Source organism: Eupeodes corollae, chromosome 3 (genome assembly GCF_945859685.1).
Source record: "Eupeodes corollae chromosome 3, idEupCoro1.1, whole genome shotgun sequence".
Taxonomy (NCBI): domain Eukaryota; kingdom Metazoa; phylum Arthropoda; class Insecta; order Diptera; family Syrphidae; genus Eupeodes; species Eupeodes corollae.
In genome coordinates this window covers 82,462,628-82,526,071 of record NC_079149.1, presented here as the reverse complement: position 1 = coordinate 82,526,071, position 63,444 = coordinate 82,462,628, and the positions used below count along the sequence as shown (strand labels likewise).

The 63,444-nt window shown below is 35.1% G+C and overlaps 3 protein-coding genes across 3 annotated transcripts; 2 read left to right on the top strand and 1 right to left on the bottom strand.

Annotated features, from left to right (window-relative positions):
* The first annotated feature begins 7,717 nt into the window (after positions 1-7,717).
* LOC129950651 (uncharacterized) lies at positions 7,718-12,916 on the top strand. Its single transcript, XM_056062578.1, has one exon. It carries the CDS (start codon positions 7,718-7,720, stop codon positions 12,914-12,916), a length of 5,199 nt encoding a protein of 1,732 aa, XP_055918553.1.
* Positions 12,917-15,706: 2,790 nt separating this feature from the next.
* On the top strand, positions 15,707-37,178 carry LOC129949588 (uncharacterized). Its single transcript, XM_056061144.1, has 3 exons — positions 15,707-16,897; positions 36,346-36,837; positions 36,901-37,178. The coding sequence occupies exons 1-3, from the start codon at positions 15,821-15,823 to the stop codon at positions 37,090-37,092; spliced, it is 1,761 nt and encodes a 586-aa protein (XP_055917119.1). The 5' UTR covers positions 15,707-15,820; the 3' UTR covers positions 37,093-37,178.
* Positions 37,179-46,970: 9,792 nt separating this feature from the next.
* LOC129949589 (integrator complex subunit 14) lies at positions 46,971-48,888 on the bottom strand. The gene has a single exon (XM_056061145.1). It carries the CDS (start codon positions 48,723-48,725, stop codon positions 47,055-47,057), a length of 1,671 nt encoding a protein of 556 aa, XP_055917120.1. The 5' UTR covers positions 48,726-48,888; the 3' UTR covers positions 46,971-47,054.
* Positions 48,889-63,444: the final 14,556 nt, after the last annotated feature.

Below are 63,444 nucleotides of genomic sequence, written 5' to 3'. Positions count from 1 at the left end.
TCGCAACTTATGTTTTATCTTTTAAATGAGGTCAAATAAATAAATTGGGTGGTGCAATAGTCCGTTTAAGAACTAGGGCCTAGTGACTGACAACTCTCAACCAATTCTATATGCGAGTACTGTTTTCAGGAATGGAAGGGACCTACAATTTTAAGCCGAATCCAAACGGCAAATTTGAGAAAACACTTTTTCATGACAAGAATTACTCTTGGAGAATTTTTCAATTCCTCGCAAGAGGCAGTACCCGTGAAAAACTTTAGGTGGCATAGGCACTAGGCAGGGACCAAACCCAAGACTGCTCGCATGACAGTCCAACGGGCTAACCATCATGCCACGGATACTACTTTATATGAGGTCGTATGTTTAAATTTTGTGTTATTGTAAAACCTAAGTATTTAAAATTTTTAACTACCTCTATTCTTTCACCATTAAGGTTCCAAAAACAGTCATTTCTGACATTGCGATTATGAGATCTAAAAACCATAATCTTCGACTGAGATGTATTTATTTGAAGATCCCAAGAGTTACAATACTGGTTAAGTTTGTTAATCAGTAAGAATGACAAGGTCATCCGCATATAATAGCACCTTAATAAGCAAATCACCATAATATACACCCCTTGGAACACTGTCTCCAATGTCGTAAATAAAAAGTGAGAAGAGCAAAGGACTCAAAATGCAACCTGGCGGGGCACCGACTTCTGTCTTAAATTGCTACGAAGAGATTCTACCATTAGAAACTACCGCTGGCGCTGTTGTATTTGAAAGAAGTTTCTCGTATGTTCTTAAAAATTGTGTTGATAATCCAATCTGTTTAAAGGCAGCTTTAAAATCTACAAAAAAAGCATAGAGATTAGTTTTCTTATCCAAAAAATATTTAGCGACATTAGAGTAAAAATTTGATCAACTGTAGATAAGTTAGCTCGAAACCCAGCCTGAAAACAACTTATGTTGTTGTTTCTTTCAACCCAAGGTACAAGTCTAAGATATAGCATGGAACAGAGATACCTCTGTAGTTTTAGGGGAAATTAGGACCTCCTTTTTTATGTATCGCTAAAATGGATGACTCTTTGAAATTCTTTGGTATTTCTTCGTTGTTGAACACTCGGTTAAGTAAGAACAATATAATGTTCTAAAAATTGTGAGCTGGTATTTTTCAAAAACTCGGCTGGGATGTCATCTAAACCCGAAGCCTTATTGTTTTTCATTTTTTCTAAGGCAAAAAGTAGTTCTGGCATTGAGAACGGAGAGTCTAGTTCTTCGATTTAAATAAAAGGTAACGCAAAACATATGTAAGATTGGTTAGGATCTACTTTTGTAAGTTTTTCGAAATATGAGCCCAACATGTAATATGTGAACGTCTAAATCCCATCGTCAACAACCTGATAGGTCCTATCAGTGTGGTTTTAGACCAGGAAAGTCCACAGTTGATCAAATATTCACATTACGGCAGATCCTGGAAAAAAATCAAGAACACCAAATCGACACCCACCATCTTTTCATCGATTTCAAGGCCGCATATGACAGCATCTACAGGGACGAACTGTATAGAGCCATGTCTAGTTTTGGCATCCCTGCCAAACTCGTCCGTTTTTGCAGGATGACCATGGAGAATTCACGCTGCTCCATAAAGGTTGGAAACAACTTAACAGAACCTTTTGATGTCAAAAAAGGTTTTAGCCAAGTGATGCGCTGTCATGTGATTTTTTTAACATCGTGCCTGAAAGAATAGTGCAGAGCTCACACGTCAACACTAGAAGCACTATCTTTCAAAAGTCTGTCCAATTACTGGCATATGCTGATGACATTGACATAATCGGAAGAACTCAGCGTGATGTCAATGGGGCTTTTGTAAGTATTGAGGCAGAGGCGGCAAAAACGGGTTTAACGGTTAAAGAGGCAAAACAAAGTACATGTTATCGTCAAGAAAGAACATAGAACACCGACGTCTTGGTCAAAACGTCACCGTCGACAGAAGTAAGTTTGATGTAGTCAAGGACTTCGTCTACCTAGACTCCGCTGTAAACGCAGAAAACAACACCCGCGCTGAGATAAAACGCAGAATAACTCTTGCTATCCGCTGTTTGCTTGGACTAAGAAAGCAATTGTGTGGTAAAGTCCTCTCTCGAGGGACCAAAGTGTTGCTATATAAGACTCTTATCATCCCCGTCCTGCTATACGGTGCAGAAGCATGGACTCGAGAGAAAAGTTCTTCGTGTGATCTACGATCCCGTATGCATCGAAGGGGAGAAGATTAAACGACGAGCTTTACGGGCTGTACAGCAACGTAGACTTAGCGAGAAGGGTAAAAGTCCAACGACTAAGATGGCTAGGTCACGTAGAGCGCATGGAAACCAATGCTCCGGCCCGGAAAGTCTTCGAATCCGCACCCACAGGACAGCGCAGTAGAGGAAGACCGCGGATCAGGTGGCGCGCACAAGTGGAAGGTGACCTCACCCAACTTGGAGCGCAAAACTGGAGACATCTTGCTAGGGACCGAGCTAGATAGAGAAGTTTGTTGGGTGAGGCCCTAGTTCACACAGGACTATAGCGCCACCTTAAGTAAGTAAAGTAAGAGCCCATCATGTCGATACTAATTGAAAAAACATTAGATCTGTTTCGGTTACCTAAAATTCGCATATTTTTCCAGAATTCTTTAGCATCCCTGCACTGAATCATATTAAGAGCTATTTTTTGCACAAATTGTTTGTTTTTTATAGAGGCACAGGTTTTATAAGTATTATTCGCCTGCAGAAAAAGATATTTCAGGGCTGAGTTGTTAGTTTTCCTAAAGAGTTCTAACCATTTAAAAGATATTTCTCTGCTTTTTCTACAAGCATCATCATACCACTTTTATTTGATCTGTTGTAGACGAAAGATGGATGTATGTATGTATAAATATATTTAAATGAATAGGTGGCGCTCGTAGAGAACTTAGGCTTAGTTAGTTTTGAAACTCTTAAATATACGTATGTGATAGTAATCTCAGAGACAAGTTCGAATGGTCAATTTAAAAAACACTTTTTATGACAAGTATTGTTCTTAGAAGATTTGCACCCTTATAATAAATAAGGTGGCACATGGTGGGTTTAAACCCAGGACCAGACATTACAGTTCTACCCGTCACGCCACGGATATTACATATAATCAGAGCGTTACCACTTCTCAATAAAAGTAGAAGTAGATTTTAGGAAAAAAGTGAAGTAGATTGAGAAAAATGGAGATAAATTTCAAAAATGAACTTTTTCGTATTATTCCACATAATTTAAATTACATTATTTCATTAAATAAAGAAACTAGAATCATTAAAGCTTTTCATATCATATAATTCAAAATGTTAATGAAACATTTCTTAAATTAATTCTTAAATGTTGGCAACGAAAACGCAAAGATTGGACTCGTGTTGGTCAAATGAAATAATTTTAGGATGTTTTGATTGCAAGGGACGAGTTCTACAAGAAATAGTTATTGTAATCAAAAATACTCCATTAAATGGTAAATGGAGGGCTCAACTTTCCATTACCGCAGCACGAATTTCGACTAGCGGTTTTTTTTATTTGATAGATATGTGCAAATAAATAATAACAAATGCAATTTTAGAACGAGGAAACATTTATTTCTATTTTTAATTAATTTTCAAAGTTCACTTTTTTACATACAAAACACACAAAAATGGTTGATTTTGACATTTCTTCCATGTTTTTTGTTCAGTATTGCCATACTTGTTTTATTTTTATTGGGGATTTCATTGATTTTAGTGCTCAAATGCAAAAAGTACTTTGCATATACCCACACCGACCCCAAATCCTACAGCGATCCCAAGCAGGGGGGTTACATACCTAGCTGTTAGTACGCCGCGCCGCTGTGCTATCAATTAAAAAAAAAACTTGTTTTAGGCTCAAAAAATGCAATACAAAAAAGTAGGGTTAAGTCCGAAAAAGAAAAAAAAAATTTCTATGACTTAAAGTTGTTTCCTCGCCTTAATATTTAAAACATGTTCTATTGAGGGAAAATCAGTAGAATCAGCACTTCACTCGCTGGTACGTACTATTCAACATTCCCTCGAATACAAAGAATATAACCTGGTAGCGTTCCTAGACATTGAAGGAGCTTTCAACAACGTCAGTTACCAGGCGATAACAACAGCAATGGATCATAGATCTTATAAGTCTCATGCTCAAAAGCAGGACAATAATTTCTAACATGAGAAGTTTTACTACCACCAGATCGGTGAATCGAGGCACTCCCCAAGGTGGAGTCCTTTCGCCTCTTTTATGGAACATGGTAGTAAACGACTTACTTACAGCATTGGAAACAGAGTGTTTCAAGGTGATTGCCTACGCTGACGACGTTGCGATATCCGTAACCGTATCCGTACAACTATTCTAGACAATTTCAGATCTATCCCAGATCGCTTAGACTATACCACCCCAAAAATGGTATTTGGTAAAAGATTCCATGTGTCCATCCCTTCAAGATCCTCCTGGGAAGAAGAGGAACCCCTGGAAGATGATGCGGTACACTTCTATACTGACGGTTCAAAGACCGATCACGGAGTTGGAAGTGGTATTTTTTCACAACAACTGAATCTCAGTCTATCCTATAGACTTTCCAATCAATGTAGTGTATTCCAGGCAGAAGTAATGGCAATTAAAGAAGCACTATCCTGGCTCAAAGAAAACGTTATATCTTGTTAGGATATACGAATCTTCTCAGACAGCCAAGCCGCTCTTAAACCTCTCGCGTCTGTCTCCACAAACTCTCGAACAGTCCACGATTGTCAATCATCTCTGAATGAGATGACGGAACAGTTTAACATTCACCTCATTTGGGTGCCGGGCCACAGAGACATTCCGGGAAATTGCAAAGCCGATGAGCTCGCCAAAAACGGAACACTTCTGCCTTATCTTAGACAAAAACATAACATAGGAACACCACTTGCTACATGCAAATATCTTCTCAAGCAATATGCTCTAGAAACAACAAATGCTAGATGGTCACAAAGTACCACCTGCCTAGCAACCAAGCAAATATGGCCAAGCATTGACTTAAAACGGTCAAAAAGCTTGTTATCACTGAGCAGACAAAGTATAAGCTCTACAATTGGAGTAATAACGGGACACTGCCTCATAGGAAGACATGCTCTGAGGCTAGGGCTCTACACAAATGACTTCTGTTGAAGCTGCATGGACGAGGAGGAAGAGGAAACAGTCCAACACCTTCTGTGTACATGTCCAGCACTCTCCATTAGAAGGTATAACTTTCTCGGTAATGCCTTCTTCGAAAACACCAGTGAACTGGCAACGATTGACACAAAACGTCTCTCTAACTTTATTAAAAGTACAAAATGGTTTGTTTGAATTCATTACTCTCCCATGAGTAACCTCATTAGTGGTATCACAATGGACCCTTGAGGTCTACGTGTGGCAATGACATCTGGACAGCCACTCCAACCTAACCTAACCTAACAATACATATGTCTCACTGAAAGAATTTTCAAATTTCTAAAAAGTGGAAAACTACGGTACATGCGAGGCTTACCACATATTTTCTTCAAAACACTTTTTTGCAAAACTAATAAAGGTTGTATTTTGTTATAATATGAACCTCCCCAACAAGAAATTCCATATTCTAGTTTCGAATGAAAAATGCCATAATACATTTTAAGTAGCAGTTTGGAAGAGCAAACTTTAGCAAAAAGAAAAAGTTTCTAAGAGTGCATCGAAAATATTGTCTAAGATTCTCTGTGTGGTTATAAAAACTCATTCTAGAATCAATTATTAATCCAAAATACTTGAATTCATTAACAATTTCTAATTTGAAGCATTTATCACTACAGCTTATGGAATCCGTAAATGTTGTGGAAGTAACCATAGGATTACAGGTGCAGTTAAAAAGCTTGAATTTTGGACACTCAGAAGCGTGGAAAAAGAGATCAGCATTAACAATCTTTCTGCCAGAAAAAACTGAAAAACATTATCTTGGTTTTAGAACTTATTATCAATTTGTGCTCTGCAAACCAGATTCTTAACAAGCTGAGATTCCAATTTATATCCGATATAAGATTCAGACAGCTATCTGTACCATTCGAAAAACCAACATCATCTGCAAAGGCTGTAAGAGAACCCTTAAAAGGCAAACTGAATTAAGAATTAATGTATACCAGAAAAAGTATTGGTCCTTAAACCAAACCTTGTGGAACTCCCAAATCGAATGTCTTTATATCACTCCTAACAAAATCAAATTTCACTCTTTGGGCTCTTAAATTTAAATAAGATCTTAGCCAATCATTAATGAATCCTCGAAACCCAGCACTTTCAAGTTTGCTAACCAAAATTTGGTGATTAACCATGACAAAGGCTTTTGATATGTCAACAAACAATCCAGCTGTATTTCTTTTTCTATCAAGACTTACAAATATTTGAGAACAGAAATGTAACAACGCATCTTCTGTTGGTTTATTGCTTTGAAAACCAAATTGAACATCACTGAAAAATTTGGTTCTCTTTAAAAAACTCACTGTTAGAGTGAGACGATGCTATGCTAGGTGGAGAGAGAACTTTACTTGCATTCAAAGGATATGGGGCAGTATGTAATGTGAAGCCGTGATATAGAGACGAGGAGAACAAACATTTAGAAAACTTCGCTTAATCATTAAATTTAACTTTGCATTAAATTCTTTATTTTCATAATAAATTAAAGTACAGTGGACGTCCAGTATAACGAATGATATAATGTTCGAGGTCATTCTCTATATCGAGAGCGTTCGTTATATCGATCGACTTTTCCATTCAAAAAAATTTAAGTAAGTGGTTGATTTATTAATTTTATTAATAATTTTGGCACACGGAATTTTATTGAAATTTCCTTAAGTGAAACGCCTTTGTTGCACTCATCAATAATTTTGACTTTGTCCTTTAATGAAAGCCGAGTACGTTGAGATTTTGTGTTCATTTTAATATTTTGTACACAAAACTAAATCTACAAAATTATTACGGAGCGTTTCAACCAGACGAGACTTTAAACAACAAAAACACTATTTAACTGCTGACATATCTGGCCGTCGTGTCATTGAATATGTGTGTGTAAGACCGTACATAAAATTCAAAGCTAGCGATAGACAAACCAAAAAATAAGAATTCTAACAAAAATGTTTTAGTAGGCGATGCGAAGACTAAACGAAAAACAGAAAGCTTGTTATAGTTTTTAACCTTTGGCGCACACACATACATATGTACGAGAATAAACTTATGTGTTGACATAAAAATATATGCACAGATCACAATGGCAAGAAAAAAAATCATTTTAAGGCAATATATATACGCGTTCGTTATATCGGATAGCAAATTTTTATCATCGTTCGTTATTTAGAGATGTTAATGTAAATTTCAAAATCGTTCGTTATATCGCAAATTCGCTATATGGGGCATTCGTTATATTGGACGTCCACTGTATACCTAAGAATAAATATTTTCTTTACATAAAATGATGTGTTTTTATATTTCATTTTAAAATCCGCCGCCGCCACTTACATGTTTTTCTAAATAAAAATCTTTCGTCTCTATATACACATATATAATACAAAAAAGTTTGTCGCGCCGCCAAAGTTATCACAAGGCGCGAACCAATCAGAATTCGCGTTCTATTTGAATAGTTAAAAAATAAGCTTAAGTGACCAATCACAGCCCAGCTTACAATTCTGTCTGTAAGTATCAAACATGCCGCGAACGAGGAGACATGAGGAGGAGGAAGAAAATTTGAGTGAGGAAGGGGACAGAGCGAACGAGACAATGGTGGAAGGATCGAAACTGGACATTATTTTGGAAAATCTCAAGAAACTTAGTGCATCGGTAGCCGAACTCAAAAGCGAGACAAAACAAAGCCAAGAAGAGATAGAAAGGCTACAGGCCAAAATGAGTACCGCCAACATGGTCAATGCCGTCAACGTTCCGCCAAATGCTAACGATGTCTTGCTAAATACGATTGAGCTCCAACCAGATGCCAGCGAAATCCCTGTAAATGCAATCAAGAACACAACGTCTGCCGCCTTAACCGTGCTGCCGTGTTCACCGCCAATGTCCTGGAGCCATCAACCAGCAACGAGCAACAACTTCGCACCTCCAACAATGAAACTACACGATTTGCCTACGTTCTCGGGTCGGCCCGATGAGTGGCCTCTTTTTCTCGCCAACTACGAAGACTCAACAGCTGACTTCAATTACAACAATCGTCAAAATTTGCAAAGATTGCAGAAATGCCTCAACGGGCCAGCCCGAGAAGCAGTAACGTCGATGCTTATCAACAAAGAAAATGTTCCAGAGATAATTGAGGAATTGAAGTTTCGATTTGGTAGGCCAGATATTCTCGTAAGGAATCAACTCCAGAAAATTCAACAGTTCCCAGCCATGAAACAAAATAAAACCGATCAAATTCTCGATTACTCGACACAAGTTCGCAATGTCGTTGCATTGTTGAAAGCATCCAAGAGTGAACACAGCCTTCAAAACTCAATAATTCTAGAAGAATTAGTTGGGAAGCTGCCCGAAGATAAACAATACGAATGGGTTAAACATGCAACGACTCTTACGAAAAATACAACAATCGAAGACTTCTCAAAATGGCTATGTCAACTAGCCAGAGTTGTATGTCTGATGCCACCGCCGTCAAGCCCACCTGCACAAACTTCCAATTCTAGATTGAAACCACAAACTCAACCCCGTCGGATGCTTTACGTGAACAACAATGCCAGTACCACAGGGCAAGAAGGATCATATCCAACATTGACGTTCAAGTGTTACTTGTGTGGAGACAATCATTTCATTTCGAATTGCAGTGCCTACAGTTCTTTAAGTGTAGACGATCGGTGGCAAAAGGTAAAGTCCTTGCATTTGTGCTTTTCTTGTCTGCGTAAAGGTCATAGTACTGCAAACTGCCGAAAGAGAAAAATGTGTGGAATACAAGAGTGTCGAAAATATCATCACACAAGTCTACACGATGAGTCTTCACATTTAAGAAACCACTCCGTCTTCGCTGACGCCGCTGCCCAGCCATTGCTAAGTTGCCGAACTATAAGCTCCACGAGTCTTCTGTTTAAAGTCTTACCTGTAACGCTTTTTGGTCCAAATGGAAAAACAGAAGTTTTCGCTATGTTCGATGAGGGATCTGCTCTGACAATCCTGGAGGAAGAAGTCGCTTCTACACTAGGACTAAAAGGAAGATCGCAGCCGTTAAAACTACAATGGTATGGACAAAACACCACTACAGAACCGTCAAAAAGTATAAGCCTAGAGATTCGGGGTGAAGATGATCCAAATATCTACACCATTTTAAACTGCCGCACAGTGCGCAATGTCAACTTGCCCATGCAGACGTTCAACAAATCGGAGCACAAACATTTGGAGTTTCTTCCATTAAGAAATTATAAAAACGCCCGACCATCTATTCTCATCGGACTGGACAACATTCATCTCGGTACATCTTCTACAGTAGTCTCAGCTGGAGATAAAAAACCTGTGGCTATGAAGACGAAACTTGGATGGGTCGCATGTGGACCAACCAACAACATTGTGACGTCAACACCAACAGTTCTAATGATTCGACATCAGGACGAATTGCACTGCCTAGTTCAAGAATATTTTGCCGCCGACAATTTTGGAATCAATCCGGCATCTTGTATCCTTGAATCTGAAGACAACCAAACAGCCCGTCGGACGATGGAAACAACAACTTGTCGAATTAATAAACGTTTTCAGACCGGCCTTCTATGGAAGAAGCCGAAACCGACCCTCCCAAACAGTTTTCAAATGGCCATTCAACGTTTATCTGGAATAGAAAACAAAATGAAACATAAGCCCGACTTCGCCCAAAAATATAAAGACGAGATGACCAAATATATCCAAAAGGGATATGCAAGAAAACTTCAGCCAGACGAGATAAATAATTCATCTCAGCCAGTGTGGTATTTACCCCACTTTGCTGTTCAAAGCCCACACAAACCAGATAAAATCAGGATTGTTTTCGATGCCGCTGCCACAGTGAATAATTTAAGCCTTAATTTAGCACTGTTAAAAGGACCCGAACAAGCCAAACCGCTAGTAAATATACTATTTAAATTTCGAGAAGGTATAATAGGGGTAGCTGCTGATATACGCGAAATGTTTTCGCAAATACAAATACGCCCTGAGGATCAACAAGCACAGAGATTCTTGTGGCGAGATGGGGATGAGACACAGCCTATCAATCACTATGTGATGGTGTCCATGATCTTTGGAGCGATTTGCTCGCCATGTGTCGCAGAATATGTCAAGAATCTGAATGCGCAAGACTTTCAACACGACTATCCAGAGGCCGCTTCAGCCATTATCAACAAGCACTACGTTGACGATTACGTTGCAAGCTTTAATGATGAAAAAGAAGCCATAAGAATTTGTAAAGACGTAGTCCGCATCAACAACGAAGCTAGTTTTGAGCTCAGGAATTTTACATCAAACTCGAAAAAACTTCAAAACGAGATGAACATCAAATCAAGAGAAATGACAAGCACTGTTAATATGGAACGCCGGTCCACGTCGGAGAAAGTACTGGGGATGTTTTGGAATACTGCCTCGGATACTTTTGAATTTAAGACAAAATTTCATAGCATACCAAAAGAGGTCCTAGAAGGCAGCCGCCCACCAACAAAACGTGAATTGCTTGGTATAGTCATGGCTATATATGATCCATATGGACTGTTAGCAGAGTTCCTCCTATATTTAAAAATACTGGTCAGAGACACTTGGAAAACTAACATTGCCTGGGATGATGAGCTGCCTCCAGAGGCCAAAAAACGATGGCAAAAATGGTGGACAGAATTCCAAAACATTCATTCTTTCCACGTCCACCGATGTTATTCATCACATCTACCCACAGCAAGAATTACTGAACTTCACGTTTTCGTGGATGCAAACCAAGTTGCATTCGCTGCCGCAGCATACTTGCGAATAATCCATGACGATGGAATAGATGTTACCTTTGTTTGTGGTAAAACGCGCGGTGCTCCTCAAAAAATTATGTCCATCCCTCGGCTGGAACTCCAAGCAGGAGTACTTGGAGTACGATTGAGTAAAATTGTAATTCGGAATCACGACATCAAAATTTCTAAGATAACTTTCTGGACCGACTCGAAAACGTTACTATATTGGATTGGATCAACCAAACGAAATTTCAAAGCGTTTGTGGCTCACCGTATCAGTGAAATACTAACTTCATCGGAGGCACACCAATGGCGATGGACACCAACTGAAAAGAACAGCGCAGATGTAGCCACTCGAGCAAACGGTTCGCCAAAATTCGTTCCAAACAGTGTTTGGATCACTGGTCCTGAATTTTTGAAGCAGTCCGAAGAATTATGGCCAGCCAAAATAGTTGAACCGCTTACAACAGTCAGCGATGTCGAAGAAATCAAGCCATTGCTGCTGCTTCAGTCCCCGAATGGTAATTTACTAATAAATTTTAAACTCTTTTCATCCTACCAGAGACTTCAAAGAACGATGGCATATGTCATTCGTGCCACACAAAAATTCCGCTTTGTTGTGCCCATTGAAAAGACGTCCAATTGTTTTCTTACAATTGCCGAACTCAAGAACGCCGAAAACAGTCTCTGTAAAATCGTCCAGAAGGAGCAATACGAAGAAGAAATTAAATTGCTGTCGTCATCGAAGCCGTTGACCAAGAAAAGTTCCATCTACACACTAAATCCGTATCTAGATGAAAGGGGTATATTAAGAATTCAAGGTCGACTCGATGAGGCCCTCTACCTGCCATTCCAAGCCAGACGTCCAATTTTACTGCCACCAAAGCATCCATTGTCAATGCTCATCATGAAATTTTATCATGAGAAGTTACATCATCAAAATTCAGCTGTTGTCCTGAATGAAGTCCGACAAAAATTCTGGATCCCCCACCCCAAGATGCTTCTGAAATTGGTAAGACGAAAATGCCAACAGTGTAAAATCGATAGAGCCGAACCTCAAACGCCAATTATGGGTCAACTGCCAATCGACCGTGTAACTCCTTTCGTCCGCCCATTTGCTTACACTGGCGTTGATCTTTTTGGCCCTCTAAATGTTACAATTGGTCGCCGGAGAGAAAAGAGATGGGGAGTCATCTTTACTTGCCTCACTGTACGTGCTGCGCACCTCGAGCTAGCCGAAAATTTATCCACAGACGCTTTCATCATATGTCTTCGGAATTTTATTAATCGGAGAGGAACACCAGTCAGAATCAGGAGTGATAATGGGACTAACTTTATCGGGGCTCAAAAAGAGTTGAAGAAAGAACAACATTTATTCGATCTGGATCGAATTGAAAGTGAAGCCACCAGTAGAGGGATAGAATGGATTTTTAATTGCCCATTGAACCCAAGTTCCGGAGGCTGTTGGGAGAGAAGTGTCCTGATCGAAGCTGAAAATGTGATTAATTCACGCCCACTCACTGACATATCACTTTCCACAGAAGATGAGGAACCGTTGACTCCAAACCATTTCCTTCTGGGGTGTGTCAATTCTACCCAGACACCATATCCGCCTGATGAAAAGGTTTGCCTTAGGAAACAGTGGAAAATTGCTCTTAACCTAAAAGACCGCTTGTGGAGAAGATGGATTGTCGAGTATCTGCCTCAACTCTTGAAAAGACCAAAATGGAACGAAAGGGTACGCCCGCTACAGATCAACGACTTCGTGTTGGTATGCGATCCAAATCAGCCGCGCAGCCTGTGGAGTAAAGGTCGTGTCACAAAAGTGTTCCCAGCCAAGGACGGACAAGTACGATTTGCGGAAGTTCGGACTGCCAATACATGCATTCGTCGACCAGCCTCAAGCCTAGCTGTCATAAACTTGGATGGTGAATCCCAGAGCGATTCACGGGGGGAGGAATGTTAGAGTGAGACGATGCTATGCTAGGTGGAGAGAGAACTTTACTTGCATTCAAAGGATATGGGGCAGTATGTAATGTGAAGCCGTGATATAGAGACGAGGAGAACAAACATTTAGAAAACTTCGCTTAACCATTAAATTTAACTTTGCATTAAATTCTTTATTTTCATAATAAATTAAAGTATACCTAAGAATAAATATTTTCTTTACATAAAATGATGTGTTTTTATATTTCATTTTAAAATCCGCCGCCGCCACTTACACTCACCATTCTATTTTTTACAGCTTTTTCAAAAATCTTACTTATCGAAGGCAAGAGTGATATAGGCCTATAGTTACCCAGATCATTAGTTGCTCCTTTCTTGAAAAGTGGCAAGATATTGGCACATTTAAGAGCTACCGGAAATACTCCAGAAAAAATACCTTTGTTAAAGATATGTGCCAAAACATCAATTATAAAACATGCTACATTTTTCAAACAAATATTTGAAATGCCATCATAACCAGAAGAGTTTGAAGTTTTTAAAGTGCCAATTAACTTTAGAATCTCTAAACTAGATATAGGTTCAAACACAAAACTTTGGCTTTGAGAAGGTTCAATACTAAAAAGTGTACAAGATGGGTGACTAGAACTAGCTTTTCTCAAATTAGCCGTTCGGACTCGGCCTAAAATTGTAGGTCCCTTCCATTCCTGACAACTGTACTCGCACACAGGAATGGTTGAGAGTTGTAACTCACTAGGCCCTGGTTCACAACGGACTGTTGCGCCACCCAATTTAATTTTAAGTCCGAAAAAGAAAATATTGATTTTTCAAAAAAAACCTTAATTTTTTTAATTTGTATTTGAAAATCGTTTTTGAATTTTAGTTTAAAAATATTTTTGGTATATATGTACATACATACATAGTTTTTAACTTATTATTAGACGTCTTGCATTTTGATTTTGTAAACTAATTTCAAGATATCAAATTTCGAAAAAAAATCATATTATATGTATGTATGTTTTTAAATTGATAATAAAAACAATGACATTTTTGGCAGAAAGAAAATAGTTTTGTTCTTGAAAAAACTTAAAAAAAAATAACGGTTCTATCTGAGGTACCCTTCTGGAGCAATAATAAAAAATATTTTTTTATATTGAAAGAAGCCAAACTAAGAACACAAATTTTAGCAAGCATTTATTTATCTATCGGTTGTTTAAAAAAAAAAATCGAATTATCGATTTTTGACCGTACAAATTTGTATTGGGACTACTGTTATTTTTAATTTGAAAAAAAAAAAAAAAAAACAAGAAACACGTACAGACAAACCGACAAAATCAGGGGACCCTCTTTTTTTCGACTTCTCTACACTCGTAATGTCATGTTTGATTAAAATCTCGACTTCGAATTTGTTTACGAATGTAAAACTTGCCATACAGGACCTACACATATGTCGAAAGTAAAAATGACCAAAGGGTTAAACTAGAATACATTAAATAAAACGGAACCTCACCGCAAATGCAAATACTCAAGCGATTTTGAATTCTCTAGAAAGTTTTAGGACTACATACAGGAGCGATAAGGAGAAAAAAAGGAGTAGATTCAGTCTATTTTTATTAAAATTGAAGTAGGTAGAAACACAGATCTTAAAAATGCAGTAGATTTCAATATTTTGATGATGGTGCGAAGCAGGAAGTAGATTTTTAATTTATTTAAATAAAAGAAGTAGATCTACTTCCATTGAAGTAAAATGGTAACGCTAGCTCGCCCCTAACACGAATTTCATCGTAATCGGAAACTTTTACGAATCCCAAAAACCGTATCACGAAATCCGTTTGAGAAGTTGTATGAGATTGTCTACTACGAACATAATTGATAACACTAGTCGGCATTTAAAATTACACTTTTCCAGTGGGTTTTAACGCCCTTAATTCAAATCCGACCTCAAAATTAATGAATTAAGTCAGGTTTTTGATAAACCTCTTCTATGAGGCTTTTTGAGGCTATCTTAATTTATGAAGAAGCTTTTTTCAATAAAATCCGTGATGAGTTTCCAAATCTATAATCCTTTTCTTCAAATATTTACATATATTATTTCATACAATGTTCGAAAAAACCTCAAAAGTTCTTACATTTCCTCCATTTTTACTGAAATGGTTTTTAACAGAAAAAGGCAAAACTGCTTGAAAGTAAGTTTGGTTTTTGTAACGAATCTGTTGTCTAAACAATTGTATTATATCGAGTTTTTAAAATACATTGAAAACTATAAAAATAATGTTAAATTAGAGTTTGGATTCGAAATCAGCACTAAAAATGATGTCCGAAACGTATTTTCCAAAACTATTTAAGCATAAAATTCAAGTTTTTCTCGAAACTTCATGCAAATATGTAAACTCAAATAAAGACTATTAGCTTATGATAATTTCCAGAAACTAAGTAAGATAATAAAATGCTTCAAATTTTATCTTAAAGGGAAAGATTTATACTTTTGAAAATTAACATAAAATTTATTTTTAAGAGATATTTTTAGTTTTAACTTAGGTTTTCCAAAAAAATCAATTTTTTGTTGTTTCTAGAAAGTATTTTTTAAAAACCTCATGTGAAAGAAAAATATAAAGGCGAACAATTAGGCCTGGCTAACAGAATAACTTCTAACAGTGGCCTATACCCTACTTGCTCTTTACTTACCCCTGCTTCGCCACTTAAAGAATTAAAGACAAACGTGTGTTCCTAAATCATAACATAGTGCAGTATTTCACCTTAATGTTATGTCCTGCGCGTTTAAAGGATGACACAGAATTGAACAACTAAACTTTCATTGATTTTTTATTCTTTGTTGAATGATGTCAGATTCAGATACCTACTATACAGTTTCGAAACACGATTGCGCTTTTTTGTGCTACTCAAATAAATTATTTTAAAATATTAGATGCTAAAATCCAGCAAAGGAGCAGATATAAATTATAAACTGGCTTCGGAAAACAGAATCAGAACGCAGAACAGCAAGGTACATCCAAGTCCGGGGGCCGCCCGTAGTGTTTGGGCGCTACCCTTGACTGCATCCTGCAATATGGTAGCTGAAGAAGACAATGCATCTCGTACAAATCAGGAGGTAGACCATTCGCCACTAGAAGAACAATGTGAAAATAGTTTACTAAAAGAAAACACCGATGGAAAAATGACAACAAACACAGATGATATATTCGAGGTATTCAAGAATGGAGAAGTTAGCGATGTTGAGTTGTTGATTGAAAAGTATGGTTTGGAATATTTGTCTGCAAGAGATTGTCATGGCTACACTCCAGCACATTGGGTGGCCTTGAATGGAAACGTTGATATTATGCGTTTCTTGATAGAGTGTAACGCTCCTATTGATTTACCATGTTTGGGAATCCAAGGTCCACGTCCAATACACTGGGCGTGCAGAAAGGGTCATGCGGATGTTGTGCAAGTTCTTCTCCAGACTGGAGTTGGAGTAAATGTAGCTGACTTTAAGGGATTAACTCCTCTGATGACTGCTTGTATGTATGGCCGAATAGCAACAGCAGCATTCCTTTTGGGCATGGGGGCGTTGAATCATCTAACCGATATAAATGGAGATACTGCACTCCATTGGGCTGCGTACAAAGGACACGCTGATTTGATGAGACTTCTTATGTACAGCGGAGTAGAACTTCAAAAAACTGATAATTTTGGATCGACCCCTTTACATTTGGCTTGTTTATCTGGTAACACAACTTGTGTTCGGCTTCTTTGTGAGAAAAATAGATTAGACTTGGATCCAAGGGATAAAAACGGAAAAACTCCAATAATGCTTGCTCAATCTCATCGTCATCACGAGATAGTTAAAATATTGTACAACGAGGTTAAAAAGAAATCCAGGTGGATTCCGTCAGTTTCAGAAATATGGGGAATGCTGTTTGGAGGCGCTGGTGATACTAAAGGACCGCTATTGATGTTCTTGTTTTCAGTACTTTTGTGGGGATATCCAATGTACATGATAAGGGTAAGATCCTTTTTAACTTATTTCTCATGTGAGAAATTTCAATAGGTGCATATTATTTCGACGAAACTTTAAATGTTTATTTTCATTTTGAAACATTATGTGAGGCATTGAGAGCAGAAGTGGCGTAACCCCAAATTGTAGTAATTGAGAAAATCACGGTTAAAAAAAAACATTTGTTTATTATTTGTTTCCTATTTAAAATAAAGGCTATTAAACTTCAGCTATCTCATATCTGGAGGAATATCTTTTATTTTAGATCTTAATATTGTTTGTAAATGTGTGATTTAGTGGATTTTATGACCACTTCTGCTTTCTGGATACAGAAATAATTTTTAAAAAGTAAGTTGGTTACACGCATAATTAAAAATACAAGTTATTACATTTTTTATTATGAATTTTTAAGTACAAAATAATAACAAGTTATGAGTTAAGACTGCTATGAAACTATCACTCTTCATTATCATGTACGTATTCAACTAAGCTAACGTCTCTGCCTGTTGAAACAGTTGTCAAGTTATTATAAACGTCCTGGTAACTCGGGGGAATAAAATTTAGTAAGTCGAGTGAATCTTTCTTTTTCGCTTCACTTATGGTATTTCCTTTTGGAAACAGTTATTTGAGATCTGTGATTATTGTAGATGTTCTATTTTTTTTTTGTTTATATTGTTGTGGCCACCGATAGGCCAGAGTTGTCCTAGGTGGAGTCACCATTACTGCAAGGAAAATTCAAAAATATTAGGAAAAATTATAGAGAATACCTACAATGCTAACCAGGAACATGGACTGGGTGAGACCCAGGTCTCTGGTTTGCATCCAGTCCAATTAGTACTTTTATTATTTTAAATTTAGTTCTGTGTTTTTGCTTTGAGTTGTTTTTTTTTGTTTATTTATTTTCCGGCGCACGCAACTTCTATTTCCTAATTCTAATCACTGACAATCTGACATGACAATTAGAGACGAAATAGACATATGTCATGAAAACAATGGCGGATCCAGTGGGGGGGGGGTCGTGGGTGTCATGACCCCCCCTGGAAGATAATTTGTTTGCTTTTTCGTATGAATTCCCTTTAATTCAAAACTAATCGTTAATGGATATAAAACTATTGCGTTAATGGATATGGCCCCCATTATATTTTGAATTATTTATTTTTTGTATATGAAAACAACATTTGTATTTTACTTCCTGAATACCTTGTTGCTAAAAGTACTACTTTTTACTGAAGATTGGACCAGAACTTGAAAAACTTTAGTCATGCTTTAAATTATTTTCATAAAAAAATTTTCTAAGAAAAAAAACAAATATTCAGGTTCTTAGAAGTAATCAATTTCGAAGTAGAGCTTTTAATCAAATATGACATTACAGCGGTAGAGAAGTCGAAAAAAGTGTGTGCCTCGATTCCTTCCGTCTGTTTGTCTTTCCTGGCCCCTACAGTCCAAACAATTGTGTTGATTGAAATTAAGATTTTCAGCTGATTAGTGTAAGGAGTTTTTATCATTTTATTAATACGAAAAACAGCAGTCCCCACACAAAATTTTTTGGTGCAAACATGTGATTTTTCTAGAACTTTCTCTAAATTTTGTGTTCTTAATTTGGCCCAGAAGGGTACCCCTCAAAAAACCTTTATTTAGTTTTTAAGTTTTCTCAAGAACTAATGAACCGATTTCAAAATTATTCTTTTTCTGTGCAAGTTCTTGTCAATGATCAAATTGATGATGATTTTTTATGATCAAAAATGTATTTTCTTTATTTTTAATAAAATTCTAATTTTGTTTACAAAACTCGATATTTCAGAAAGGGGACAACATTTTTTACGAAATTTAAATGTAAAATGTTCATATATTTATAAGCTCTTTATTTAGTGCTTATACCAAAAATATTTTTAAGATAAAATTTAAAATGATTTTCGAAAAAAATGGGTAAATCTAAACTTTTTGACAAATAAAATGGTATTTAAATTTTTGGGAAAAACTTATTTTAGAGGTACATTTTTTAAAATATAGGCAATATTTTTAAACAGACTTTTTGGAAGAAATTATCAAGTTCTTGCGACCCATACGTGCATTTCATTTCTTTCAAAATTGTTTTTCTGTTGAATATAAAAGATATTACAAAATTAAATAAATCTACTTTTGAAGTGAATTTGCTTTGGATGCTCTAGAGCTGAGATTCAAACACGAATTCCAATAATACAAATGTCCCAAAAAATCAAGTGACACTTTTGTTAAACTAATGGCTAAGTGAAAAACATATTAAACGTTTTATATCTATTGATATAAAAGCTTTGAAACGTGTAATTTGTGAGTACTACTAAACTCTTCTTCCCAACTTATTTTTACTTACCTTACTTTGTTTTAATTTATGTTTTTTTAGAGAAATTATGTGCTTAAATGCAACTATTTCCTTCAATTCAAGAACCAAACCTTTATGTCTCTACAATTTTTAAGTTTTGTTGACGACTTTATAAGATCCCAATACGAGTAAGCAGATTGATAACGATAGTAGTAAGAGACTAACGTAAAATTGAGTTCGAAAAACCTACCTCAAAAAAAAGCCTGACGTTTTTACATTTCAGATCCTCTCTCATTTTCTGGATTTTTAAATTTTTGCAGCGTTCTTCGCATAAATAGAAATGAAAACAAGAAAAGTGTGTTTTGTTTTTGGGAAAACGTGCGCGAAATGCACCAAAAACCCTCTACGCTATTGTATTTTAGCTTTTAAATATGGCATATTTAGACAACTGTTCGAATCTTGGTATGCTTTCATATGACTCATCCAATAAATAGTTAGACCATAACTTGCTGGACAACAGTGTTCTAAATAATTTGATAACTAAAGTTGTCATTTTAGCAATTATTAAATGTTGTTAGCATCCTTTACATTAAAGAACGTTTTTAAGCGGTGAGTAAAAACTCATCTAAGTGTGTGACCCCCCCTGATGAAAAGTCTGGATCCGCCCTTGTATGAAAAAGAGACCGAAGAAAAGAACAGGGATACCAAATATGGTAGAAAAGGAGGACGAAGGAATTACAAAATTAAATATTTAATGAAAAGTTTATGCGAATTGAAGAAGGTGGGGAAAGTAAGAATGGATTAGATAGGAGTGAAAATTGAGCTTTAAAGCAAGGGTCCAGACAATACAGAAAGAGTAGTTCGTTGAACATTGCGGGAAATAATAAACTATGCTGTAATTGAAGATCGCAACCGCTAAAACAACTTGATTGGAAGTCACTTGTAGTTCAGAGTGGTTGATGAAAACATCAATTCAAATTTAAAAGTGGCACAAAACAATAGAAGTGAATTAAATAAAAAAAAAACAGTTAGAATAAAAGGAAATAGGTTCGTTGTCCGTCTAACGCGTTAAGAATTTAAATTAAATTTTTATTTTTTAAAGGTTTTTTAATAAGGATTAGCTTCCTGACGAATCGATTCAAGGATTCGCTTATATATATACATAGATATATACATATATATAGCTGTTCAACATATAACAAAGAAAAATTTAGTAACGTGACATCAGAAAAAACAAATATTCAAATTTATAACGTCTTTATTTTGCAACTCCTTTTATCGGTATATGTATCATGTATGTATGTATATGTGTCTAGAGTGCGTCGTTATTTTTATGTGTCGTGTAAGAAATACGTGTAGAGTTCGTCGGGGCGGCGGCGTAGGTTCCTCAGGTCCCTCCCTGTCGAAGTAGAGGCAACATTTTGCATCCCCTTAGCTACGTATAGAGAGCTCTTTGTAGGTAGGATAAAAAAAGGAATTTATTCAGCCGCTTCATAAAAGGAAGACGGCGTAGATTTCCGGGGAGAATAAGGGAACTTAAGTCTCCTCCATACGGAGAAAGTCCCTGTTTTTTTTTTGTGTATGGATTAGGTGCACTAGGTACATGTGTATATATTTCTAAGGAGAAATTTTGTATTTTCCTTTGACTTTTTTTTTTTAAATTTAAGTTATTTCTAATTTTCAATTTTTGATATCAATATTTATTTTTTATATATTTCATTTTTTGTTATAAGTCTGTGTAAATAAAATGTAAGTCACGTTACAGTGTAGTCGATTTTGTATTTTATAAACTTTTGGCGTTCGGTACTTAGTTATTATGGAGTGCTGATACATTAAACATTAATCTTTGGATTTGTTATATTTGTTTAAAATTTGCTCGTCGAAAACATCACAGATCCATCCATAAAAATAATTTGAAATGGATCCTTCTTTCTTGCTGCTGGCTGGTATAATCTTATAACAGTCCATACGGCCAAAAATGTCTTTTAAACACTTTTTTTGTTTTTCGATAATAAGTAAGAGTGGCTCATTGTGATCAATTTTATTTACAAGATAGGCACTATTGGAAACAAGACGGACATCTTAATATTCCTATTTTGCCCAGCACACTGGTCTGTATACATAATTAAATTTGAGGTAATTAAAAAAATATTTAATATAAGCTGCCAATTTTTTGGGGACCTCTTGATCCAACCAACTCATCCCAAATATAAATGTTAGCTTTGTTCTTTATCATGTCATGGATACCTAGACAATTTGTCCAAAGCTGCCTCTTATAATAGCACACACCCCTTGAAATGACTGGAGTTGGCAAGGTTTTCATAAGATCATATGCAATTACGGAAGTGCCATTAGATTCTTTTGCTTTTGCCGCATCATCTCTAATGCCATTTCTAGCCAACTCCGCTTTTCTTAGATGCAGTTCATGTTTGATTTCGCTTACTGTACAATTTTGGTGCAGAAATGGCGTATGTGTTTGAAATTGATTAATTAAAAAAAAATGCATAATGCAGAAATGGCGGGTTACGCCATTTCTGTCCTACGAAAAGTTGCGTGCAGAAACAATGTTTCAACAATTTTCTGCAGGGTTTTGAACAAATATGAGCTACGCCACTTCGGCATAGAAAGAAAATTTAATTTTGGTCATGTTTTTTGATTTTGATCCGTTCGAAAAATCCAAACTGCGATGACCGGAATTGAAATGCATTTTTAATGTTTTCAAAAATATAGGAGGCGTTACCGTTTCTAAATGTAGCATGTAGTTGGGGGTACTACTTGGTAATCTAAATATTCGCTTAAGAAAGGAGCGCAGACATTTTTCAACTGCTTCAAATTAACAGTATCCCCACACTTGGATTGGAATAGCTGTTGCTTAGCACTGTGACTTACATGTCTATTACTTATGCGTTTGCCCCAAACTGAACATATCACGCGTTAAGCTTCAGATAACTTGCTTCTAAGCTAACATTAAGGGTGATAAGAAATCCAAGGTACTTGTAATCTCGAACAATTTCAATGGGTTTATCTTGCAAAGTCCACTTTTCATTTCGACTTTATCTTCCGCCTCCATTACTAAATATCATCATTTTGGATTTTGTTAGGTTTACAGAGAGATTTCAAGTGTTGCAGTACCCATCAAGCCGATTTATCATAAGCTGCATACATTCTACAGTATCTGCGAGAAAAACGATGTCATCTGCAAACATAAACGTTGGAATACTTGTCCCATCTATCTCAATCCCACCTTTTACGATCTTCGTTATGTCGTTTGTATATAGTATAAAGAGTAATGTGCCCAATACACAGCCTTGCTTCACACCCATTGTAGTCTCAAAACCTTAGGACAAGAAGTTTCCATCCCAGGCGGAAGCTATATTATTTGTATACATTGCACGCAAAACGTTTATTACTTTTGTCGATATTCCATATCCATATAGCTTAGGTGCTTAGTTCTCTAGGACTTACTCGGAATTTCAATGTGTTGTGTGGTTTAGGTACTTATATTTATTTTCAAAATACTAAAGTTTAATTTTTGTCACTTTTACTTATTTAAAGTAAATACATGTTAGTGTTATAAACTCAAAATTGAAAAAATGAGGGTTACGCCACTACTGCTCTCAATGCCTCATGTCATCCCATTGTGGTTTAACAAATCTCTTGGATTATTGACCTTGGAGTTCAATCTTCTAAAACACACAAGTGTTTTTGAAATTGGAAAAGTAGTTTCAAAACATCACAAACAAAACAAACGTTTTATTGAAATGGAAGGTTATTAAAGGGTGTCCCAAAATTAACGCAAGATTTGAATTAAATAGAAAACGCCGTTTTTAGTCTTTTGATAGTTTTATTTTTATTGACTCGTAAAATACTTAGGATAGGGTTATGTATGGAATAACACATCGACAAATGGCCTCCACGGCTTTGCATGCACATGCGTACTCTTTTGTTAAAATTTTCCATGACCATTTCCATTTCGTTGATGCAGCGTTGAATCTCCTCCTTTAATGCACGGGTGGTTGTGGGCTTGTTGACATAGACTTGTGATTTCAAATAACCCCATAAAAAGAAGTCTAATGGTGTTAAATCACACGATCTAGGAGGCCAATTTTGGTCACCGAAAGGAGAGAGTACACGACCTGGAAATGTCTCATGCAGTAATTGAATTGTTTCACGGGCTGTATGACATGTGGCACCGTCTTGTTGAAACCACATATTGGACACATCAATATCATCCAATTTTGGCAGAAAGAACTGTGTAATCATGTCGCGATATCGAGCACCAGTAACAGTCACTGCTTGATCACTATCATTTTCAAAAAAATATGGCCCAATTATGCCTCCAGACCAAAATCCACACCATACAGTCACGCGTTGTGGATGCATTTGTTTTTCGACAATCACATGTGGGTTCTCCGAACCCTAAATGCGGCAATTTTGGCGATTGACAAAGCCATCAAGATGAAAATGTGCTTCATCGCTTAGGATGATTTTGCTCGAAAAATCAGGGTCCATTTGTTGATGTTCAATAATCCATTCAACGAACTCTCTTCTCTGTCCATGGTCATTAGGCTTCAATTGTTGTGTTAATTGAATTTTGTAAGCATGAAGACACAGATCTTTGGTGAATATACGCCGTAGAGAGGTTCTTGAAATTTGCAATTCTTGTCCACTACGTCGAATTGAGGTTCCTGGATTGTCAGCAACACTCTCACGCACTGCTTCGACATTCACATTTGAACGGCTTGTTTTTGGACGACCAGTGTGTTTGGCGTCTCCAACGGATCCAGTCTCCATGAATTTTTCAATTAATCTCTTCACAGTTGACGAAGTTTAAAATTTTCGAACTGCAGCCGCCAAGCTTTCACTATTTCACAAATGGCGGCAAATTCAAATCTTGCGTTAATTTTGGGACACCCTTTATAAATACTGAGACTTGAGATTCATTGAGTAAAGATTATGTTAGACTGAACATTATTATTAGTAGTAGTAGTAGTAAAAATGTGATTTTACTTATCATATTCATTGTACATTGTTTTTTGTTTTAATTTCACAGTTATAGCATTGGCTTTTGCCGTCAGCCAGAAGAAAGAGTATAACCTAAACAAGTGCAATATAAATAGAATTGTTCATTTTTTCAAGTTATATTAAGTTAATTGACTAAACAAATTTGTATCAAGATTCTTAATGGTCCTTTTGTAGGATGGATTTCAAGTGCGTTTAGGATTTGGTTTCGGTATTTTAGCGCTGTTTTGACGTAACTGCTCAACACGTTCCACTCCTGTCCATTTAGGATTCCTTTGGCTTCATCTAAAGTTAAGACGCTCTTTCCCCAGTGTCCTCTTCTGATTGCAGCAAGAATAAGGCACATTGCTAGAAAGTGCAGTACGTCTTCTCTAACCATGTGGTTGCATAGGGTACACTCTGTTTCCATCTGCACAATATGATCGGTAATTCAGACGTAGTAACTCTCTTCTCGTTTTAAAGATAGTAGCGATTGACTCCAACTTGTAGCGGTCATCAAAATAGTTGTTGGCGTGGAGGTTATGCTGCAGACCCTTGTACATACTTCGCATGTTGCTTCGTTCTGCCATCTCGGTGAACTTACAGACATTGTCTTCTTCAATCCTTGCGAGCAGTATATCGAAGCTACAGATCCAAGTATCGGTCCCACTTTCTAGCAATTCAATATTATGTGACTGCTCTAGGAGCATCCACTCTCTAAAAAACTGCGATTTTCGGTTAAGAAGATGCCGTGCAATGATCCTGGGTGAACGATTACTTTCAAAATGTAGTTAAAATGCATTTTTAGAGTAAAGATTTACATAGTATGTAGTTAGGGGTGGACGCCAGAATATTTGTTTGATGAAGTATCTCAAAAACTTTTCTACTTGCTCATTTTGAAGAAATCCCCACACCTGGGCAGCCTAGCACATTATCGATCTCATCACCGCTTCAAAGAGCTTATATTTGGCGCTCGGAGCTACACATTTTTTGCTGAGGACCCACTTCCAATTGCAATTGATACCTTTTTTCGATTGTGTTAGTTTTGCATTGAGATGTTGGTTGAATGAAAGCTTTGGTGTTATAGTAACTCCACGATACTTATACTCCTTAACCACTTCTAAGTTCATATTTTCCCATTTCCACTTTCATTTCTTACGAATCCGCCTGTACGATTTCTAAAGATCATGATTTTTGATTTATTTGTATTAACGGTGTGGCTCCAGAGACGACAATATGCTTGTAGTTTATTTATCATTATTTGCATAATTTCCGGGGTTTCAGAGAAAATGACGATATCGTCTGCATACATCAACGCTTTGATGTCGACACCAGCAAAATTAATTCCACCTGGCAGAGCTGATGTCAAATCATCTAGGAAGATAAAAAACAGAAGAGGGCTTAAAAGGCAACCTTGCTTAACCCCCAAAGTCGTTTGAAATCACGGCGATCCTTCGTTTCCGTCCCATATTGCCGTTTTATTGTTTTCGTACAGGCATTTTATTATTTTCAACATTTTTGTGGATATTCCCAGGCAACTGAGCTTGTAGAACAATGCATCCATGTTGATCGAATCGAAAGCTGCTTTGAAATCAATAAAGAAAGTATATAATTTAGTTCCCTTATCCAGATAAGATCTACATACGCACGTTAGTGAAAAGATGTTTTTAACTGTCGAATAATCTTTCCTGAAGCCGGTTTGAAACTCACTCAAAAGGTTATTACTTTTTACCCAGGCTGTGAGCCTGTCTAGAATGACGCCAGTTAATATTTTCATTATGGTGTTCAGAAATGATGATATGGGAAGTACAATATTTTTGGTAAAACTTTCTGGTACTTTGCCTACATCAAATAAGTAATTATATGCATCTGTAAGTTTTTCAATAAAGTTTAACGACGCGTTTTTGAGAAACTCATACGGTACACGGTCTTCGCCTGGGGCTTTGTTGGGTTTGCATCTGTGTATCACACCCATTACTTCTTGTGCGGTGAAGATATGGTCCAAACTTTCAATTTCCAAATGTGGCGAAGCGTGGAGCATCAACTGGTTGGGGTTTGTTGGTTTACTCAACAAGCTTTCAAAATGTTGTGCTAGGATGTTTATATCAATTTCTATGTTTTGAATGAAGGGTATACCATTGAGAGAGCGGGCTATTTTCTAGAACGAGGTGCTGTCATTTACTTTTGATAATTTGCGCATTAGCTCCAGAGAGTATTTGCTTTGTTTCTTTGAAGGCTTTATTAGCTTCTTGGTACATACTTTTTGCAATGTTAGAGTTTATTGCTCTTAGCAGTTTTAGATATCCAAAAGATTGTTTCCTAGCAGCTTCGCATTCTCTATCAAACTATGGATCTTTCCATTTTTGATTTTGAGCAAATTGGAATGGCTGAGCTGCCTGGTTTATGCACGAAACCAAGATGTCTGTGTTCCGGAATGAGTTAATCTTGTTGTTAGAGACAGAGGCTACCAAACTTTCTAGCTTATTTTTGTATCGATCCAAATGCGAATTTTTCCACTTACGTTTTGGCAACAATTTCATGTCTCCGTTATTGCTGGATGATGGATGAAATTATTATTTTATGGCATTACGTATTTTACTTAACGTAAGATATTTAGTCCAGTCGGTTCTTACAAAGATAATGTAAAAAAATGCACTATTATGAATTGAAATAAACACTGTTGTTGTACACATTTTAACATGTTTTGTTGTGATAAACAATTAGATGTTCTATTAAATCATTAAAATATAAATTAAAGCGGTCCCTAGAGAACTAAGCTCTAGGACTTACAAGTACAGCTCTCAAGTATTCCTATGTGGGAGTTAAGGGACTTACAGTTTTATGCCGAATTCGACGGCCAATTCAAAAAAGTACTTTTCTTGGTGGATTGGTCAATGCTCCGCGAGAGGCATAATATCCATGAAAAACCTTTTAGGTCGCCCAGGCGGGGATTAAACCCAAGAGTTACGCACTAACCATCATCATAGAATTTTAAAAAGAAAATACAAACTTAATTCCCATTAATGTTTTAGAGCAAATGTTTGTTATCTTTTATAATTTGTAAAAAAAGCGATGAGGGAGGTAAACTCACATTCATCCGCAATCCAGGCCAATCTGTAATAGATTATCTTTTCATGTCGAACGACATTTCTGTTTATGTTTATGATTTCAAGGTGCACAGTCAGATATACTCCGACCATATGCCATTGGTCACCACTTCAGACTCAGAAAACGAACTAGAAACACAAAATTGCCTTCTTCCAAAACTGAAATGGAACATAAATCAAGTTGAAGCGTATCAAATGAGTTTAAACCGAAATATGACAGTACAAGGAATAAAGGATAACATTTTGCGGATGGAAGTTTTGGAGAACATCATAACGTCCGCCTTCCCAATCATTGTAGCGTGTTCCAGGCGATTAAAGAAGTCTTGTCTTGGCTCAAAGAAAACTTGATATCAACATCTGATATCCGTATTTTCTCTGACAGCCAGGCCGCTATCAAATCTCTGGACTCTGTCTCTACAAACTCTATAACAGGCCATAACTGTCGATCATCTCTAATGGAGATGGCGCAACAGTTTAATATTCACCTTTGCTGGGTGCCGGGCCATAGAGACATTCCAGGTAACTGTAAGGCAGATGAACTCGCCAGGAACGGTACAGTACAGCCCATCCCACCACGTTTGGCAAGTACTGGCATACCAATCGCTACTTGTAAATTGCTGCTAATGCAAGACGCTGGGAGGAGGGCAGGCACCAGGTGGACCAACATCACCACGTGTCAAGCCACAAAAAACATCTTGCCAACACTGGATTTAAAACGTTCAAGGTGCTTGCTCTCTCTAAGCCGATCGCATATAAGCTCGATAATAGGTGTCATAACCGGACACTGTCTAATAGGAAAGCATGCCACGAGACTAGGCGTATTCTCAAATGATTTTTGCAGAAGCTGTATGGACGAGGAAGAGGAAGAAACGGTTCTTCATCTTCTCTGCACATGCCCTGCTCTAGCTCGAAAACGCAAGAATTACCTAGGAGAATTCTTCTTTAACGATCTAAATCATATCGGTATAATCAGCCTCTCACGTTTCGTAAGGGACTCAAGCTGGTTCCATTGAGCTTAGGAGGAAGCCTCAAGATTCATGTGGTATCACAATGGGCCATTAAACTGGCCTAAGTGTGTCCGTTTCCATCTTGGACAGCCACTATAACCTAACCTAACCTAACCACAGCTATTACACATCAAGCTAATCCAGTTCGCTGCAAAGCTAAATCACCGTGGCATGATAAGGACTGTGAGTCTGCGAGGAAAAAATCTTTTGCGTTTATGAACTTTTACCAAAACTTCCATACCATTTCTTTAAGAGCCGACTACATTACTGCTAATAGACCCTTCAAAGCTATTTGCAATGCCAAAAAAAAACTATTTGAAGAAACAAGCAGAAAGTATAGCTGTCTACAGAAACTCTTCGGATTTTTTTAGAGCAATAAAAATCTTTAAAGGAAAAACGTTTGGATCAAAAACACCTTTATCTGCATCAGCACTTAACAATCATTTTCAAAATCAGTTAACGCAGAACTTTTCTCTCAACCAATTCAGTATGCCAGGCTTAATTTTTAAAACCTAATACCTACTAGATAGCGAAATAACAATCTCAGAGGTTGAAGTAATTGTAGCGAATGTTAAGGAAAATAAAGCTCCCGGAGTTGATCGTATCCCAAACGAATTCTTTAAATATGCAAAATGGGTCGAAAGTAAACACCTTCTCAGTGAAGTACAAATTGGGTTCAGGAAAGGATATTCTACAGTGCATTATATCTTCGTAGGCTCAAAAAATTATACACTTTTTTCTTCAATTTCCGAGCAGCTTTATATTCTATCGACAGAAAAGCCCTATTTTACAAGCTGTTTAGAGGCGGGATATCTCTTAAATTTGGAAGGTTGATTGAAAGCATCTACAAAGAAACAAGCTATACAGTATGGGATGGGCAAAATTTGTCAGAGTGGTTTCTTGCGTTCGCTGGATTGAAACAAGGTTGTAATCTCAGCCCTTCACTATTTTGCCTTTACATTCGAGATTTAAATAATAAATTGCCATGTGCCATAACAATCGATGGGTTCCCTATTAAAATACTTATGTATGCAGACGACCTAGTTACCCCTGCTATCGGAATCACAGGAATCCCTGCAGAAATTAAGGGATAACTGCTTTAAGTGGAACCTTATTGTAAATCTCAACAAAGCAAAAACGATGGTCTTTCGGAGAGGAACTGGACCTTTGGCTGCAAATGAAAAATGGTACTATTGTGACGATTTAATCGAAAATGTCAAAGAATACCAAAACCTTGGTTTTACTTTAACGAGCAACCTGAATTCCGAAAAGCACCCTGAGAAAAAGCTATCGGCTTGCAAAAAGCTGTTGGTACAGTGTGGCAAAATATTTACGGAAAATCGGATCTCTCATTCAGCACTAAATATCGAGTTTTTACCATCATGTTGTATGCTGCAGAAGCATGGGGCTGGCACCCTTCGGAGACCACTGAAAAACTCCTCCGATTCTTTTTAAACCGACAGTTTCGTCTACCTGACACAACATTATACAACTATATGTTTCTTATCGATTATTATTTATTTTTTATTTTATTTTTCAATATGAATTTGCTTAACGATTTTAATTTTAATTTTTCTACCTTCGATCTTTTTGATACAAATTGCGAAGAAATTTTTTATAACAAAACTTACTCTTTCAAAAAATTATTTGTTATTCATCAAAACATCAGAAGTTTAAGAGGGAATTTCGCGAGTCTTGTTTCCCATATAGATTCTTTTATGTGTATTCCAGACATTGTTGTTGTCTCAGAAATTTGGATTTATGATTGTCAGAAAAATGATTATGGGCTGCCAGGTTATGATTTCTATCTGAATGCAAATGAGAATTATGCAGCAGGAGGTGCTGGTTGTTTTGTAAATCAAGCTTTAGATGTTATTGAAGTTTTGAAATTAGATTTTCAAAGCGCGGATGTTTTGAAAATTACCGTCAAAATTAATAAATAAATCTTTAATATCTTATGTATTTATAGACTTCATATGTATATCTAACAGTTCAGTTTTTATGGAAGAATTTTCAACTTTCTTGGATAGTGAGAAATCAAATAATTTGTTAATTGTGGGTGATTTGAATATCGATACTTTAGAAAGTAGTGAGTTCGTGGCAACTTATCTTGATTTGTTAGCTTCTCATGGACTTGTTTCGTTTATTAAAGAGATAACAAGACCGAGATCTGGAACTTGTCTTGATCGTATTTATGGCCGATTCTCTCCTTCAATCAGTTCCTGTGAAAAGTGTGTTTTTGACCTCAGAACAACTGATCATTCCATGACTGGAATTCTTGTTGATATAGGGAAAGAAAGTATTTGTTCTGATTCTGGTCCCCGTAAATTGATTAAAAGTATCGATTTTAGTAGGCTTAAAACTAATTTGTCTTTTGAGTTTTGGGAAGAAGTTTTTGCCGAGAGTGATCCTTCCAAATCGTATGACATTTTTATTGATATTCTTTGTAGATACATTTCTGATGCTTCTTTTGATATTGTTCCGAAAAAGTCTAATAAGCGTTTAAAACCGTGGATTACGTATAGTTTGCTTAAAAAAGTGAAGTATAAAAACAAATTAAGAAAAAAGTGTTTAAAACGCAACAGCAGTCAAAATTTAAAATACTAAATATAAGAAAATTTGTGCTGAATTAAAAAAGGAAATTCCTATCTGTCGTGATAACTATTTTAAAAACAAATTCAATCTAGCTGAAGGAAATATTAGAAACGAATGGAAAATAGTGAATAGTATACTTAATAAATCTCAGTGCAAAAAACAACCATCTGTTGTCAATGTTAATGGTCGTGTGGTCTCAGATAAAATTGCAATTGCTAATGCATTCAATGAATACTTTTCAACGATTTCACTTAATCTTCAAGCTAGTTCTAGTCACGCATCTTGTACACTTTGTAGTCCATTTAGTATTGAACCTTCTCAAAGCCAAAGTTTTGTGTTTGAGCCTATATCTAGTTTAGAGATTCTAAAGTTAATTGGCACTTTAAAAACTTCAAACTCTTCTGGTTATGATGGCATTTCAAATGTTTGTTTGAAAAATGTAGCATGTTTTATAATTGATGTTTTGGCACATATCTTTAACAAAAGTATTTTTTCTGGAGTATTTCCGGTAGCTCTTAAATTTGCCTATATCTTGCCACTTTTCAAGAAAGGAGCAACTAATGATCTGGGTAACTATAGGCCTATATCACTCTTGCCTTCGATAAGTAAGATTTTTGAAAAAGCTGTAAAAAATAGAATGGTGAGCTTTTTAAAGAGAACAAAATTTTTCAGTGATGTTCAATTTGGTTTTCAAAGCAATAAATCAACCGAAGATGCGTTGTTACATTTCTGTTCTCAAATATTTGTAAGTCTTGATAGAAAAAAGAATACAGCTGGATTGTGTGTTGACATATCAAAAGCCTTTGACATGGTTAATCACGAAATTTTGGTTAGCAAACTTGAAAGTGCTGGGTTTCGAGGATTCATTAATGATTGGCTAAGATCTTATTTAAATTTAAGAGCCCAAAGAGTGAAATTTGATTTTGTTAGGAGTGATATAAAGACATTCGATTTGGGAGTTCCACAAGGTTTGGTTTAAGGACCAATACTTTTTCTGGTATACATTAATTCTTAATTCAGTTTGCCTTTTAAGGGTTCTCTTACAGCCTTTGCAGATGATGTTGGTTTTTCGAATGGTACAGATAGCTGTCTGAATCTTATATTGGATATAAATTGGGATCTCAGCTTGTTAAGAATCTGGTTTGCAGAGCACAAATTGATAATAAGTTCTAAAACCAAGATAATGTTTTTCAGTTTTTTCTGGCAGAAAGATTGTTAATGCTGATCTCTTTTTCCACGCTACTGAATGTCCAAAATTCAAGCTTTTTAACTGCACCTGTAATCCTATGGTTACTTCCACAACATTTACGGATTCCATAAGCTGTAGTGATAAATGCTTCAAATTAGAAATTGTTAATGAATTCAAGTATTTTGGATTAATAATTGATTCTAGAATGAGTTTTTATAACCACACAGAGAATCTTAGACAATATTTTCGATGCACTCTTAGAAACTTTTTCTTTTTGCGTAATGTTTGCTCTTCCAAACTGCTACTTAAAATTTATTATGGCATTTTTCATTCGAAACTAGAATATGGAATTTCTTGTAGGGGAGGTTCATAATATAACAAAATACAACCTTTATTAGCTTTGCAAAAAAGTGTACTGAAGAAAATATGTGGTAAGCCTAGCCTGTACCCTAGTTTTCCACTTTTTAGAGATTTGAAAATTCTTTCAGTGAGACATATGTATTGTTATAAAGTTCTAAAAATTTTCTTTAAGAGATCAGGTAATCTTAATTTTAGAATAATTGATAATTATATTTTACGTGGAAATTTTTTAAACCACCGGTATATCGAACAACCGCTTTTAGAAATTTTTATAATGTTTCCTCATGTCCCCCATTCTATCAGGATGCAAACTTCTCATTTGTTATTTATGAAACAAGTTAAATATTTACTCCTTAGTCTTGATAATGAAAGTATTGAATTTTTTGTAAATGGATAATAAATGTAAAAATTTTCTTAGAGTGGCAATAACTCTATTTTTTCTAAAAATATTTTTGTAACATATTTCTTTTCATCTTATTGTTTTTATTTGGATTTTAAGAAATAAAATGTTTAATTAAAAAAAAAAAATAAAAAGAAAAAAACTGTTTTATAACCACTGTACCTAAAATCACTTAGATTACATTTCAATTACATTGTTAAACTGATGAACAGTTCATGGTTTGAAGGATCGAAAAATTTAGCAGACTCGTGCGAAATACCTTTCAGCTTGACTTTGGAAAATTTTACAGAGTGGAAACCTTTTCTCTGTAATTTACTGGAAAGCCTCCATTACAAAACAAGGGAAGACAACATAGAGAAGGCGAGAACCTCACTTCACAGAGAAATATATTCAAAACTCCAATATGATTTAGGACAAGGCAATGACAATTTTAGCTGTGAACAAATATCTTTCATGTTCCGAGCAAGAGGAGAGTTGTTATCTTTAAACTTCATACCGCACCGCAATGACTTAGCTCTGATTTGGTCCATGTGCAATACCAACGAAAGGGAAAATATAGTTCATTTCATCGCAAAATGTCCAATTCTGGCAGAAATCCGGCGACAAATATGGCAACAAAATATTTTAGAAGTTGATCTCCTAGCGATTTTAAATAGGAAAAACTGACATAAACTAGCACAATTTATTGAAATAGCAGAGTAAACTATAGAAGAAAAATAATAAGCGAAAACTTTTAAATTTAAATTAAAAAATCAATTAATTTACAAAGTTCAAATAAACAGTAAGCAAGGCTATCATCTGGCTGACGGCCCCTCTGGCCATGCCTTATAAGATTTAAGTCAATTAACCCTTTGTTGACCAAGCTATTAAAAATGGTACACAAAATATTTTTTTGTCGATATGTTTTTAAATTTAGGGTTTCTTAAAAAGTATAGCTCATTTTTTTTTCTTCCAAGGCCCTCAAAGGACCATAGATGATAGTGGTACTCAAAAGTACCGTTGGGCTGTAGGGTACAGAAAAAAAGTATTTAGAAATTAAAATTTATTTTCGTTTCTATTTCAATATAAAATGGAATGTATGCACACACATCATTTTCCGAAATTAATTCCATGGTACAGAGTAAAACAATTTTTTTTATCATTGCAGCAAAGGTAAATATTGCAATGACTGCATTTTGAATGAGGCTTTGATTGTATTTTGTTTATGCTACAGACTTCGCATCTTCCCCGTGTTTCAACAAATTTTGGCCAGTGAACACCTAGGTTTCCCAGTCGCACGTCCTTTGAAACGGATTCTCCTTTGCCCCTTCGTTTTTTGGTGCATTGCGCAGGCTCGTCATTATTAGATTTTCTGCTCAGACTCCGTTTGTCAACAGGTAAATCCTTTTGCGTTAAAAGTCCAAGGGTGACACATCTTTTGTACTCCAGAAGAGATATTTTTTCATTCATTTGGCCGTGAACGATAAAGGAGTTAACAAAACATATTTCGATCATTCCCCAAAAGAGCCGATGCCACCACTTTTTTGACCTACGGTCTAGGCCATATGCAGCCCGAAGTTGATCAGCATGGTCCACTCCACTCATATATGTGTTATAGTCTTTTACGACTGTAGGACAACTGACTTCGTGTTGCACTCCTGATTTATCTCTTCTAGCAACAGTTGTAAGCTCATTGCCATGGTAATTTGAATCCAACAGTACTGTTTTAGTGTCTTTCCATTTGTAAAAACTGATTCCATCTGTCGAAGATCGGTAGTCGAAATCTCCCCTTTTCATTTTTCTTTCATCCCTCAAATTGCCTCTGGGTTGCCTCTTCTATTAGCACGAATGGTACCACAAACTAGAGTATTTTCATTTTTTAGTTTTTCCAGCAGTTTGACTGAAGAAAAGTAGTTATCGAAGAAAATAATTTTCTCTTTTCCCCACTCCTTTTCAGTCAATGACAGAACAACTCTTTCACCGAGCCCATACGTTGCATATTTGTTTTCCAGCTTTTCGTCCTTTCCTTGGTAAATGGAAAATTTTTTTATGTATCCATATTGATCAGCCAGGCACCAAAGCTTGTAACCCCTCTTTACTGGTTTCATTGGATTATATTGCTTCATGGAACTTCTGCCCTTGAAAAGAATCATTGACTCGTTAACAGAGAGTTGTCTTGTTCCATGGTAGGCAGTTCCGAATTTTTCATTCAAGTATTCAATCAATGGGCGATGTTTGAAAAGACGATCTTTATTATCTTTTGGTATACAGCTGTTATCGTTTACATGCAAATTGCTCAAAATAGCGTCAAACCTATTACGGCTCATCGCTTTGCCCACTAAGGAAACTCCCAAATCCTGACTTTCACTCCAGAAGTGCCTCCAACTTGGTAGTTTATGGTATCCCATAAGGAAGTTTATTCCAATGAAAGCCAGTAGTTCACCTTTCTTCAAATCTAGTACCTTATTTTTCTGAACGGCGTACAGATTGGACTGATAAACAATATTATCAAGAACACCTTCAAGAAAACTGACGAAAAAATCAGTAGTAGTTACGCAGCTTTCAAACAGACCAGGAACAGGACCCTCGGGTAATGAGAATTCAGGAATTTGTGAAACACTATCCTTAGCTTTCCATTGGCGATGTTTTTCGTCTTCGCGTATATTTTTCTTCCAATGGCTACATCCCGGACGATTGTCTGAAATTTCCTCACCCGGTAGGTCTTCAAGCTGATCTTGAAGCACAGCTTCATTAGGTTCCATATTGAGTTGGGCTCTAGCGCGTATTCTTGAACGTATCGTTAGTAAATCCACTTCGTCATCATCTTCAAGATCAGTGTTTTCGTTATTATCTGATGGCAAATCTTCAACCATAGCCAACATTTCATCATCGTTGAATAAAACATTCTTTACACCCGACATAATTCAATTTATCTGGATATACCTATATGAAAATTGTATCACTGCAAAACACTACAAACACACTCCACAGCCCGACGGTACTTACCAGTCCACTTTTACTTTTTGTCGAAAATATATAAAAAAATATTTATAAATTCAATTGATGTATTGTTTTTTAGAAAGTTAGATATGCAGATAAGCTTATAAATTTAAAAAAAAAATACGAAAGCTACCAAGCCAACTAAGATCTTCAAACGCAAAAATCAACTAAAACTACTCTCTTCTAAGTCTTAATATCTATTAAAGAAACAGTTATAACACTCACTAAAATAAATTAAAAAATCACAAACACCAAAATGTATAGAGATTATTATGGTACTTGTAAGTACCGTTGGTCAACAGAACCAAATTTTACCGCTATGTAGTTTTTAGTTCATGTAAAACATTGTGGTACTTCAAAGTACCGTCGGTCAACAAAGGGAATCAAGGCTATCATCTGGCTGACGGCCCCTCTGGCCATGCCTTATAAGATTTAAGTCAATTAAACATTACGATTTTGTAAAATTTGTCTTGATAAATCAATAAATCTATCAATCTAATTTTTATATTTTAATTTTCAGGCAATCCCGATCACTTGGAATGTCCTTCGCCGTTCACATTATTGCTTTATTTATTGGAATGCTATTATGTGGATAAGCTGGATAGTAGCAAACCGCCGAGATCCCGGCTATATACCACTCAGTTCAGACGCTTATTATTGTGCTATCAAACAAATTCCGTATTTCGACAAGTGGAAGAAAAGAAATGTCATTCTCACAAGATTATGCCACAGCTGCCGATGTTTAAGACCATTAAGGGCTAAGCACTGTCGAGTTTGTAATCGATGTGTTTCATATTTCGACCATCATTGTCCATTCATACATAATTGTGTTGGATTGCGAAACAGAATGTGGTTCTTCTTATTTGTTTTATCGGTTGCCATCAATTGTTCATTTACAATATATTTTGCATGTTACTGTGTGGTGATTGAGGGATTTTCTTGGCTGTATGTTCTTGGTCTCATCGAAGCAGTTGTTTTTTGTGGTCTTGGTTGGATACTTACCTGCACTTCTGTAAGTAAAGATTTAGAGAAAAACAGAATGTATAATCTCATAGTGATGGTTTTTTCTTTTCAGATACTTCACGCGTGCATGAATCTCACAACAAATGAGATGTTCAACTATAAAAGATATCCATATCTAAGAGATAAGCGTGGAAGGTATCACAATCCGTTTTCACGTGGACCAATTTTGAATCTGCTTGAGTTTTTCGTATGCTTGCCGGACCATGGCGATGAAAACGAATTACTAACCGATGATACTATTTGATAAACTAGCATAAATGAAACACTTCTTATGTTCATTGTATCCCGTTATGTTTGCTTTTAAATAAATGCAAAGTTTAATAAATCATACTTTGGAGAGACGTTGCTTAATTTTAATTAAAGCTTTACGATAAACAATTACAAAATGCTGGTGTCCCCCAGGGCTCCGTTTTGTCTCCGACTTTCTTCCTTATATTCATAAATGATCTTTTGCCTGTCACTTCTAATCCAATAACCTGTTTCGCCGACGCACGGCTGTACCCTCAGCTTCTCATACTCGTTTCAAGATTTACATCCTTGTTCTTCGGATGTGGAGCTTCCGCGGCAGCATATGATAAGCTCATTTAATTCTGGTCTTGACAGCATTGTCCAATGGGGAGTCAGAAACCGTGTAGGATTGAATTCTTCAAAAACTCAATTCTGTCTCCTGTCCTTAAAGCGAAAAACACCCCCGATGTCACTATCAGTTTCAGTTTATTTATTTATAAAGCTTACACAATAAGATAATAGATATCTTATAAATTTGTGAAAGCCTATGACTTAACTTTATATAACAATTCAAATTTTTAAAAAATACGGTAAGAAAATGATAAAAAATTAAATTATATACAAAAAAAAGTAAAAATAACAATAATTTATCGATAAAATATTAATTGACGTTAAAATAGAAATAATAGAAATAGAAGAAGGAAAAGATAGTTAGGTTAGGTTATAGTGGCTGGTCTCAGATGGAAACGGACACACTTAGGCCAGTTTAATGGTCCATTGTGATACCACATGAATCTTGAGGCTTCCTCCTAAGCTCAATGGAACCAGTTAGAGTCCCTTACGAAACGTGAGAGGCTGATTATACTGATATGATTTAGATCGTTTAGATCGTTAAAGAAGAACTTTCCTAGGTAATTCTTGCGTTTTCGAGCTAGAGCAGGGCATGTGCAGAGAAGATGAAGAACCGTTTCTTCCTCTTCCTTGTCCATACAGCTTCTGCAAAAGTCATTTGAGAATACGCCTAGTCTCGTGGCGTGCTTTCCTATTAGACAGTGTCCGGTTATGACACCTATTATCGAGCTTATATGCGATCTGCTTAGAGAGAGCAAGCACCTTGAACGTTTTAAATCCAGTGTTGGCCAGATGTTTTTTGTGACCTGACACGTGGTGATGTTGGTCCACCTGGTACCTGCCCTCCTCGCAGCGTCTTGCATTAGCAACACTTTACAAGTAGCGATTGGTATGCCAGTACTTGCCAAACGTGGTAGGATGGGCTGTACTATACCGTTCCTGGCGAGTTCATCTACCTTACAGTTACCTGGAATGTCTCTATGGCCCGGCACCCAGCAAAGGTGAATATTAAACTGTTGCGCCATCTCCATTAGAGATGCTCGACAGTTATGGACTGTTATAGAGTTTGTAGAGACAGAGTCCAGAGATTTGATAGCGGCCTGGCTGTCAGAGAAAATACGGATATCAGATGTTGACATCACGTTTTCTTTGACCCAAGACAAGACTTCCTTAATCGCCAAAAGTTCCGCCTGGAACACGCTACAATGATTGGGAAGGCGGAATGAGAGACTTAATTTCAGTCGTTCAGAGTACACACCACCACCAACCCCTTCTTTGGTTTTTGAGCCATCTGTGTAAAAGTGGATTGACTCATCCTCTAAGAATGTGCTATCCTCCCAAAAAGATCTGGTAGGTATTGAAATCTGGAAATTCCTGTCGAATTGTAGTTGGGAGATGGTGTAGTCTGTGTGCTTTGGAATTGATTCTAAGTACCTTGTTTGCTAAATATGTAAAGAGGTGTAAGGTAGAGCAAGGTGTCCAGTGCTGCAGACGGGGTCGTGCGAAGCGATCCGCTTATACATAGGCAGGCTGAATGTTGGACTTTATTTAACTTATTCCTGTTTATACCTTTCTCTAGAGCAGTCCACCATACTGCCACACCGTACGTTAAAATCGGTCTGATTACCGATGTGTATAGCCAATGCGTGATTTTGGGTTGTAAACCCCATTTATTACCAATAGCTTTTTTGCAAGAAAAGAGAGCTACAGTAGCTTTTTTGACTCTTTCCTGTACTTTGCGTTTCCAATTTAGTTTTTTGTCTAAGACAAGACCTAGGTATTTAGCCTCGTCTGAGAATTTTAATTGGATTCCTTTAATATAAGGAGGGTTGACAAATGGAATTTTGTATCTCCTCGAAAATAAGACCAGATCGGTTTTGTGTGGGTTAACACCCAGTCCACACCGATCAGCCCAAAGTATTAGTCTGTCTAAGGCATTTTGTAAGAGTTCTTTTAGGATATTAAGATGCTTTCCTGAAACTGCTATAGCAACGTCGTCCACATAAGCTATCACACTGAAACCCTCCGCATCCAGACTAGTTAGGATTTCATTCACCACTAGGTTCCAGAAGAGAGGGGATGGAACACCACCTTGCGGTGTCCCTCTACTAACGAATCGTCTGCAAGAAGAGGTGCCCAGTTTTGAGTTAATTATTCTGCTAGTAAGCATTAAATGAATTAACTCCCGAAGCGAACTCTCTACATTTAAAGATGTCAGTGCAGATGTGATTGCAGATGTGTCCACGTTGTTAAAGGCACCTTCGATGTCAAGGAAAGCAACCAAAGTGAACTCTTTATGATGGAGGGAATATTCGATATTCAAAAAGACAGTTAAGTTAGTTAAAGTTAAGAAGAGAAGATAGTTCATCAAGTTAAGTTAGTTTCCTTTGGTTCAAAAAGAAGCTTTTAATACTATTTTGGAAAATATGTATATGACTTATATCCCGCAAATGAGTTGAAAGTGAGTTCCAGAGGCGACATGAAGCGATGAAAAATTGCCTTTCTGAGGTCAAACACAAAAAGCGTGGCAAAATTACCGATGTCGATCTATTCGATGTTGACATTCTGATCTTTTCAAACAGATAAGCTGGTTGGCGTGTTTTCAAGATTTTAAAAAACAGTATCAATGTTCGAAGCTTCATGAAGTCATTAAAAGGCATACTAAGTAGAATCTCTTGCAAATGTAAAATATGGTCGTACCTTTTTAAGCCAAAGATGTATTGAATGATACCTACTATTGAATGCTATGTTTAATTTATGTTTGCTGATGGAATCGCAGTTGTAAAAAATTTCGCATCCATTAGTGAGAACAGGTATTACAAGTGTCCTTGCAAGCATTAGTCTGGTTTTAAGTGGAGTGATGTTTTGGGCGGTCCACAGCGTTCTAAGCGTTCCATAAGTTTAACCTACTAATTGGTTGGTGTGGTCATTTCAGGTCAATGTTTTATTGAATATTAGTCCTAGATTTTTACTGGAATTTACGAATTCTAATGGGTTCTGGTTTAGAAATATGGAAGGAAAGTATGTTAAGTCTAATTCTTTTCTTGATATAACCAGGCATTTGCATTTGTTTTCGTTGAGAACCAACCCATTGCACTACGCCCAGTAGGATATTTTTTCTAGTTCTTGGTTCAGGGTGAAAGCGCAGTCGTCAATTAAACCCAAAGGACAGCTTTTGTAAATTTGAATGTCATCGGCATAAAAATGTGTTGACACTTCATTTATAATGAAACCGATTTCATTCACATATAATGAGAATAGAAAGGGGGATAAAATTGATCCTTGAGAAACTCCTTGTTGAACCGGAAGAAAATCGGAGAGATTTCCACTTAAGAAAACGGCTTGCTTTCTAACATTCAAAAAGGAAGAAAGTAGTTTAATAGCTTTTGAAGATATGTTGAATCTGTGACGCAGTTTATTCAGTAGTATCGAGTGGTTCACCATGTCGAATGCTTTTGAAAAGTCTAATAGGACTAAAAAAGTTACATTATCAATATATATTTCTAAAGTAACAACGAGCTGTAAAGACGTGTTTAGAAGTTGGTCCAGAATAATTTGGAAAGAAATTTATAATAAATTACATAAAAGCGCGAAAATGGAAGAAAATTGTAAAAAATGTTCCGGGCGATTTTTATCTAAAGCGATTAAAATAAAATGTTTTGGTTTTTGCAAAGGCTTATTTCATGATAAGTGCACAAGTTCACCGGCATATGAATTAAATGCAGTGTCAACACAAAGAAATGTCGTTTTTATATGTGATGAGTGCTTGGACAATGACAATGTTGTTAATAATAACTTACAAGAAGTGCTAAAATTAGTCAGTGATAATAACCAAAATTTGATTAAACAAGAAAAGGTAATGATTGATATCCTTGAAAAATTAAAAGTGTTAAATAAAAATGGAAATCAAAAAATTCATTGTGCAAATAAAAATGAAGAAACATATGCAAGACAATTAAAAAAGGGTCAGCCAGTTGTCCTCAAACCAAATGCTCCCCAATGTGGTGAAAAAACAAAACAAGATTTAAAGGAAAAATTTGATCCCACTAATCTAAAGTTCAGTAGCATTGCAGAAAAAGTAACGGTGTGGTTGAAATTATTTGTGAGGGTGAAGGTGAAAGAGATGAAATAAAAAGTGCAGTGCAAGAAAAGCTTGGTGAATCATATGACATTAAAGTACCGTCACTTAAAAAACCAAAATTGTTTATAACTGGCATGAGTGAAGAGATAAGTGAAGAGCAGGTTGAAAAGAGTTTATAATTACAAAATCATATCTTTAAAAAGAGTGAAATAAAATGTGTAAAAGTAAAAAAAGCTCTTAAAAAGAAAAATGGCAAAGATTATGTATACTGGAACTCAATTGTAGAAGTTGATTCAAAAAGTTTTCAAGCGGTAGTCGATGTTGGTAAAGTAAACATTGGTTGGGACAGATGCAATGTTTATGAGGAAATAAGAGTAAAGAGATGCTTTAAATGTTTAGGATTTAATCATGAGGCAAAAGATTGTACCAACAAAAACTGTTGCAGAAGATGTTGTGAAGATCATGACTCAAGAAGTTGTGAAAAGCCAATTAAAAATGAATGTGTGAACTGTGTACTGCAAAATAATAGATTAAATTTAAATTTGGAAGTGAGTCATAATACGTTCGGCTATAATTTCCCAGTTTATGTAAAAAAACTGGCAGCTATGAGGAGTCGTATTTGGTATAAGCAATTAAATAAACAATGCTATAATGAAAATTTAAAATCTTGCCTTGAAGGCTTATTCCTTAATGTTCAGGGACTTACTGGAAATTTCGAGCTAATAGAAGATGTTGTTGGAAAATATAAGTTTGACTTTTTATTACTTACTGAAACGCATCTTACCGATTCTGTCCACAATAGCGAAATATTTTTAGTGGGTTATAAAAGATTTGATTGTTTTTCTAGTTCTAGACATACAGGTGGAGTCACAGCATACGTTAAAGAGAATCTAAAATCATCTGTTAAGAACACTTTTATACAACAACAAAATCTATGGATTAAATCAATTAAGATAACTTAGAAAAAGGAAGTATGGAATATTATATTATTATATAGGTCAAGATCGCTTAGGGTAAGTGATTTTTTCGATATATTAAATGAATGGGTTCCAAGAAATATAGACAGCAGTAGAGAGCACACAATAATAGCTGGAGATTTTAATATTGACTTTAGTAATATTAATAATTATGAAATCAGTTATATTAATAATTTTCTTTACAATATTGGACTTAAACAGTTAATAAATGAACCAACGCGAATAACACCTACTTCAAGTACTTTGATTGATTATGTTCTTAGTGATTTTACCCTTAATGCTGATGCTAGAGTTAACAGAGATTGTAAAATTTCAGATCATGAATCTATACATTTAAAAAATTTTACAAGACAATCCATTAAATTTGAACCTAAACAAATTAAGTATATTAAGTATGAAAAAAACTGTTTTATTAATGAATATACTAAATATATAACTGTAAATGAGTGTTCTAGCGAAGATCTAAATGTTTGCGCGAACTTATTTGATGGTGCAATAAAACAAAGTCTGTCGGTTTTAACCAGAAGTTATACTTTGAATGAAAAATGTGCAGAGTGGTTTAATAATGAATTAATTAACCTAAAACATAATAAAGTTATTTTATATAACAAAGCTTTGTATACAAACTTACTAAATGATTGGAACAATTATAAAATTGCTAGAAATTATCATAAAACTTAGTGTAAAAAAAACAAAAAATGAGTAGGTATATAGAAGTGAAAATAAGTGAAAAAGCAGGTGATCAGAAAGGTCTCTGGAAATCTTTGAAGAGGTATATTCTTAAAGAAGAAAAAAGTGTCGTTAATGACCTAGAGATAAATAGTGTTCAAATAAAAACTGATATTGATAAAGCCAACTCGTTGAACCAATATTTTATTGATAGTATAGTAAACATTAGCAAAAGTATTCCCAAACTAACTTATTCGGATGAAATCCCAATCTATGAAGACATATTCCAGTTTAATCAAATCAATTTAAATGATCTTATAGAAGCAGTGAAACAAATGAATAAGAAAAATGATTGCTCAGGTTTGAACTGCAAGATTGTATTAGATTGCAGTGATGTGATTCTTCCATCACTGCTTAAAATAATAAATTTGTCTTTATACCATGGAGAGTTCCCAGAGAGTTGGAAGAATGCTGATATCATTCCTGTTGAAAAAGTCAAAAATGCTAAAACAGCTGAAGAATGGAGACCAATAAATATGCTACCGACCTACGAAAAGGTATTGGAACACATAGTTTGTGTCCAACTTACAAATTTTATTGAAAATAATAAACTTTTATGTGAAGAGCAATCAGGATTTAGGCGTGGTCATTCGTGTGAAACCTCCATATGCTGGATCATTAATGAGTGGAAAAAGGAAAAAGGTAACACTGTTCTGGCTGTTTTCTTGGACCTCAAACGTCCGTTTGAAACCATTGATAGGGAGATACTTTTGAGAAAATTATACAAATATGGTATTCGTGGAAATGGGATGAAGTGGTTTAAAAGTTATTTAACTGACAGAACTCAAAATGTTAAGATTGATGATATTACCTCCAGTACCCAAAAAGTGTCTATTGGTGTACCCCAGGGAGCGGAACTTGGAGTTTTATTATTTTTGTTGTATATTAATGATTTTGGAAGATGTTTAACACGTTCAAAAGTATGTTTATTTGCCGACTATACTCTTATTTATATCTGTGGTCGCAACTTAGAGTTCTGTGAGGAGAATATGCAGCTTGATATGAATGGTGCGAACAATTGGTTGTGCAAGAACAAATTAAAAATAAATATCAACAAAACCAAGTGCATGTGTATAAATAGCTTAGAATCAAATGTAACCCTTTCCTTAAATGGTGAAACAATTGAAAGAGTAAGCACAGTAAAATATTTAGGAGTATTCATTGACAGTAAACTTAAATTTGATTTTCATTTGAATAAACTTTGTAACAAAATTTCAAAAAAAAATAGGTTTCTTGACCAAAATAAGAAAAAATATTTCTCAAAATTGTGCTTTGACAGTTTACAATACTATTTTATTTCCTCATTTCAATTACTATTCATCGATAATATATATGAGTAGTGTTGGAAATCAAAATAAACTTCAAATTTTGCAAAATAAAGCAATGAGAGTAATTTTAAAATGTGATAGAATGACGCCAATTAATCAAATGTTGCTATCTCTGAAATGGCTAAATGTTGATCAACGTCTTAAATTCAATACGCTTATCATGATTTTTAAAATCAAACATAATATATATCCAGTATATTTACAGAGAAATGTGGAGTACATAACCAACAGTAGATACTTGTTGAGAAATCTTGGTGACTTCCGACTTCCGCTGTACAGAAGAGCTCAGACCCAAAACAACCTACTATATAAAGGTCTTCAACTTTTCAATATGCTTCCTAGTAATGTGAAAATAATATCTATATTGAATGTATTGATACATATACATAATTTCAAAGAGAGGGGAATACAAATATACGAACTGATGGAGTTAATGTACAGAAAAAAGAAGGCGCGTGATACTTGTAAAATTTAATTATTTTTACTTTGTTTACTAAGCGCACTTTGAATTCTGCCCTTTTTTTTCGGTTAAAATGCAGTAAGATCGTTTTCCGCACTCACTTGGACTTTTAATAGAGTAATGATACAAAATATGGGTATAAATTAAGCTGTTTTGCCGTACTGTACTATCAAAAACGTCTATTCACTCATGAGAATGTATAATCTCTTGCTATCTATGAGTGGCACTTGCATCCAGGAAACTAATTAACTGTCAGTACTCAGTTGTGTATCACAGATCAACTTTTATGGAATGATCATATATTTGATATCGCCAAAAATGCTGCCAGGTGCTTAGGATTTTTCCGACGGTGCAAGACATTTTTCACTCCTTCTGATCTGGCTGTTATTTACAAAGCCTTCATCCGTCCAAAGCTTGAATATAATTCGCATATCCGCACATACCCCCCAAACATGATAGGCGATAGAACTATAATAGAAACATTTACATCGCTAGAACACCGCTACAATGTTTCATGCCTTTTGTTGTTTTATCGGTATTTTTTACAAACAATGTTCTTTCGTATTAGCCAGTAGCTCATCAGTTTACCCTTGAGCTCAATTTCGGCGTACTGTAAAGTATAGAGATTCTTTCTTAAATCGCACATCGAGATTGTGGAATGCTTTAACCAATTCTGTTTTTCCCTCCCATTTTGATGTTCAGAACTTTAAGACCAATGTGCACCGGTATCTCCTTTTAAATCCTTCCCTATTTTCCTAACGCTCGCACTGTGTTTAAATATAAACAAAATAATGGGTACCAATAACAGAGCTGTAAAAGAATGCAATCATTTGTTATTTCATCGCGAAAAGTCCCATTCATTTAATTGAATTTTGGGAATGCATTAACATTGCTTAATGCAATACTTTAACTTCGAAAACAAATTCCCAGTTAATTTTGAAGTCTTTTGTAAAAAAATAATTTAGAGCAGTTAAAAGACTTAAAAGTCAAAAGAATGCATTACTTTTTACTGCTCGCATTCTTGTAAGTCTTTTAAAAGTCTTTTACATTCTTTGCATTCATTAAGTCTTTTGATTGCATTCAATGCAGTGCAGTCATTTGAATGCTTTGAAATCTTTTTACTGCTTGAAGTCTTTCCTACTGCTTGAAGTCTAAAGACTACTTTTTATGAATGTATTGTGCAGAAGGTGTGATCATAGGCTAAAACATATAAGGTGGCTTCTAAAAAAAGACGTTTGTGTAGGTGTTCTTAGTTCGGGCAGGAGAAACACTTTTTCAAAAAAAAAAACTAACTCAAATATAAACTAAATTATTATTAAAAACAACGTGCAACATTAGCCTTCCTTTGTTGTATATTTTTTTTAAATTTCTGAATTGTATGCTTTCACTTCTTTTTGAATTAAGTTAATTGAATGAAAACTCTTATTTTTTCTTATGGTATAGAAAAATTGCGGAAATGTGGTTTTAACGTTTTTATTCAAATAATGAGAAGTACATGTTTGTGTAAATTGAATTGAAATGGCTGAGTTCGTTCAAACTTAATTTGATAGATAGATAGGCTTAAAGCACTCAAAGAACTTCAAGTAATAAAAAGATTTCAAGCAGTAAAAAGACTTCAAAGCATTCAAATGACTGCATTACATTGAATGCAATCAAAAGACTTAATGAATGCAAAGAATGTAAAAGACTTACAAGAATGCGAGCAGTAAAAAGTAATGCATTCTTTTGACTTTAAGTCGTTTAACTGCTCTATATGATTTTTTTTACAAAAGACTTCAAAATTAACTTGATTTTTTTTTCGAAGTTAAGTACTGACATGAAGTCAAATTATTCAAAATGTAAGTCTTTTCAATCATTTAACTAGCAATACAAAAATGATTGCATTTTTTACAGCTTTGACCAATAACCCCTTGAGTGCTTGTGAATTAAAAAAAAACCTTCTCTTAAGTAGAATTTAAATTTATTAAATTTAATAGACCTATTATAAAATGTTTATTTGAAAAATGTTATAAAACTTACAAAATAGCAACGAAAATTAATTTATATTTATTATTAGGAATTGGAATCGCTTGTTGATGGATTTATTGAAATCTTAAAATCTCTACTTGCAGTTTTCCTAAGTTCTATTGCCGAATGTTTTAACTGCAGAGTACATTCTGGATTAGTTGTACTTGGCAGTGCAATTAGCTCCTTTTCAAATATACTTGCTAAAATCTCCATGAGCTCAATAAAACCAATTGAAAGTGCTGCTCGTCGTATCCTATTGAGTTCCTTATAAAAATGCTGTGTTTTTTCCGGTATCTTCTTTGCATGCCTAAGAACTTTTTGTATGTCGGACTGAAGACTCGAGTGTTTTATCCAAATTACAAAGTTTTGTGAGTAACTACGCTTCTCAGATTTTACTGGGAAGCACGAACTCTCACCCATTAGCAAGTCATCAACCATTCCGAATTGTCTAAGATCACCTAGCCAGGGTATGGCATTATTTCCTTGAGGTAGAATGTTGAGCATTAAGTTGGATTTCTTTTTACTATCAGCAAATGTATATATAAAGCCGAACCAATTATCCGATAAGAGGACAAGTGCAGCCATGTTTTCAATTTTAAGTGCTCCATGCAAGAGGACGCAAATAGACTCCCTTTGGGTTTCTGATTGCATTGATGATCTGGTGCAGTCTTCTTCGCTACCATCGGCTTTTAAGTAAAACGATCGTATTTCACCTTCAAGCTTTTCCAATTCATTTGAGGTAGAGGGCGACTCGGTTTTTGGACTTTTTGTAAATTTGTCAGCACTTCGTTTGTTGTGTTTTTCACGTTCCATTTTGGGGACAATTAAGTGCCGACTCAGAGATGCTGGTGATCCGATGTCCGATAGTCCAATATAGCCACATATTTCAATAGTATTAGAGAGGATCAATGAATGAGCAGTAGAAAGATTATTGTTCCAATTGCATAACGTTGGTGGAGGCCATATCAGTATGGGACATTCCATTCGGAAGTATCCACCACATTTTAAGACAGTTTCAAAAGGTTTATAGCTGCTTTCGCATAAACGTTCCACCATTTCATACATAACTGTCCGACCAAGTTCACTTTTACGGATAGTCGAATTTCTGGTATCATCACCGACTAATTGCTCATTCGATTTTGGCTGAAAGAGAACACCCTTGAGTCCACTGACATCGAGAAATCTTTGATATATGGTTATAGCCTTTGAAAAATAATAATCACTAGTCAGACCCATGCAAATAAAATTGAGTTTTGTAGAAGATAAACCGTTCAGCCATGGGAACATGGTTTGATTTTGGCTTTGGTTCGCAGATAATGCCCCTATTGTCGCCGGTAATGACTTTGAGCCAAATCCTATTCCACAATCTGTAAACACCACAACTTGACAAAGATTCTGAGCCCCCCAGTTACTAGAGAGCATATCATTGACCCCCTTCAGCAGGATTTCTAAAGATGAACTATCGTAAAGCAGTTGCTTCTTAACTGCCTGCCTTATTTGGTCATAATCCCTTGTGAAATCAACTCGCACCTCAAACTCTCTTGAAAAAGTCACATACGAGACAAATTCTAGTTTAGAGTTGTTTCCTAAATGCTCCAAGAACTGATTGATTCCCTTCACGGCGAGTTGGTAGTAAGATAGAGCATTATCGTCGGCACGGCCGGGAATGTATCGTTGCATTGACAAAGAAACATCGAGGGCTATAATAGTTGGCATTTTTTCAATTTTTCGTAAATTTGTTTCTTTCTATTGGAATTTATAGTTTAACTAGCATAATTAATAATACATAAACAATAATTAAATAAGTTGCAAATTCGGATAAAAGTTAAGTTTATACTAAGAAGAAAAAGTCAAACCAATAATAAGTAAAATAAATAAAGCTTTCCCCTAATGAAAAAGATGCTCAGTCAGTAGATAGATTTACGTGGCTGTCATTCTACTTTGTCGGAAAGCTTTCTTCTAATATAAAACAAAACTACTCCAAGCTATAGATCAGCTGTTGTGAACTAAAAGTGAAAAGGTGTGTGGAAACCCAAGCTAAATCAATAAAACATTGAGCGTCACTCTTCAAAATGGCGGTTATTTGAAAATTGTATGGCTGTGTTCAAAAACAATGGAAGCGGAAGCAACAAAATATTTAATGTAAATCCTACAAATTAAAATGCTATAAGGCCAAATTATTTTCTTCAATTAGACATACTTATTTTTGGTGACCTATGCTATTGTAAATAAAACAAAAACCATTTATTACACAAAAACTGTGGATATTTTATTTAAAAAATTAAAAAAAAGTACGTCTGAAATTTCATATCATCAAATGCATAGAGAAAGAGTTGTACAAAAAATTCATATCAAACTTATCATACATCATATCTTACTCAAAGGTTTTGGTAAATACTCTTCCACAATTTAGCTAGTTAAAATAGTCAATGTGTCCCCAAATAAAGTGGTGACTAATATTGTTGAGTTTTGCACAGTTTGATTAAGCATCTTGCATATGATATGAGCTACGAACTGATAACTTCGAACTGTGGATGTTCGCATATTTTGACTTTTCTTTCACATGAGCTTTATTTCTATTCGCAGACAGCGACCAATTGAATTACCCTTTTCTCCATATTTTCCTAAGCCATGATATTTCACTCAAAAAGAAAACAAGAGTGGTATTATTTTCAGGTAATTCGTTGAAGTGTGGATGGTATGTGGAACGCGAATAGAGTTTGACAGTTCGTAGCAATACCCTGAAATTCGTTACTACCAAATTGTTTTTAAAAAAATTTCCTGTTTTAGAGAAAAAAATACAAATTTTCTTATCCTAACATTAGTGTCAATTGGTTTCTTATAATTTAAATGTGTTTTTGTTTGGAATTGACTTTTTGAAATGTGTAAAATCACGTTTGTTCGTCCTTTCGTTCATTTCTTGTTCGGTCTCATGTGCAAAGCTCAAGAAAGAGAATATCCTTTCATCTTAAGAATATAGCCTCTAACTGAACGACGCTCAGTCTGCATTGCTATTGGCGTAACGCATAATATTCTCATTTTTACCAAAGTGCCTGGTCTTCATAAATTTATAAAATATTTACTTATCCGCATCCAAAAAACAGACTATATCTGGTCTAATTTTTTTTTTTATATTGTGCGCGAATTAAGTTAACAACGAAAGTTTTTTTTAAAAAAATAAACAACTTTATTTGTTGACGTCCAAAAATCAAATGCACAAGATTTTTAATTCATAACCTTCACAATGAGAACAAACTATAGATACATATTTATTATTTGGTGTGAGAACGGAAATGCAGAAGGCTTCTCACACCTGAATTTAAATGGTTTTAGTTTACAAATTCAAAATAAAGCAACTATGTGCTGACAATCAAATTTAAATGAAATGTAATATTATTTATAATGAACATTAAGTAAAGGTTATGATTACATTGATATTGTATATATATATATTTATGAAGATTCATAACTCCTCCCGCCTAAGTATGAAGTGACGGCCATGATAATGTAACATTATCGTTCGGAGCTTCTTGGTCCATTGCTTCCTCTTCAGGATTATTGTTTCTATGACGTTTAAGGTATAGTATGGTTGCAGTTAAGATAAAGATGATGATGATGTAAATCAAAAACTCTGGTCGGTGGTCTGGCATATCTTTGGTCAAAGTGATAACTTCGGTGTTGGTTATTTTGGTTGCTTCCAATGTACTGCTATTAAATTTGTCTAAATGAAGAGAGTTATTAATTTTTATAAAAATTGATGGAATAATTTTAATTTGATCCCAAAACATAGTTAATTTGTTTTTGTAGATAATATTGTTAATTTTTATTTCACATTCTTCATAATGTAAAAGCAGGGTTCCGGAGATAAATTTGTCATCGATTCCACATGTTGAAGTCATCTTCGTGGTCGGGGAATTAATTAATAGTATGAATCCTTCTTCTGGTTGGGTGATACTACTGTTGATGGTGGTTTCGATGACGTCACAGGTTGCTTCCTTGTTTTGAATGATTTTTGGTATGCATTTTTCAGAGGTCAAGTTCTTTAGCTCTTCTTTTGGGCAGTAAAACGTATGTTCAATGGATGTACAAGGTTTGCTCATGTATTGGATGAAATGTTCATTCATAATTACATAGGATTGATTTAAATTTATATTGAGAGTTTCGTTTATAGGGAGTTTTATCAAATGGTATAGGTTGAAAGGTTGTGGGAGAAGGATAGGTAGTTTTATACTGAAAATTATGTTTGTATTATTATAATAAGCTTGTAGAGATAAAAACTCATAAAGTTGTTCGTCAGAAGAAATTTTAATATTTTGTAAATTCATATGTTCATGTATCAGATCAAGCTCACCAGGATTCAAAATTTGTTTGGATATTATATTAACTTTAGCCAAATTAATTGATTCAATTATTTCTTGCAAATGGCTTGTAAGAATTTCAATATTATAATTAATCTGATATATATATTGCATGTATTGAAATTTGTCTTCATCGGTTCGAATTTTTTGAGAGATTACTAATTGATACTTGCTCAAATACTCTTCTAAATCTTTTTGCTGTGCATTAATGTGATTGGTTATGTTTGCAAATCTTTGGATCATTTTGTCATTGATTTGTACTTGTCTGTTTAATTCTTTATTCATGTCATGTTCGTTGAGTTTTAAATTTTGTATGTCTTTATTTATTTGTTCTGCGTCATTATTGTCCATGTTGCCTGTAATTGTTTTGATCAAGGAACCTAGTCCGTTGATTAATCCTCTCCTTTTCCGGTATCGGGGAAGTAAAGACAACAATTTTGTTTGTAGTTCTTTAAATTTGAGATTAGTGACATCTTTCATTAATCCTAGGTTTGTATTTTTATTAATGAACTCTACAGATTTCTTAATGTTGTTAATATTTTCTTCATAGGCGGTTAAATTTACGATATGGATGATTTTTATGTTAAATTCAATCACTCGACTCGGACCTAATTTCATGGGAAGGATGCCTTGACTCTTGGATAGATCTTGTATGTCCATGCGTTGACTCATGGCTTGGGTTACCCTGAAATTTTCGTTTTTTTAGTAATTTATTTTTGTGAGCTTTTCTATTGTTTTTGGTTAGTACTGTTATTTTATTGTCTTTGATTACTGTAAGTTTTTTCGCTCTGGGAGCCATTTTATTCCTTCTGTTATTCCGTTCGAAGATTATATCATCCTTATGGAATAAAGGTGGAGTTTCCCTATTTTTATTAATTTTATCTATGTTTAATTTATTGTGGGTTTGGATTTTGTTTTTAATATCTCTATACAATTGGTCTTGATAAGTTTTTAGTTTGTTAATATAATCATGTTCCGAATCATCACGTGTTAATTGCTTGAATTTATGTGTCCTTCCCATCATTAGTTCAAATGGTGTTAGGTTTGTCACAGTATGTATGCAGTTGTTGTAGGTTATTAGTGCTTCATTTAATATGTCAGTCGGAATCTGTTTGTTGTTTTTATCGTAAATAATTCGATATATTTCGGTCAAAGTTGAATGGAAACGTTCGACCGGTGAGTTACCAGTAGAATTTTGAGGTGTCGTTATGTGTAAGTTTATATCGTATTGTGTGCAGAAATCTTTGAATAGATTAGATTTAAATTCAGCAGCTGAGTCACACACTATTTTCTTTGGTGTACCGTGTTGCGAAAAGAACTGTCTTAATGAACTGGATATACACATACTGTCACGTGCAGTAAGAATAAAAGCAGAAGCAAATTTCGAAAATTTGTCTAAAATGGTTAAAATTTGTACGTTATGAATGCTGTAAACATCAATATGTAAAATATCCATGGGTTTATTAGGTATTTCTGAATGTTCGTATTGAATTTTCGGTGGATGTCTGTCGTATTTAAGAAGTTTACACTTTTCGCAATTATTAATTGTTTTGGTTATTTTTTCTTTCATTTTGGGAAAGTAATAAGTTCTTCGGAGATGGTTAAAAGTTTCATTGATGCCACGATGATTACTATCTTCATGGTATTTATTTATGATTTCATCTTGTTGGTCGGAATTCGTAACATCGTTTAATTTTTCTGTACACCTAATAAGTTTAAATATTTTATTACTTGCAAAATATTTTGAAAATACATGCTGCACTAGTCTGAATGTATCATTGTCAGTATAAACAGCTGTTAGTCTTTTAGGGTTGAGATATTCTTTTAAGATTGAAATTATAACAGATTCTTTGTCTAGGTCAGGTTGTCTAAAAATGCGTCTATGTTTGGTCTCAAAAAGAACATTATAAACCATGTTTGGTTTCACTACACAGTTAGTTTTGTTCAAAACTAATTGTTCAGTAAACTCATTAAGTGGTCTTTCAGAGATGTATATACCATCGTTTAGATTTTCAGAAGCAGAATGAACAGTTGATATATTAGAATTATTTTCTGATAAACTTGCATTATTTTGAACAGATACATTTGAGGCTTGTAAAATAGAGTTCGAGCCATTAGATTCGTTAAAATGAATTTCTATCCGACTTAAGGCATCAGCATTTGTGTTTGCTTTACCTTTTTTATACATAATCTCATAGTCGAATTCCTCTAATTTCAAACGCCATCTTACAAGTTTTGAATTGGGTTCTTTAAGGGAAAACAACCAATTAAGAGGCTTATGGTCCGTTATGATTTTAAATTTACGACCAAATAAATAGGGTCGGAAATATTTTGTCGACCAGACAATAGCTAGAAGCTCTTTTTCGATTGTACTGTAATTTTGTTCCGAACTCGTGAGTGTTCTTGAAGCGTAGCAAACTGGTCTATCAGATCCTATTGGGCCTTGACTAAGTACTCCTCCTATGGCGACATTACTAGCGTCAGTTGTTAAATTAAATTCTTTAGTAAAGTCGGGATATTGTAATAAAGGATCATTACTTAGAATGTCCTTGCAATGATTGAAACATTTTATATATCGTTCGTTAAGAACTATCTTATTTCCCTTTTTTAAGCATTCTGTTAAAGGCTTTGTAAGATTTGCAAAATCTTTTATAAATTTTCGGTAGTATCCAAGCAACCCCAAAAAGGATTTAATTTCAGTTTGAGTTGATGGGATTGGATAATTTTTAATTGCATGGATCTTATTAGGATTCGGTTTCACACCTTCAGATGTCACTAAGTGACCAAGAAATTCTACTTCTTTGCGTAGGAATTCTGATTTATCCAATTGAATTTTAAGGTTAGCCGATCGTAATTTTGAAAAAACCATTTCTAAGTTTTCCATATGTTCTTGTAAGGACGTTGAATAAACGATTATATCGTCCATATACACAAGACATACTTTACCTATTAATTCACGCAGAATATTATCCATTATTCTTTGAAATGTTGATGGGGCATTTTTGAGCCCGAAGGGCATTCGAATATACTCGTAATGTCCATGATCAACAGTAAAAGCGGTCTTTTCTATATCCCTAGGATCTACTTCAATCTGGTGAAACCCAGATGCAAGATCAAGTGTGGAAAAGTACATAGATTTTCCAAGTTTATCTAATATTTCTGTTATGTTCGGTAGAGGGTAACGATCGCCTATAGTTTTATCGTTTAGTTTACGGTAGTCTACTACAAGCCGCCATTTCTGTATGCCAGAGGCTTCACGTTTCTTTGGAACAATCCAAATAGGACTACTCCAAGGAGAAAAGCTAGGTCTTATTATTCCTTGCTTTAAAAGTTTTTCGATTTGTGATTTTATCTCCTGTTTGTGCACTTCTGGATACCGGTACGATCTTGTATAAATCGGTATATTGTCTGATGTTTGAATACGATGTTTAATTGTATTTGAGAAGGACAATTTTTCACCTTCAAGAAAGAAAAATCATCATATTTCCTACACAATTTAAAAATTGATTTTTGTTCTTCAGTATTGAGATGTTCTGATCGAATTAGTTTGGTAATATCAATTTCGGATGATATATTTTGAATTTGTTCGTTAAAAGGGCAAATATTGACATTGTTTATTTCTATGAACTGTTGAAAATTTTCTACTGTAATAGGTTGTTCCAAAAAAAACTTTTGTTCAGTGTTTGAAATATTATGTACTTCAATATCACTATACCAGTTTTTTGACTGGTAGATGCCTTCAGGTATTTCTAAATAATTATTAATTTTAGTCGGTTTTATGTATATATCACCATCTTTGTAATCTACAGGTAGTTTTGCTATCATTCTACAATTTGCTGGAATATTGTATATTTTAGACATTAAGTTTGGTTTGAATAACAAGGGCAGAATTGCGTATTCAGTTTTAAGTTTTTTATTAGGTAAGTCAATAGTTGCATTAAGTTTTTCGAGAGTTTCTAAACCTATCAATCCATCAAAATAGTTATGAAACTTAAAAAGGAGAAATGTTATAGGTTCTTTGCAATTGAATTCAGGGAATGCATCAAAGGTAATTTTTTTGTTTAGTGTATGGGTATTTAAAACTGTCTTGATAGTAACGTCTTCTATGTTTTCATGATATTGAGGGTTTGTATATTCTGGGTTAATAAAATTTGCACAAGCACCGGTGTCTATTAAGAATTTTAAATGTTTACCGTAGGGTGAAGCTATATTAATATATGGTAATTGGTTATTTCCATGATTATTTAATTCTAAGAAACCGTATTGTTTTCCGAGGCTTTTATGTGAAAATTTGAATCATCAATTTCATTTTTGTTTTCTGACTTAATTTCCTGATTTGATATGTCGTATTGATAACTAATATTATCTTCATATTGTTCAACATAATAATCTAAATTTGGTTCATAATTAGTAGAGTCATTGGAATTTTGATAATAATCGTAGTCATTATTTGTTTCTGGGTCATAATCAATGTTATGTACTTCTTTTATTGAATATCTAGGTACTGGCTGAGAAAAATTTCTTTGATAGGGATGATTTTGTACGGGAGTTGGAAGCGTTCTAGCTTGGCCGCTTGCAACTTCCATTGGTGTAGAATTAATTTGTGGCTTATTGAAATTGAAGTTTGGTCTAGGAGTAGAATTATAGTGCAATTGGTTAAATGGTTTGGAAGTAAGCATATTATTTGATGGAACAGAAAATCTATTATTAAATTGTTGTTGCGCTGGATATTGTAATCTTGGAGCACTCTGTTGAATTGGTCTATATTGTGGTAATTGGTTGTATTGAAGGTTTTTAAAAAGATGTTGTGGGGAAGAATTATTAAAATTAGGTTGGATTGATTTATTAGGTCTGGAAAATAACAAATTAGAACTCGGTGAAGGTTTAATCAGAGAAACATTTTGGTTGTTCATATTTTGAGAAGGAAATTTGTTTTGAGTTGTGGAATATTTCATATAAAACATATTTTGTTCTTGAACACAATAATTAAAGGCTTCTGTAAGCGTTTTGGGCTTCATTGCACGAATTGTTGAACCTAATGGTTCTTTCAATCCGATTAGGAAGGTATTTAGACACATATCCGTAAAGAGAGATTTTTTGGCTGTAACAACTGATGGTAATTTTTCATGAATTTGAACATGGTTTACTATTGTGGACAGTAATTCTATTACTTTCGCGTAAAATTGTTCAATAGTTTCTGTTGTTTGTCTAAGACCGTGAAGGTCTCTTATCAGAGATGTTTCATTTCTCTTGTATGCGTAGTGTAGAATGAGATTAGCTTTTATAGTATCCCAGTTTGTTGGGGTGCCATACATGTTTAGTACTTCATTGGCATCTCCCACAATTTTGTTTCGGACAGCTCGTAAAATAACATTCGCATACGGTGTACCATCTATTTGTGGTAATAAAACTAATATTTCCTCTACGTTTTTAATGAAGTCATACAATGACCTCGGGTTACCATCATAGAGTGGTAGGTCTTTTATAGCGTCCGGAATACGGAGACTTTGAAATATAGCGTTTACGTCTGGAGCCGTTGGGATTGTTGGGATCGTTGGGTTAGACATTGTTGAGTTACTAGCAGAAAGATTTGGAAGGTTTTCAGTTTCTGTGCTAATATGATTTTCTTCCAAAATTATTTTGGATTCGTAGGGAGCTGTATTAGATACACGACTTTGTTTATCTTTAGGCATATGTTAAAAAAAATATATATATTATTATTAATATTACTACTTTTTTTTTCTTAATTATTATTTAGAATTATTTAGAACCAACTTTATAATATATTTTTTTTTCTAGGCTTAAATTAATTTATTTTATTATTTATATCTAATTAGAAAGGCAATTTGATTAAGGAAATGAACAATATTCATCAATACAGAACTCACATTAAAACAATCCAGTAGAACATTGTTTCCTATCCTGAATTTCGGTGTGGTAAAGTTCTTCTTTGCTGTAGCAGGTTCCTGGTTTGATGAAGGTGTTGTACTTCTGTTGTTGCGTAAGTTCTTTGTGTCTTTTTCACAGTATTCACAGTTAACCGGTGTCTTTTTTGTTTTTAGTATTCACAATAAACCGTTGTGATTTTCTTATTTTATTATTCACTATTAACAGTACTGTTTTTTTTTTTATTTTTTTTTTTTTGATTTTACACAATAAACCGTTGTGATTTTCGTATTTTATTATTCATTATTAACAGTAGTGTTTTTGATTTTACACAATAAACCGTTGTGTTTTTCTATTTTATTCAACACGATTAACTGTATTGTTTTACACAATAAACCGTTGTGTTTTTTTTTTTTGTGAAAAAAAGAAATCCTACCGACTGCGCCAATTAAGTTAACAACGAAAGTTTTTTTTAAAAAAATAAACAACTTTATTTGTTGACGTCCAAAAATCAAATGCACAAGATTTTTAATTCATAACCTTCACAATGAGAACAAACTATAGATACATATTTATTATTTGGTGTGAGAACGGAAATGCAGAAGGCTTCTCACACCTGAATTTAAATGGTTTTAGTTTACAAATTCAAAATAAAGCAACTATGTGCTGACAATCAAATTTAAATGAAATGTAATATTATTTATAATGAACATTAAGTAAAGGTTATGATTACATTGATATTGTATATATATATATTTATGAAGATTCATAACTCGCGCACTCAAGGGGATATGAATACCCTTATAATGATTATACACAGTGCGAGTAATTAGGAAGGGAGGATAGAATTTGAAAGGAGATACTGATGCATATTGGTATTGATTGCAGGCACATTGCAGTGAGTGGGAAATATTGATCTAGTAAAGCATTCTACATTCGTGTAGTGCGACTAAAAAAAGAATTGTTTGTACTTTTCATCACGTCCAAAATTGAGGTTAAGGGTAACTTTCCTAAAAGAACGGTTAAATTGTTTGAGGGGAGGAAGGCAACTGGCTATTTCGATAGAGCATTTTTTATGAAAATAGCTATAAAATAACGACAGACATGAAACCTTACGGCGGTACTCAAGAGATATAAAAGTTTCAGTTAAACAACGGTCACTTATCTTTTTTAGAGCCCTTTTTTTTAATTCAGTCCAAGAGACTCAATTGTGTTATTGGAGCACCTGCCCAGATATGGGAATTTTATTTGAGTTTCTGATGATCCGTAAGAGTAAACAAATTTTTACATCGACGGAGAAACCCTAAACACTTAGCAGCGTTTTTGGCGACTTGATGTATGTGATCACTCCACAAGAAATGGTTTGTGATCCACATAGTTCCTTTCCAACCACAATCTTTATAACAAAACAAATGACAAACTGTATAATGCGTTATCTACAAAGTAATACACTTGAAGACGACATTTGGATAACTTTTCCATTTTGATAACATAAATATGGGGGTATTCAAGATCTGCTGCAAAAGTTCTTGTAATTGTAAGTGTACAATTTTACAACACAAAATATAAGAAGTGCAATTTAGCAATAGTGTTGCACTTTAACTATGCGCCGAAAGCTTTTACATTCTTACGGTTCTGCAATAGTCCTGTTTAGAACCTTATAGCCTTTTCATACCAAACCCAAAACCGGGTTTTCGGCAAACAGTTTTTGAAAACCCAAAAATTGTTCACACCGAACATTTACACGTTTTCATTTGACATTTAAATTTGTTTAACACCAGCTGTCAAATTTTGTATTGGTATTGCATATGATATTGTATTGATTTTGTTAAACTTTTTTTCATTATCTCAAGCCTCTTTCATAAAAAAAAACATCGTTTTCCAGGTTCTTCCTTTCACAGTTAATTCACAGTTGTTCTATATGGTATATATTCTCCCATGATTCAACTTTAAATCATCGAGAGGTTTTATATAAAACTTGTGGTTTACGAAAACTTATTGTTTACCGATTCGGGTTGAGTAGAGCTTTTGTTTTCTGTTGGTTGGTAGCATTGCAATATCCAGCAAAATAACAAAAAATGTATATATGCTTAAGTCTTTTGTTAAATAAAATGTCTCGCAATGTAATTTTGTCAATCAATTTGTTTATTTTTGACGTTTTATAGATTTAAAAACAGCTTAAACATTGGTTTATTTTTAGGCTCCAGGCTATTGTTTTAAAATGGGTTTAAATGCTCTATTAATAAAATAAACTGAAGTTTAATTTAGAAAAGATAAAATCAGAAATTATCAAAGGATTTTGAATATGGCCCTTTGTCTTTTGATTTCAAAATGTATTTGCATTAGCGCGCGATCGAGGAGATAGAGGGATGTCACAACAGGAATGAGGTTCGTAAATTTTACCAAAAGGTAAAAAAAACCTCCCAAGGGTACCAGCCACGAACCGAAGCCTGTAAAGACGATCAAGGGAACATCGTAGTAGAACCACAGTCGATGCTGAGAATATGGAAAGATCACTTCTCCAAATTATATAACGGCGATGACGAACCGAACTCCGCTGTAAGGGAGATAGAACCACTCAACCTCGGCGACGCAGATCAACAATTCTGCCTACCCGACCTTGACGGAGTGAAGATAGCTATATCTAAACTTAAGTCAAACAAAGCTGCTGGAGCTGACGGCATCACCGCCGAACTATTCAAAGCAGCAGGCGATGACTTGGTAGGGAGCATGCACCAACTCATCTGCAAAATTTGGTCGGAAGAAAGCATGCCCGATGAGTGGAATCTCAGCATAGTGTGCCCGATACATAAGAAAGGAGACCCTCTAAACTGCGCCAACTACAGAGGCATCAGTCTCCTTAACATTGCGTATAAGATCCTCTCTGCCGTATTATGTGAACGTCTGAAGCCATTCGTCAACAACCTGATTGGTCCTTATCAGTGTGGCTTCAGACCAGGAAAGTCCACTATCGATCAAATATTCACACTACGGCAGATCTTGGAAAAAACCCAGGAGCTTCAAATCGATACCCACCATCTCTTTATCGATTTTAAAGCCGCGTATGACAGCATCTATAGGGAAGAGCTCTACCGAGCAATGTCTAGTTTTGGCATCCCTGTCAAACTTATCCGTTTGTGCAGAATGACGATGGAGAATGCACGCTGCTCTATCAAGGTCGGAAAAGATCTTACCGATGCATTTGATGTCAAAAAAGGTTTTAGACAAGGCGATGCACTGTCATGCGACTTCTTCAACATCGTTCTGGAAAGAATTGTGCAAAACTCAACCGTAAACACTAGAGGCACAATCTTCCAAAGATCCATCCAATTGCTCGGATACGCAGATGATATTGACATAATTGGAAGATCAAAGCGTGATGTCAGTGGAGCGTTTTTGAGCATTGCGAAGGAAGCGAAGAAGATGCGTTTAGTGGTCAATGAGGGCAAGACCAAGTATATGCTGTCATCAAAAAAGGACACTGAACGACGACGTCTTGGACAAAACGTAACCATGGACAGCTATAACTTTGAGGTAGTTAAGGACTTTGTCTACCTAGGCACCGCTATTAATGCAGACAACGACACCAGCGCTGAAATCAAACGAAGAATAACTCTTGCAAATCGCTGCTTCTTTGGACTTAGAAGGCAATTGAGAAGTAAAGTCCTCTCTCGAGCATGTAAAATCACCATCTATAAGACACTCATCATCCCGGTTCTCATTTATGGCGCTGAGGCCTGGACCCTGTCAAAAAAAGATGAGAGCGTCTTAGGATGCTTCGAGAGAAAAATTCTTCGGGCGATTTTTGGTCCCGTACGCATAGATGGAGAATGGAGGAGAAGATATAACGACGATCTGTACGGGCTGTACAGCGACACTGACCTAGTTAGCAGAATCAAAGTCCAACGGCTTAGATGGCTAGGTCATGTAGAGCGGATGGACATCAACGCTCCAGCCTGGAAGGTCTTCGAATCCAATCCCGAGGGACGGCGCAGTAGAGGAAGACCGCGACTCAGGTGGCGCACTCAGGTGGGAGAGGACCTCAACCAACTTGGCGTGCGAAACTGGAGACAGCTAGCTAGGGACCGAGCTGGCTGGAGACGCTTGTTGGTTGAGGCCCAGGTCCGCCCCGGACTGTAGCGCCACCTTAAGTAAGTAAGTAAGTAAGTAAGTATTTGCATTATTGTTATAGGGACCGTCTACAACGTCTTCAATTTGAAATCGAAATCAGATTCAGGTAACAAAATGTTGAGTAAATTGTAGTGGACCATTAACCTTGTGGCTTTTTTTGTCATAAATTCACATCCTTAGCTCATTTAAGCTTCTAAAAGACCGAAACAATAGTTTTTGTGGTATCCAAATGTTCCAAGTTGCTTCCGAATGGTGTAATGAGAAAATCAGCATCATAATTAATTCTTACTTCCACGTTACGAACTGTCAGCTTGTGGTCCAAAATTGCTTGGGCTTTAATGGAGTTATTGGAAATACATATGATTCATGGTTTAAGACTGGCATCCTCAACTATCTTTAATACTAAAATAAATGCCAAACTTATTGTGACATTTTCTTCATTTTGAATTTACTTTCAGATTAGAAAAAGCCCGTTCACTGTTTAATACAAAATAATAAAATATCAAATTTTTACTAGGCTCGTTGAACCGACTCGGGAATACACATATTTTTTTGCTTTTGATGGTAAAATATTTATATTGAGCGTTAAATAATTTTTTTTTAAATTTCATTTCTTTTGTTTTGTTTACATTGATTATGTAGATTTAAATATATTTATTTAAGCCATACAGTTTGTTATTCACAGGCAATAAACAAATTATATGCACTGCAATTATGTGTTTCAAAAAAAAACAACAAAGATAGAAGAATACATCATCATGGATTAGTAACATTTTTTATTATTTATTAAGCAGTCTGTTGATATGGAAAATCGGAAAAAAATATGTTCTTGGGAATCCTTGCTGTACTTAAAACAGTTTTATTTGTCTTTCAATTTGTTAAGGTATTTATTACACATTTGCTTAAGCAAATTGTTTTTATATTTCCACAATCTTGTAAGGACGAGCCAATCAAATAACCTATTTTTAAGTTTGTCGACATTTAAATATGAAAATGAAATGGAATGTATTTTGACGCATCTTTGCTGTACTTTTATTATAAAATCTTGCTTTTGTATTTTTATTAATTTATGCAATTCAATATATATTTGATTGATATTCTTGCAGGAACACATTAGGGACACTGCTTTACTTAAAGCATTGACAAAAAAACTTAGACTTCATCTTTTAATAACTTGAGATTAAATACTTTGAACTATCTTCCAAATTCCAAATTTAAGGATGTTGCCTCACGAACATCGCCAAATTTTCTTTCGTCAAAACTTGCTTGTTTTTGTTTTTCAAAATCTCTTTCTCCAAGAAAAATCTCTTCAATATAACCACGGCAAAAAATAAACACACAAACTATAATTTGTTTCGTGACCAAACACTTTTAGAAATGAAAATACAATTGTTCTCCAACTTATTTAAACGTAGTAGTGTACAACTTAAGGAGGGCCATTTTAGAACTATTTTTGTTAAACACCAAAACATCGAAGCATCATTTTTATATGTTAGGGGCCAGTTAGGCTAGGCGCGCACATGCAAATTTTAGTTTCGAAACTGTTTGGTTTTAAACTGAGCACTAAAGACTTATACGAGAGTCCGTGCACATGCAGAAACCATTCAGTCGCCCATTCGAGCAACTTTTTAGTTCGTGTTTTCACACAAATTAAACGATCACCTCAAACTAATTCCTTAGTGCCTGTCTATACGCGTTGTGCCCACAACGTTGTGACGAGAGTTTGTGGGCAAGAGAGGAGCTGAGTAAAGGGATGGGATGCTCATGACAGAAATTGAATTTTCTGCTTGGGAAGTACAGTTCCTTTCTCATTTCGTTCCGAATTTCTCATTATTTTCTGTTCGTCAATGCGAGAGGTACATTTGTTTTGCTCTTCGGCTTCGTTAAAGAATTCTCCGCAGGAATAGATTCTCGCATAACAGAATTCCGTTTTTGAATTGAGTTCTGCACTATGCATAAGAGTTCTTTAAAAGAATCCTCGTCCATACGAAGATAACGATAACGATTCTAGTCTTAGCGTAGTTCGACATTTAAAAGAACTTTTTGCATTCCTGCGGAGC

Excerpts from the sequence above, each read along its gene's own strand:
- LOC129950651 (XM_056062578.1), top strand. The coding sequence starts at position 7,718 with ATGCCGCGAACGAGGAGACATGAGGAGGAGGAAGAAAATTTGAGTGAG.
- LOC129949588 (XM_056061144.1), top strand. The coding sequence starts at position 15,821 with ATGCTAAAATCCAGCAAAGGAGCAGATATAAATTATAAACTGGCTTCG. Across the intron at positions 16,898-36,345 it reads ATCCAATGTACATGATAAGG|GCAATCCCGATCACTTGGAA; the intron begins GTAAGATCCTTT and ends TTTAATTTTCAG. Across the intron at positions 36,838-36,900 it reads GGATACTTACCTGCACTTCT|ATACTTCACGCGTGCATGAA; the intron begins GTAAGTAAAGAT and ends TTTTCTTTTCAG.
- LOC129949589 (XM_056061145.1), bottom strand. The coding sequence starts at position 48,725 with ATGCCAACTATTATAGCCCTCGATGTTTCTTTGTCAATGCAACGATAC.